Raw genomic sequence first — 72,089 nt, 5'->3', positions numbered from 1 at the left:
GGCATTCTAGTTCAGCAACATCTGGTGGGCCAACAGTTCCCCACACCTGTTTGATACCAAAGTCTCCTTGAGGGGCACAAGGACAGAGACGCATCAGTAGTGATGCTTCTCTGACACAAACTGTTCTCTCTCATTCCCTCCTGCAAAGCTTTCCCTTCCTTTTGCCACCATGGGAAGCAGAAGCAAAACCATTTTGATGCATGAGAGAACCATTCCCTCCTCCTCCAGGGCAGGCAACTCCATCTTCCCGGCAGCCAGAAGTAATTACTTTGCACATTGTTGCCTGTCTGGGATGGTGAGCACAACGGGGTACATGTTTTGCTCACTGTAGCAGCCACTGTGGGTAATGAGACTTTGCATGCAGTGTTTGCAAACCCAGAGTGCTGGCCAAATGCAGCTCTTTACCAGCTGTTCTGTGCATGGAGGAAAGAGGAAACAGCAGGATCCAGCAAGGGAATCTTAAAAACTAGTCACTGAGGTGAAGGGGAATGGAAGTAGGGCCAGCCAAGGAATTGACCCCTGTGGCTGTGCCTGCGCTAGAGATATCTCTGAACCACATATTGCTTGGCTTGGAAATATGAACCCTGCAGCTCACAATGCTTACTTCCAAGGCAAGGAGCACATTGTGAAGCCATAGTTCTTCTCTGGCTGATTTTTATTTCAGCCGGAGAAGAATTTGATTCCTTCCTCTGTCCTACCTACTGGCTAAAAACTGTGGGTTCTAGGCAAAGTAGACCTTGGGAACTGCAACTCAAAGACAACTGGCATCTACAATGGTTCTTTGGAAAACTACACACCCCAGGTCTGCTTGTGCCTATGGGATGAGGAGGGATGCATTGCAGGAAGTAGCAGCCTGGTAAGTGGGTAAAAAGAAAGGAGAGCAGGAACCTCACCAATGGGAAGAGAAGAGGAGCGGGGAGAGGAGACCTGTTGATGACTGGCAAAGTAAATGAACAAGTGAAGGCCTTGAAGAAGGGATCAGAACCCAGTCAAGTTTCCAACGACATCTTCCAGGGCATGTGAGGGTCTGATTTGGTTCAAAACTGAGTTTTGGAGCTATTCTCCCATTTGGTGGAGGAGATTGTTTTCTGAGCCCAGTTGCAAACCTAAATGGGAGAGGGGGGTTGCTCCATAATTATCTGCATCCTCCACTAAACATGTGCCTTCCAAATGTATGGGGACTGCAACAGTATTATATGGCCATGCTGGCTGGGGTTGTTGGGAGTCATAGTCTGAAACATCTGGAGGACACCAGGTGGACAAAGACAGGTGCAGGATATTTGTGTGTGTGTTCTGCATTGTTCTTCATCACCCTAGGGCAACCCTTCCCATCCTTGGGTCCCTAGGTATTGTTGGACAACAACTCCCACCATTCATAGCCAGCATGGCCAGTGGTCAGGTATGATGGGAACTGCAGTTCAAGAACATCTGGGGACCCAAGACTGAGAAAGGCTTCTCTAGCGTCTTACATTTTAAAGGTTCAAGTACCGTTTAAAGAACCTTAAGAAGAGAGAGCAACAGTGTGTGCTGAAGACCTTCCTCTTTCAACAAAAGGAGGGTTTTGTTTTTAATCCCAGAAGGTATTTGTATCGAATCTGAAATTTTACCATTTCTACAATTCTGTAGAATTGTATTATTTCTGTTAAAGAAAATAATTATGCACATCTATGCCACAGCAGCAAGCATTATATGGGATCCTCCAGATGTTTCAGACTACAATTACAATCAGCCTCACTCTGCACAGTTATGTTGCCCAGTTAATCAAGATGCCTAACAACTTAATCCAGGCATAGGCAAACTCCGGCCCCCCAGATGTTTGGAACCACAATTCCCATCATCCCTGACCACTGGTCCTGTTAGCTAAGGATGATGGGAATTGTAGTCCCAAACATCTGGAGGGCCGGAGTTTGCCTATGCCTGGCTTAATCGATCAAAGGGTACAACTGGTCCCATCTTCTAGTGCTCTGGCTAACGAGAAGAAAGACTCTGGCATGACTGACAAGCACATGGTATATTATACATTTTCCCCTTTTATTAAAATGCAAATTTCTAGTAGCAGAAATGATTGAATACCATCTTTTGAACACTTGCATTTTTATTTAAGTGGCTTCACATTGACTTCTGATGGCTAGCCCAACTCTCCAAAAAAAATCCTGGCCACGGGATCCCTCTCCCTTCTCCGAGCTGTCAACCACTTTTTGCACATTTTGCAACTGATGAGTTTCCAATGCCTTTAAAGAGTCATCAAGCAGCAGCCATTTGTCTTAATTTCCCACAAGCTATTTGGGCTCAGGAAGAGATACTTTGCAAGGGACCAGGGAGGATGCCAAATACCCCTGGCTTCTCTCCCTAACAATCTAGTGATCGTTTGGCAACATCCAAAGACTCTGCCTGGAATGAACATGGAATGGGCTTGTGTACAGCAGTCGCTTGGCAGCAGAGGTGTGCTAAGGAGCAGGAAGATGGCCTGACTGGCCGCAGATATGGCTGGCATCTCCAGCAAATCGACCCAGCCTTCTCCAACCTGATGCCCCCCAGGTGTTTTGGACTCCCTTCAGCCCCAGCCAGGGCTGGGCCATAGTCATCCTAACACCAAGACCTCTGAAAATTCATACTCCCAGCTGAAATTGGCCTCTGTGCTCAGTTCCCATCTGTTGTGTCCACCTGCTGTGTTTAATTGCCCAGAATTACTTACTACCTTGCCTATAGATCATTAAAATCCTAGGTGTGCATTTTAGATAGCTATAATCCCAGTAGGACAGTAGATCTGTAAAGATGTATGGTCCCATAGGATCAGGTTTAGAGACAGGCCCTGCACTAGTTGGAGGGGGGGTGCAGGGTATTAGCGGCACTGGGCTAAGGGCCTCTTGAAGTCTGGCTCCAGCCCTGTGCAACAAACGCCAAAGCACAGATAATGAGGTTCCCAGTGGAAATCCCTACCGGCCGTGACATGGCCAGTGACTAAAATTCAAAAGAAGGAGGTGCAACAGAGTTTCCCTCTCTATCCCTCCCCATCAACCATCACAGAAAGAAAAGATTCTGAATTAGGCCGAAGGCACTGCTTCAAGTGGTAGATCCAAGACACAAGGGGGGGTTTGGGGGGGTCATCTATATCTGCAGAAACTCAACATTTGGGAACAGTTGTCAAAGCATGAACCATTGAGCAAACTTACAGGGGGAAACAGCACAGGTGTTTGACTAAAGGCAGGTTGTGGGTGCCAACTGTCATCAGATATTTGGACTACTGAATATGTTTGTATTTTTTATTTTTGAAAACGTGGTGAAATATTCTTTGGCACCCGAATTTTGTTGGAAGGAGGGCTGGACTCATCTCCCCTTTATTATAACCAATGATTTCCACAACTTTTAACATGTCATCGTTGTAAGTGTTCCGGTCAACAGAATGGTCCAGAAGTCATTTCTGCCTTGTTGGAATGCACTAATTGTCCAATATGTGGCAATGTTTATTGAAATGGGCAGTGGGGATGCTTGGTCGTGAAGCCTCTTCTGGCTACAGTGACTGGCTCAGCTGCCTTTATATCACAGGGGAGAAGAGAGTGTATTGAACAGGCTCTGCTGCTCAGATCCCGAAGAAGTGGCAGCACAATGCAGGAGGGTCTTAGTTTAAGCTTTGCAAGCTCCAATGATTGCTGTTTGCTGTGCATGAAAGGCCCAACAATTGGTTGATTGCAAAGGGCCATACAGTACATGGCACTAAGCAAGCCCCAACAATCAACTGATTGTCGGGGATTACATATAGCCAGACACAGGGCTTTGAAGCCCTGGCAATCAGCTCTCCCCAAAAGCTGTGCATTAAGCTTCATGCAGTTTTCACATGGCCATCTGCAGGTACCCATCCAGGGGAAGTACCCCAGGGAAGGGACTGAAGATGACTCCCCAAGGAAGGGCCTTTTCTGCAATGGCTCCTCAGGGAGGGGTGTCTGACTGCAAACCTCAGTGGAAGGCTTTTAGCTGATTGCTGTTTTATGGTGATTGCTAGTGATACATTTATGGTGGGAAATGTGTACTTGGAGAGGTGTTTAGAGCAATCACTATCAATTACTGTTGTAGGGTGTTTTTAATATTTATTTGTTTACTACAAGGTGATGCATAAATAAAGTAATATTATTAATAATAATATAACAATTAATGGCACAAAACAATGTGTGTAATACTTCTAACATTATTTAAAATGCACGCACGCAAGCTACATAATAACCTACAATCTCAAGAGAAGCTAGCGCATATTTGCAAGAAACAAATACAATCAAGCTTAGAAAGAATTGCACTGAAAACACGTCCTGCATGGGTTTTTTTTTAAAAAAAACAACAACCGTAAAATTAAAACAAATGGAAGCTGCAAAGGCTTTCTTGAGGCCCTCAAGATTTGGAGCAAAACAGAACGATAACGATGAATATTTCAGGGAAATGTTTAATTTTTCACACCAGCCTGTTTTTGCTTCAACTTGGAGTCTGACATCAAAGCTCCCCTTTGTTCTATGCAGAGACAGAGAGAGAGAGAGAGAAGGAAAGACCATAATGTAACTATACAAGCTGCTGTTTTTGAAGGGTTTCCCACCCAAATGTATATCCCCGGTGGATTTTCCCCTGTCTACAGGAGGGCTACATACTGGGTTCTGAAGACCATCTTTGTGCATGCATCCATGTTTGCTCAATGACACAGGCTTAGGCAACACCTTCCATGGAATTTCGTGTTTATGGTGTGTGTGTGTGTGTGTGTGTGTGTGTGTGTGTTTAAATAAAAAACAACTTAGGCAGACCATGGGTCATAGTGGAGAAGGATGGTCAGAAAAAGAGGCAGCTGAATCCTTTCTCCTCCATTCGTTTTCAGCTTAAAATCAACCTGCCTGACCTGCCTATATGTTCTACCTCCACAGCCAGAGGCAGTGATGCTTCTGAATATTGGTTGCTGGAAACTGCAGGAGGGGAGAGTGCTTTTGTGAACAGGACCCGCTTGTGGGCTTCCCAAAGGGATCTGGTTGGTCACAGGATGCTGAACTAGGTGAGCCACCAGCCTGACCCACCAGGACTCTTCTGATGTTCTTACGCTTTTTCACCCATGGTGGAAATTATTCCAATTCTGTACAGAGGCAACCCACTCAGTGAGGTCTAAGAAGTACCATTCTCCATGTTTTCATTCCGATCTCTTTGCTTTTCATGTGTTTCTGTTATGAATTCCCTAATGTTGTAGTTCTTCTTGAACTGCACAGAGCTCACTTCTCAGCAAGCTGTTTGTCCACATGCAGGATATTCAGACTGTCCGGTCCCAAGGTCACTGCCATCATGTTATCAATATTCAAAGCTTGTCAAGCTTGTCCATTGTCATTGCTGAAACCTTGTTGTTTGGAAACATCAGCATCAACCAAACCCATCTAAAAGATGCCTCGCTTACCTTCTAGTTCTTCATGAGCATAAAACTGGCCAAGAGGTTGAAGGTTCATATGAAGGAGATATATGCTAGGAAAGCCAACCTGGTATGCTCCAGAGGTAATTGGACTACAATTACAACCAGATTTGGCTAATGCTCAGGAATGATGGGACTAATAGTCCAACAACCTCTGGACTATGAATATCTGGCTAGCCCTGCCATATGCAATGGCCTGTGAAACTAATACCATCAGTGATGAGAGTTTTCTAGTTCATGCAGCAAAGAGTTTTCTGGGAAATGTGTTTGATGATTTCCCCAAGTTTGATGGGTCTTTCACTGCAATGATGCAATCATATGCCAATTTACTTATGAGCATGTCCCATTGACCACAGTAAGACTTACTTGCTTCATCTTGACTCTCCCAGGTGGTTTGCAAACTTCTGTATGCAGTTTGCATATGCATACAGCCTGTAGCCAGAAATTAACTATTTTGGCCTTACCCAATGCTAAGCTCCAAAACTATTTGGTTCCTCTCTACTCTCTAACAGTCTGGAAGCCACTCTTTTTGCACTCAGAGATGGAGGTGAGTTGACATTATATTGATAGCCTAAATCTTGTGTCCTGTTGGTTTTTACATTTTCATGTTAAAATCCATGTTTTGTGGTCATTTTTTTGCCCCAGCACCATTCAGGGAGGGGAGCACATTAAGCCTCCCCCCAATCAATCAATGGCGAATGCTTTTGTAACTGTCAGGGTTGTTGTTGTTGTTTACACATGTACAGGGTTAGCAGGTATGATAGGGGATAAAGCAGCAAGAATACAGGAAGTGCTAGTTCTTTGAGAGGTGTCTCTTGGCAAAGGCAAGAGCCCAGAGCCCATATGAATGAGTCAGTAACAATGCAAGCTTGGCAAGCTTCTTTGCCTAGTCAGCCTCATGTGCTGAGCTGACAAAACTACAATTCTGAAGATAAGCTGATTCAGCAGGAAAAGGGGATAGATTGAAGGTTCTACTCTTATGCGCTGGGAAAACCCAATGAGTGACTGTAATTAACAATCAATGGAGCCGATTGAAATTGACGTGAAAGGTTGCATGGGAAACAGTGCCAATAAGCTAATGGTTTTTGCAAGCACGGCGAACAAACAAGCAAAACAGCTTAGTGCCTTGAAGGTGGGCTTGCACAGACCAGAAGAAACCTCTGTGACCCTCACTTGACCTGTCAAGAAGCCACCAACTCCAGCTTTCCCATATTTTGAGCATGAAGAAAGAAGCAGCTCCTTTTATGCTGTGGCATCATCTGATCTCTCCTAGCTAGAAAATGCCAGGCACTGCCAAAGCGTGTAAGGAGCAGCTCCAATGAAAGACTGCTGGGGTGAAAAGATTGGCATAAGGGCAACGGCATCATTGGTTGGCAGTTCCTGCTCCTTTCTCTTGGGCAGAAGCATCAGTAAGCGATGGGAATACACACAACTATACCAACTGGCAGGGGCTGGACTGAGGAGGAATGGTGCGAGCCGCCTCTCCCTCTCTCTGCACCTCCCCGAGAAGAGGAGGACAGTATAGATTTAGAACAGTCGTTTGCAGAAGGGCATAGTTCAGAGGCTGTCGAGGAGAACAGCTGGGAAATATCGGGGGAGCAGCAGCAGGAAGGAGAAGCACCGGAGGAGAGACAGATAACAGACTCAGTGTCTCTTGAAAGCATTCCTGACCCCCTTCTCCCAAAACCAGGCGGGCCGTGAGAGTAGCAGAACAGAAATCTCAAAGATAGAAAGCACTGACCAGCCGGTGCAGGGATGATGTAGATTAGGAGGGACTGAAGGGGTGGGACTTTACTTGGAGCAATGCCATTATTTAACAGAGACAGTGTTCCTTTGTCTCTTTCTGTGAATACTGAATAAATTACATGGTAAGCACTCTTTTCGGTTATCTGCTTTTTTGACTGCCACCCGGGGAGGGATCGTAATTCCCTGAAGCCTTGACATCAACCTGTTTGCCTTGTGCTATATTTTTAATGCAATTTTTCAGCATTTAGACAAAGCTTGTGCTTTGCAATGATGCACCCTCATTGGTGACATATCAGGTGTGCTTGCTCCAGGGCCAGCACGGCCATTAAGCACTGTGGTGGCAGATGCCGAAGGGAGGAGAATGAGCACAAGTTGCTAGAGAACAGAGTTGAGCATGATCTGCACTGCACCACCTAAGCTAGCTTCCCGATGCCCACAAGTGCAATGAAGGACATTGTCCCTTCACCAGGGCTGAAAGAAGTCCAGTCAGATTCAAAAGTGTTCTGACCTATGGGTACCCCCAGGAGCAAGGCAGCAAAGCAGGTTGGTGGTTGCAGCACCACGGATAGCTCCAAGTGAGTACCTTCCCCTGACTGAGGACTCATCTATAGAGCTGCAAATAAAATGTTTTGAATCTGTTAAGTGCAATATATAGTTGTGACAGTAGATGGCAACTGTGAGCTATAGCAAATTCAATGTGTTTTTCAAAACAATTTTTTAAAAAAAAGCATTTTCAAAACATTTTTAACATGTGTAGATTCCACCAAAGGCTAGAGGTGAAATGAGGCCTCAGAATCAGTATTAGAAACTCAGATATATAAGGTAGGCTCCTTAAACCAGGGTTACAGTCGCCAAAATGGAATGCCCAGTTGCCATTTTGGTGCCAGAGGGCTCAAAATTCTTAGTTTTCCAATTCGATTTTTTGGTCCCCCAAATTAATTCTGATTATGCAGATAAACAAAATGGATAGAATTCTACAGGATGTGCTGCTAGTGTTTGAAATCAGTCAAGATACAAGGATCCTCAGGCATGCACCTCCAGATGGTGGAGACGTCAGGTGCCATCCTGGTGCCCAGACATCTTCACTTGGTTGCAAGTGGCCAATAGCCAGGTGCAAAATGAGCCTGACGCCTGACAGATTTTGAATGCTTCCTCCAGTCCACCTTCATCAAGCCCCACCCCCTTAGTTTGAGGAGTGTGGGTCTTAAAGGGCCAGTCCCTTGACCTACACATGAGACCCTCTTCAGCTTTCCAATGGCCTCTCACCTAGGATGCCCCCTGTGGCATTGGGCAGGTGTTGTGGCATGGGAAATACTTCATTTCTCCAATGAGTCAGTGTCAAGGGGAGGCATCAAATGTTGCAAGCACATGAAGCATGCCTAGATCTAGCAGTGGGTGAGCATGATGGCTCTGCTGACTTTTCGATGTCAAGTTCATGTTGGCGCTCACAAAATGGGCCACTTCAGAGGGTGATTGCCCAACATCACCCAGCTGACAGCAGCACCTCCAGGTGTAATAATTGGATCCTGGGATAAAGTAGCATTGTATCACTACTTTAGCTTCACAGGGCAGCGGGATTTAAGCTGGACCTCTCTCATCCCACCTTCTCTGCACAAGAATCTGTTGCACCGTTTTTCCTTTTGTCCTCCATATGTTGCTGTTGCCAAGGCCATCACCATCCACTTTCCCCAAGACTTGTTGGGCTATCACAGGAAATGTTTGTCCCTGCTTTTCAGAAAAGATGGAACATTTTGCAATGTCCCCAAGCACTGTCCTAGGCCTGGTGTTGGTGATGAATTGTGGAAGAGGCACGGAAGAGGCCTCTATGTTCTGTTTTCCTTGCAGAGCACAAACAGAATTTAGAAGCAGGAACGTTCTGTTCACAAGCAAACCTAATCCCCGCAAACAATACCTTCCAGCCCAGCTAACACAGCAACAAATCTTCTCTTATGTGGCTGCAACTTCGACACCTAATCCTGTCTCCCAGCAGGCCGGCAGACAGCCAAGGCGTGGGGGGGGGGAGGCAAGGGGAGAAGGCCTGATGCTCAAAGTGAAAGCAGCCACTCCCCATCACAGGGAAAATATTGTCAACAACTGTTTTCCCTCCTGTGGCTGCAGCAAAGATGTTTTCAGCCCTCCATTTTGGATGCTCCTCACAGAGGCAATCCGGCAATTTTGGTTTCTCTCGGTTCCTTATTTTCCCCCACGTTAAGCTCAATTATCGGCATTTCCTCATCAGTATTCAGATTTGCGGGTAGGGTGGGGTCAAGTCCTCATGAAAACTCAACTACATTTGGGTGCAATTTTTCCCCCCTAATGTATACATTTTGCAAAGCAATTTACCCTAATATAACGCAATTTTAAAACATTTTAGCCAGTTGCCTTGACTTGGTGCCCTGTGCAGGGAAACTGCCTGGACCACCCTAAATCTGGCACTGATGGAGGCAGTAAAGCTTCTGAATACCAGTTGCTGGAAACTTCAGGAGGGGAGACATAGGTCCTGCTTGCAGGTTTGCCTTAGGCACCTAGTTGGTCACTTTGAGAACAGAATGCTGGACTTGACTGGCTTTTTTGCCTGATTCAGCAGGGCTCTTTTTCTGCCCTTATGTAAAATTTCCATTTCTAGCTGGGCTTAAGACCTATATTGTGCTGGCCCCGGGGGTAACCAGAGAAACGCGATCCAGGTCCGGTCCAGAATCCAAAGGTTCCGCTAGGAGTCAGTCCGACGGGGCCAAGGCAGGGCGTGAGGCAGGAAACCAGGCAAGGACAGAGGCAGGATCTGGCATACAGCAGTGTTGCTCCCACAACCTGGGGCGGGGTCCGACAGCCTTTATCTTTGTTGGGGTAACGGCCGGTCCTGATCCCCCGGTGACTCACCTCCCTGTTTCGCCTGAAGGCAAGCACTCCTCCTGCGAGTACTCAGGTCTCTCCTTCTCTCAGACCTTAGTCTCTGCAGCTCAGGAGACGTCAGTGGGTTACTAGACCCAGGGGCTGCCTCTGACCAAAACCGGTAGTGGAGCAGCTGTAAGTGATGGCCCAGCTGAAGGCAATGAGGTAATCCCCGCATCTGGAGCCAGGGCAGGCTCAGGCCTCTGACTCGGCCCAGCTGGTGTTTGCTGCAGGAGCACCTGTGCAGACTGGGACTCTTGAGGATCAGGCCCCAGACTTGGTTCAGATGATGTCTGAAGCAAAGGATCCGGTGCAGACTGAGACCCCTCTGGTTCCGAGTCCGAGCCTGAGTCCCAGGCCATCACATATACAGTGGTACCTCGGGTTAAGAACTTAATTCGTTTTGGAGGTCTGTTCTTAACCTGAAACTGTTCTTAACCTGAAGCACCACTTTAGCTAATGGGGCCTCCTGCTGCCACTGCGCCGCTGCTGCACGATTTCTGTTCTCATCCTGAAGCAAAGTTCTTAACCCGAGGTACTATTTCTGGGTTAGCGGAGTCTGTAACCTGAAGCGTATGTAACCTGAAGTGTATGTAACCCGAGGTACCACTGTGTGACTTAAGAGTGGCTCATCTCTCCCTGGCCTTATAATCACACTTTTTAAAAAAAAAAAGTTTTCCTGAACATCAGTCTCCCCATGCTTCAGCCGACTTTCCCACTGCCAGCTCCAGCTTGCCATGCTCTGACCGCGCATGAGCTGCGCATGGATGGTTTTGAGAATTGGCCCAGCTGGGTCAGACCTCGCCACCTGCCGACCTTCTAGTCCAAAGCTCAGCTGGAGGGATGCCTGGTTGCGTCCCCCATCCATTGGCACATATCCCATTTGATGGTCCACGAGCCTGAATGAGATGGAGGAGGCTTTTGGTTTTTCACATTCAAAGAGGATCTGTTCCAAGCGAGAGTCACAATGAAAATGCTTCAACAACAAAGCTTGCCAAAGGGGGATGCATCGTTCCCCTTGGCCCTGGCCCAGAGTGGAGTGTCTTGACATCAGTTCCAAGCATATCCAGAAAGCAATGGAAATGGGGCTCCAGGCATGGAACAATAGGAAGATGAGACTGAGAGCTTAGGATAAATCCTGGCTGCAGAATCTGACAGAAGTGCGTAAAAGTGGTTCAATGGCTGGATGGCTTAGCATTATTTTTTGTGTATCCATTGAAACTGCAGCCATCTGCCACAGAGGAGAGATTACACCAACAATGGACCATTTCCTGGAGAGCATGATGATTCCAGCCAACGCAGCCGCATCTGAGCCCATCACTGCCACTAGTGCATGTTTTGGACCACAGGAGCCACTGGCTAGAAAACATCTGTCTGAAAACCAGACCGAGATTATTGTACCCAAAAGCAGACAGTGTGTGGCAGTTAACAAGAATACCATTGTATCTTTGCAGGCTGGTTGTACAAGAGCTGAGGATCTCATGATATCCATGCCAAACTATAGCTCCTATGTAAAACTTCAAAACACCATATTAAAAAATAATAGATAATTGTAAAGGTAACTGGCAAATGGGTGGTCATCTCAAATACAGAGACTTGTGGGGATTGCAGGCTCTGCAGCACCAGGCTAGAGATTGGAGAGTCCTTGGTGTGGATGGCAGGTTTTGTCAGTTTCATGTTTCTCCCTTTTCCAATCTTAAATTCAGTTCTCCACATTTGTGTAGCAATTGGCCAAAAGGAAAAAATCCTGATGAAAATCCATCAGCATTTTAGTGTGGATTTCTCCTTTTAAAAATTGTATGTAGTTTTGACTAATGTACACATTTTGGCAAGTGATTTTCACTAATGTAACGCAAGTTTTCATTTCCCCCCACTAATATATTCATTTTTATACACGGTTCCTCCTAATACATACACTTTTGCAAACACTGGTATGGAGAACGGCATTGCAAAATTCGGATAAGTGCAAGTTTTGAAGGATGGATGTGTTTTGGTTTTTCATTTTGTTTTGGAAAGTCTTAATTGGACAGATTTGCTTTGAAATGTGAACCGAATTGAATCCCTCTGCCCTGCAAAATAAATAAATAAATAAATAAATAAATAAATAAATAAATAAATAAATAAATAAAATGTCCTGAGGCAGAGACTAGCTCAGGGCTGTCGGAAATCAGCAAAAATGAGAATATGTCTCTTCTCGTTTTTTACATAATTATATGAATTTTTCCCCATTGAAAACCACCAGGCTGTGCAACCTGGCCCCAATACTACTTCAGCACTGGATTTTATTCTCAAAGCCCCAGGTAGCCAAGATGTGTTCCCTCTATGTTTCCCTCTGCATTGAGAACACTTGTGTTGGTTCATGCTCCAGGGCAAAGTTCGCAAGACTATTATTATTATTAATTAAATTTATATACCGCCCTTCATTCGTAGATGCTGCTGCTATTACTGTTTCCAGTTAAGTGAATTTTCAGCTGGTTATGTTTGCAGAAACGTATGCAATATTCAGATTACAATGACAAAACTATCAGACACAATAACATTTGCAACTGTTATAACTAGAACTGTAATTCAGATGGTAAATCAAAAAATCTATTTTATTAATTTGTTATTAACAGGTGTCCCAGATTAATTGCATGGAAGATTTTTTTTAAGTTAATTATTTTTGATAGAAATAGTGCAGATAGACAAGAGAATCATTGAAGAGTCATCACACACACACACACACACACACACACACACACACAGCATGTGTCATCTAGAACAAAACAAAAAAAACAATTTCCGGTTCAGAAAATTGTTTTATTCATAAGCAGATGCATGCAAATGTAGCCCATTAATCAATGATCATACAATGAATCCACAAATATTTAATTTGTACAGGTGACAATATGATTTCTTATAACACATCTGAAAATGCTTCACATATCTAATTGCAATCAGCCTCTGCAAGATACATTGATATTATTCTACCCATACTGCAGATGGAGAAGACTGAGGTTGAGAATGAATTGCTTGCCTAAGGTAGTCCATTTGTGGCAGAAGTGGGATAGAATTTTCTCATCCATAGTTCTATCTCTACTAGGACTGGAGGGGAGAGATGGGCTAAAGATCCTCATTTTTAATTTTGAAAGAATGAGTTCTAATTTAAATTCATCCAATTTTTGAATTTATGCTTGAATATAGATAGGCACATTTTTCCATTTCCATTTGTCTAAATTTGTCATTTTTTCTGAACCTAAATTCAGCTTGCTAAAAGTTTATATCCCCTAAAATATGAATTTTGTACACACAATTTGGTTGGAGTAGCGCATCACAAAATTCAGGAGGTGTGAATTTTGCAGCCGGGCTGTGCATTGGTTCGCGAATTGTTTTAAGAAGTGTGAAAGAGGAAGGTTCAACTTTAAATGTGAACTGAACTGAATTTCTACCCATCCTAATGAATGAGTAGATGGAGATTAGGAAAGAAGAGGACGAGGGGTTGAAACCCCAGCAGCAAATTCTCTCCCTTTCTCCAGTCGCCTCTCCTCCACCTCCCCTCCTCTCCCTCTTCCCAGCGAGTTTTCTTTAGGCCGTTGTTGTAATTAGAGAACCACCAAATCAGTTCCTTGTCCAAGGAGAGCTGTGCCAACTTCTTCACACACTGCAAGCCATCAATTATGGCCAGAGGAACCGTTTACCAGAGTTCAAGCAATTTTGACTGAAATAAAAACAAATCAGAAAGCCAAAAGGAGGGACAGGCAGCCCGATTCAATTAAAGCTCTATTTCTGAAGGCAGGCTTTGGAAGGTTCAGGAGGGGGGCAGTTCTGCTGTCCCTCGATGCACTCAGGTCTAAGGGGAGATGTCCCTGCGCAGCATTTAAAGAAGCAAAACCGAACGCTGCTGGGATGGGGAGGGAGAGAGTGTGTGCATTCGTCATGCCCTGTTTGGAAGGAATGGGGAAAAGGGGGGAGGCAATCTGATCTGCCATGGCCCCATCAAAGGTGCACAGCGACCGGTTGAAAGCCAGGGCTGAATGCGGTGCTTCATCCATAAGGAACGAGAACCCTGAAAGTTTAGTAAATAACGCCCCCTGGAGGGAAGGAAGGATTTTCCCCACACATAATTTTGCATGCTTTCCATGCCCAGATTTTGTCAGATCAAATGCCTACTTATCTGGGGGGTGGGGGTGGAGGAGTTTGGGGAAGGGGGAAGAGAGGCGGTGGCAATTAAACCCCCAACCTCTTCTCCAACAATATGTTATTTCCAGCGTAACAGTGGCATGCCCGACTCTCCTATTTATTTTAACAGCATGTCTGCTTAATTACTATCTCCATTTCCAGACATAATAATCATGCTGGCAGGGGAGGAAGCTGGTATGACACAGAGGAGTGGTGTGGCTTTGCCCAGTGTGGCACAGCCAGGGAGCGACTGGGAGAGGGGGGGCTTCTTCAGCAGCTGCATATTCTACCCTTCCAAGATCCAAAAATGGAAACATGGTGGGGAGACCAGAAATCCATTTATTCTGGTGTTGGGTTTCGCTGTCTCGGCCCGCATGGGAATCCGGCAAAGGCTCAAGGCAACTGAGTCAGAGGGTGCCAATCCCTTGGCATGGCACCAGAGCATACTTCCCAAATGGGGCTTATGAAATCCGCAGACCCCCTATAGCAGTAGTTGTAGCATTAGTCTTTATATCCCACCTTTCCCCCAGAACTCAAGGTGGCTTGCACAAAATTAAAACAGTACAGATAAAATACAGAAGGCTAAAAACATGCTCTGGTCCATGGGGTCACGAAGAGTCAGACACGACTAAACGACTAAACAACAACAAAAAACATCTCGGTCCAGTATATCTGAAGGAGCGTCTCCACCCCCATTGTTCTGCCTGGACACTGAGGTCCAGCGCCGAGGGCCTTCTGGTGGTTCCCTCGCTGTGAGAAGCCAAGTTACAAGGAACCAGGCAGAGGGTCTTCGCGGTGGTGGCACCCGCCCTGTGGAACACCCTCCCACCAGATGTCAAAGAGAACAACAACTACCAAACTTTTAGAAGACATCTGAAGGCAGCCCTGTTTAGGGAAGCTTTTAATGTTTAATAGACTATTGTATTTTAATATTCTGTTGAAAGCTGCCCAGAGCGGCTGGGGAAACCCAGCCAGATGGGTGGGGTATAAATAATAAATTTATGATGATGATGATGATTATCTAAATGATAGTATTTAAACTAGAAGCAAATTAAAACAATATAATAACAAATCAGATAATAAAAACAGCACAGCATTATTTCAAAGCCCTTTCCTTAAGAAGCAGTCAGTCCCTCCCCCAAATCCTGTTGGAATAACATAGTCTTCATCTGCCGGCAGAAGGAGGAGACAACAAGGAGGGAGCCAGTCTAGCCAGTTCACCTAGTCCAGTTTTGTCTTCTCATACTGGCAGTGCTCTCAAACCAGTAGTGTTTGGGATGGCTGCTGCCTGATGCCCTCTTTCCACTGGAGATGTCATTGAATCTGGGAGACCTTCTGCATGAAGAGTGCGTGCTCAGCCAATGGTAGAGTGCTGGGTGAATACAAAAGCCACCTAACAGAAGGCACAGATACAGGAACAGAAGAAGGAAATCAACAAGGCAGTTGGCAGAGGTTGCAGAAAGAAATATAGCCCGGAACAGAAATGTGAGAGGAGCATAGGGAACTACCTTGTTCAAACCATTGTCCATCTAGCTCAGCCAACACCTCTCCAGGCGTTCAGGCAGGGATTATCTCCCAACCCTACTTGGAGATGGTGAGGATTGAACCTGGGACCTTCTGCCTGCAAAGCAGATGTTCTACCACTGAGCTATGGCCCTCTTGCCCCCTCCCCTTTGGAGATGCCAGGCATCAAAGCTGGGCCTTTATATCTCGCTTCGACAGAGTGCCATGCTCCCAAGTGTCTCTCATGCAAGACCGTAGCTCACCTGGGGCACTGATTGCATGCAGGACTTGGCTAACATTTAAGCTGAGCATCACCGCACTTTCCTTCCCCTTCTCAGCCTTCTACAGTCATGGGAATGGAGTGCTGATTGAATAACTGCACTTCTGGAGTCTACAGCCGACCAGCTCACAACACGGTCAGAGCTGCTTTGTGGATTGTTAAGGGTTGACCACACAACAAGGCTTGTCTTCTGCCCACCCTTTTAAGGCTGTCTTAATAGGTGCTTGGATTTATTTACCTTGAGTGGCTTATCAAAAGTGTTGAGCTAAGGTCTATGCTTAACTTCTTGCAGCAGCCCAGCCAGCGTGCAGAGGTTAATGCCTCCATTTAAATGGAAATTGAGTGCTGAATTATTAGTAACTGCTTGCAAGAGGCAAATTAGAAAGGAATACTCTCCATGGCAGGGGGGAAAGAAGTTTGCTGGCAGCTGTCACTAGGAGTGTCATGGGGGTCAAATCCACCCGAAAGTCAGCCCAGGGCAACAAGCCAACTGGGAAGAGGCGGAGATGCCAGAAACTCCAGAATAAAATCTCCTTGAGGAGTACACATCAGCTTTTTCTTTTTGTCTTATGCCTTTTACTGTCTGGCCATGATCACTTCCAGATGATCTGTTTACTGAGCATTCATTCTGATTTGTTTGTGGGATGGTTAGATACCATTGCATCAAACAAGGATGGCTAGACGATGTTGCATCAGGCAAGCATCATCCCACAAATTCCAGTGCACCGTCTCGTCACTTAAAATGCTGCTGAATTTTCTTGAGGAGTTGGCTTTTTTATTATTAAAAAAAAGCACAAACTGATGGGGAAATGTGGAGAAGTGAACTTAAGAATGGAAAAATGGAAAGCTCATAGGAACTGAAATTGACAGATTTGCCCATCCCTACACAGAAGTACTTGGGAGAAAAGCAATGACAAACCTAGACAGCATCTTAAAAAGCAGAGACATCACCTTGCCAACAAAGGTCTGTATAGTTAAAGCTATGGTTTTCCCAGTAGTGATGTATGGAAGTGAGAGCTGGACCATAAAGAAGGCTGATCGCTGAAGAATTGATGCTTTTGAATTATGGTGCTGCAGGAGACTCTTGAGAGTCCCATGGACTGCAAGAAGATCAAACCTATCCATTCTCAAGGAAATCAGCTCTGAGTACTCACTGGAAGGACAGATCGTGAAGCTGAGGCTCCAATACTTTGGCCACCTCATGAGAAGAGAAGACTCCCTGGAAAAGACCCTGATGTTGGGAAAGATGGAGGACACAAGGAGAAGGGGATGACAGAGGACGAGATGGTTGGACAGTGTTCTCGAAGCTACCAGCATGAGTTTGACCAAATTGCGGGAGGCAGTGGAAGACAGGAGTGCCTGGCATGCTCTGGTCCATGGGGTCATGAAGAGTCGGACATGACTAAACGACTAAACAACAACAACAATACAGAAGTAACACACACAAACAAAACCCCACACATAATTCAGAAGCTCTAGGCAGTTTCAAGTCCTACTGATCTCCATGGGATTTCTAAGTATCTTCACAAGTTTGGCTGGATCAAGACCAAGGCTTCCTTTTGCCTTTGGAGAAGACTCCGAAGAGTTGATTCCTGCAGTCTTTGATGTGGGCTTGTTTCCAACTAGGTTCAGTTTATGTGCTGTCAGCAGGCCTGCTTTGAATCAGACCGTGACAAGTGGCCACATGACTTATTCTGCCATGCGCCTTCTCCACTGTTGGGAAGCCCCGGTGGGGGCTGTTTCCCTTTCCTTGCACCACAGCTGCCAAAAAGAGGGAACGACACTTTGGGTTTAGCTGACAAAGGCAGAAAATAAAGTTTCCACACAAAGCAGGAATGTGTATGCAGGAAGGAGCATTGAAGAAAGCACAAGGGAAGAATTAGGATCCTTTTTTTTTTCCTTCTAAGGGGGCAATAAGTGAGAGAATTAGATCATTTTGGAAATATTAAGCAGCCCGCCTGCCTCGCAGCCACTACTGCTGCTGCTGCTAAACGAATTCGCACTGCTGCATTTAATTCATTTCAGACTTGGATAAATATTGTGTTAGTGACTTCTACTTTAAAAAAAGAAAACACAGGACTCATGGCTGTTTTCACTTACAGTATAGAAGTGTAATGTCGAGATCAAGGGAAGTAAGAGTACCACTCTATTCTGCCTTGGTCAGACCCTACCTGGAGTCCTGTGTCCACTCTGAAGAAGGATATTGACACACTGGAACATGTGCAAAGGAGGGCAACCAAGATGATGAAGGGTCTGGAAACCAAGCTTTATGAGGAAGGGTTGAGGGAGTTGGGTATCTTTTTCCTGGAGAAGACTGAGAGGTGATCGGATAGCCACCTTCAAATATCTGAGGGGCTGTCACATGGAAGATGGAGCAAGCGTGTTTGCTTTTTCCTGCTCCAGGAAAAAGGGGCGGATCCAAATCATTGGATTTGAATTATGAGAAAGGAGATTCCAACTAAACATCAGGAAGAACTTTCTGACACTTAGAGCTGTTCAACAGTGGAACGGACTACCTGGGCAGGTGTTGGACTCTCCTTCACTGGAGGTTTTTAAACAGAGGTTAGGCCATTTGTCAGGGGTTTTTTAGCTGTGGTTTCTGCATTGCGGGGCCACCTCAGCAATCAGAATTGGGCCCTTCTGCCTCAAATAACCACACATGGCTGTTTTGCATTTTCTTTGCTGCTTCCATTCAGAACCAGTTGGTGCTCTTTTGTGAACTGTGGGGCTATATCCGAAACCCTCCATTGCAAGCGATGTCTTAGCACCAAATTATGCCATAATTAGACCTCTTGTGCACTTGCTGATTGCATCTGTGTGTGTGTGTGTCTGCCTTGCTCTCTCTTTCTCAGTGGTGATTGACTAAACATCAAAAAACACATCAGCTCTCTCTGCCTGTTTCTTGGGAGATGCCAATTATCTTCAAAAGGCAATGGTGTGATTCTTTTGTGAGTGGCAGGTGCTTGGGGAAAAAATATTTGCACACTCGCCCCCCAAGAAAAGAAAAGTGTTTGCTTGAAAGCTACAAACTCTCTGATGCGTACAGCACAGGAGTCATTAGTTTCTTGGGAACAACAACAGTGAATTCTCCTAGCAATTGCTGGGTGTGTCATCTGATAACTTCCCTGCTAACAAATCAGAACAAACACAAACTGTGGTATCCAACTAATGCCTACTCTGAGTAGTCCCACTGAGTGCTGTTTACAGTGGCATAAACTAGGAACTTCTGTTTGATGTACAGGCAATCCTCATTTTCTGCAGGTGTTCCATTCCAGACTCCTGTGTGCATCGGCGGAGCATGCGTAAACCAGCCCCACCCCATTCCACCCCCTTCTACCCCTTTTCATGACATCTTTATGATGTTTTGGAGGCTACTTCCAAGTTTGTTCTGTGCACATGTGCATGATCGCATGCCATTCGGATGTGCCTAGATCAATCGTTGCCTGTATTACTTTCTGTGCTTTTGGGGGGCACTGCAAAATGTGGGGTTTGCACAAACAAAACGCTGCAAAATGATTGCAGTGTTTGGCATCAGTTTGGAGTAAATCGGACAATGTAGGATTCTGAGTGCTATTAACGAGGAACTCTGATTTGAGGCATCTCTTGCGGTGATTTTTGAGGGGTAATGGGCACTGCGAAATGTGGAGGTTTTTTGCTGCAGAATGCTACAAAACGATTGCAAAACATTGGCACCACTTTGAGGGGAATCCCAAATTTCAGGGTTTGCCGTTAATGAAGCTAATGCCATTGTCAACACATTTCTTTAGAAAACTTGCTTTGTCTTCCTCCGTCAGTGGCAGGCCACACTCTATGACTTAAGAGGTGCTCCATGACACGCTGTGGAAGTTATTTTGGCAGCTTTCAGCTCTAACTGACTTGCAAAGGGGGTATTTAAAAGGGGGCGAGAGGGAGAGACGACAACAGATTAGAGTTCCTAATTAACTTTCCCGCTGTCAGAACACGGTGGTAGTGAGAGGTTCTATTATTTCAGCAGCTAATTCTAGTCTACACTAGACGGAGAGCCTTCATTAAAATGCAGTTCCCATAATAAGGTTTTTAGATTTGTTGGGATCCACCTCGCGTGTTGTATGGCAACAAAGGGAATGAAATCTTATTAAGCTTGTCTGTTCAGATAACACCTTAGCATGGTGTGCACAGCAGCTGCCTTGGCACAGTGGGGTCTGGAATCCAGCACAGAAAACATCCCAGATCACATGCAACAGTGAGACACAAGGACTCCTGCGGCTCTCAAACATTGTTTTGGAAAACACTAATGGTGTGCCAGGGGCTGCGCTGAATATAAGAGTCCTACACATATTTCCTGCCCAGAGCTCAAATCCCATCTCACCACCTCACCTTGCAAGCCCAGGAATAGGACTGGGAACAGGATTCCATCTCCTGCAAATCCCAAGTTTCTAGTCCTCAGCATGTGGAAATAAGTTTGAAGTGTATGGACATTTCTGATGAAAGCTAAGGAACCAGGGCACGACAATTTCTGCCCCACAGGGCCCAAAGTAGACTATGCTAATCAGACAAAATTGCATTGTGCATCCAGACTGCTAAAAGCTGGCTAAATTTCTTGGTGCAAAATCTGGGTGATTTTAGCACAGAATGCTGTGCTTTGATTTTGAAGCACAGAATGGAGGACGGTTGTTACCCTAAAAAAACTCCGTTCTTTGCTCTGTCTTAAGGGGAAGCTGAAATTCTCTACATTCTGAGCAGGGCTGATGTGAAATTCCAGACACATTTCCAATCCGGTACTTCTCTTTTTCTTTGTAAATTGTGACATCATAAAGTAGCTCGCTGTGGGAAGGGGTGCAATCCCCTTCCTAATATGAAAGGGGGTTCTATTTTCTTGTAGTAATTCTGGTTAAAGAACAAGCAAAGTGGCTGTATTTTCCTGGCTCAGTTGCAGGAAAAAAATGTTTACCTAGCATGAGTCATGGATAATATGTTGAAACAGTCTCGCTAATAATGAGACTAGATTGAGAAGCAAAAGAGACAGCTGTTCTTTCAATGGCTGGCGGGGGGCTTGCTCAGCATTTATTCAAGATGCCAGGCGTATTGCATGGCAAAAGACCAAGCTCTAGCCTATAATCAAGGTGTCGCTTAGAGAAGAAAATGTGTGACTGGGAACATCTGAAGATCCCCGCTGGATCAGGCCACAGGCCCACCTAGTTCAATATTCTGTTCTCACCATGGTCAACAAGACACCCCAATGGGTGAGACATGAGTACAGTGGTACCTCAGGTTACAGGTCCTTCAGGTTACAGACTCTGCTAACCCAGAAACAGTACCTCGGGTTAAGAACTTTGCTTCAGGATGAGAACAGAAATTGTGCGGCGGCAGCGGGAGGCCCCATTAGCTAAAGTGGTACCTCAGGTTAAAAACAGTTTCAAGTTAAGAACGGACCTCCAGAAAGAATTAAGTTATTAACCCGAGGTACCACTGTACAGCAGAACTTTCACCACTGGTATTCAGACTCATACAGCACATAGTCACTGTGGTAAGTAGCCACTGAGAGTCTCAGCCTCCATAAATCTGTCTAGTCCCTTTTAACTTGCTTGCTTACTTATTTCATTTATATGTACCACCTTTTTCTCCAAGGAGCTCAAAGTGCCACATGTTTCTCCCCCTCATGTGGTTCTTAAGCCCCACAGCAAAACTATGAGGTAGGTTCGGTAGTAACTGAGCTAATGTGAGCTTCATGGTCCAGTGCAGATTTGAACCCTGATCTCCCAGATGCTAGTCTGACACTCCAACCACTACCACACTGGCTCTGAACGTCATCTCTCTTTAAACCCATCCAAGTCAGTGGCCGCCATCATCGTTGAACTATGCACTGTGTGAAGTATTTTCTTTTGTCTGTCTTCACTTTTCCAATGTTCAGTTTCCTTCAATTCCAGAATTATAGAGAGAGGGGAAGAAAACATCTACCTGTTCACTTTCTCCACCCCACAAATAATTTCAGAAGCTTCAGCCATATCTCCCTCTTCCCTGCAGGGCCAGCTCAAGATATTCTCCTGAGGAGAAGGACAAGATGTCCAATTCCACCTACAGAAATCAACTGGACTGGCAACTGAATCTACATTTAGGTGCCAGCCAAAAGCATTTCCTTTCATCCAGGCGTTTGGCCTTTGAGTTGGAGAGTTTTAGACATTAAGGCCTCTCTTTGTTAGACTGTTGTTTATGCCCATGTTTTAGCTTCTGTTTTTGCTTTACATTAGTTTTCATTTTGAAATATATATATTATAACATTTATTATTTTGTAAATAAAAAGCAAATAATACACCCAATAAACAACAACAATAATAAATAGTGATGCCTCTCAACTTAGATGGCTTCAAAGAGGATGAGATGGCTACTAACCATAATAGTGATGTTCGGCCTTCACTGTTAGAGGCACCCACTGCTTTCCTTTCTTAGGGATCTTTCTTTAAACTAGACTTGTCCTGCACCTTCAGGTTCAAATTGAGGACTACCCTCTGTAGACTAGTACACTGGGCCACCCTATAGAGCGGCCTTGTTTGTCCTAAAGTAGAATTGGTCAAGCTTTCCACAACCCCTTCAGAAAAACAGTCCCCCACCACCCCCAGCCAAAATCTGCATTTAGATTTCCTCAACGATGCTCTTGTCACTGAGACCAAACTGATTGCTGTTTTCTGCTGCCCTCCTAGGCAGGAATATATGACTCATTCCAGATCTTCAGAACAGATAATGGCCCAATTTCTCTCATCTAAGAACATCAGGTCTAGGTGAAGAGTCATTTTGAAGAGCACTCCTTAATGGCTGCAACATCGCCTTCCGGCCCTGCACTTTGATGATCCTCAGATTTTAAGAGGTGTTGACCACTTTATTTTTCAAGCAGCTGAGGTTTTGACTGGTGCGAAATTAGCCCTTGCTCATCCCACCCACCCCCTGGTCTCACATCGCCAGTGTTTTCAATTGCAACAAGCTCCTTAGGAAATTGAGGGAGGGAGCTGTCTGGCACTGCAGTTTAATGCTCTGTTGTGCTTTAGCAAAAGGGGGGGTCTCTCTCCACAGGCCTGGATTTGAAAGTAAATAGAGAGCCGGGAGCACGCAAGCAAGCAATTACAGACTCCGGGATGGTTCAATGTGTGCGCGGAGATACATTTCACTGCCTGACTTAGTAGGGCGCATTATCCTTTTTGTAAGCAAGGAGTCCAGCCTCCCTGCAATAAATACATTTTCCCAGGGAAAGATGCATCGCCCCCGCCCCCAGTGCAGCCAGCAAGCACTGTTGAAAAGCATCCTGCAAGCAGCCCAGCAAAGCCAGAATTCTTATCCAACTGGGAGCCTCCTCTAGGTTCCGTCTGCCTCAGTATCAATGGGATTAAATAAAATGGAGTTCAAGGGCCTCTGGACTTTAACCTGATTTATGAATGAGGCTGGAAACCCAGGATGTCTGCTATTTGACTGGCCGCTCAGTAAATGTTCAGAGGCTTTTTTTCTTTTCTTTTACTTCTTCTGCATTTCCCAACACTGTCAGCCATCTTAACTAGAATTTATCAGTAGTTTCTATCTGTTCCCCATCACGGCCATGTGAAGTCGCCTTCATTAGCCCATGTGCTGCATTGGTCCATATAGCCCAGAAGCAGGGAACCTCAGCCCTAAGGGGTGAGTGCGGCCCTTCTAGGCCTCCCTATCTGGCCCTCGGAAGTCTCTCCAGGCCACAGCCCTCACTGGTTCTGCTTCATATCCTCCTTGAGTGTTTGTGCCTGGCTGGAATATGCCCTTGGACTCTGATGATGTCCCTTGCTTTGTCTGCATGGAAGACAGAGGAAGGTATATGTGTTTGCATGTAGAAATCAGCCTGCTGTACAAAGGCAACTTTTATTGCACCTCGCCCTTTTGTCCCTACCCCTGCCCACCACTACACCACGAGCACATGGCCCTCAAAAGCTTCCTCAGAAATGAATGTGGCCCTCCAGCTGCAAAAGGCCCCCCACCTCTGATGTAACTCAGTTGTCTACTCAGATTGGCAGAGGTTCTCTAGGAAAGCCTTCCTGGACTGACTGGCTGGCTGGGGCTGATGGGAGTTGTAGTCCAAAAGATACGAAGATCTGCAGGATAGTGGATTCTGCTTTAGGGTCTGAGGTAGATGAAGAGGTTCTTTCTCATCTCTCACCAACCCAATCTTCTAAACCAGCCTGAGACCTGTGACCTTCCACTAAACGCCTGGCTCTAAAACTTTTTGTCCCCCATCAGTTTCGGGGGGGGGGAATACTCCCTGGACTATAGAAAAGGGGGAGAATAATTTAAGAGAAAAATGACACAATCAGGTTGTCTCTGGGGAAAAGGCAAAGTGTCTCCATCACTCAAAGAGGAATAGCCAATCATGATTCTTACAAGAGAGCCTGTGGTTATCACACAGGGTCCCCGGATGTTTAATGGTCTATTGATCCCTGTGCCACCACTGTGGTCGCTTCCCTGCTGCCACCAACCAGTTACTTTCTGGTAAAACACTGGGTCCAGTCAGTTGTTAAAAGTGAACCAAAAAAAACAAGTTTATTTTGCAAACACTAACAAGTTTATGGTTTCTCAGATAATATTCCTGTCAGTATCTTAACTTTAGTTTCTTTACTGCCCTATACCTTCCTAATACCTTCTGACTGATTATCTCAACTATTTGACTGACTCCTATTAACAAATTCTCTCGCTCTCTCACACCAGACTAGCCCAACCCACAGACTTATCTTCTCTGTCTCTTCTAACTCCAGACTGTCTTCTCAACCACTCTAACTCCTAACTCCTCCAAAAACCCTTTGTGCTTAAACCTTATACACAATTAACTCTGCCCCTTGGGTTCCCATTGGTTAGTCATTTTACAATTAGTTAACCCTTTCCTTATGAACCCAGTATGATGTCGCACACCTAGGACGGCAAACGCCACAGAGCCTAAAATCTTCCACGAGTTCTACAGGCAGTTCAATAGGCATAGCTGTCAACTTTTCCCTTTTCTTGTGAGGAATCCTATTTGGAATAAGGGAATTTCCCTTTAAAAAAGGGAAAAGTTGACAGCTATGTCAATAGGGATGGTTTGCAAGTCTGCATCACCATCTCTAACGCTGTTCCTCCACCATTGTCCCAGTGTCATTCTTGGTGTCCTCCACAAACTGAAAGTGATGAGCATGGTGAGAAGGTGGCGAAGCTAGCACATGTGTCACTGATCTCTCTCATTATCACACGGGGCAATTAGAACATCTGAATATAGTGTTTGCTGTGTGTGTATGCTTATCGAATCATGGGTGTTCTAATACAGAAATTCTCCTGTAAAACAATAACACTTTGACTTTAAAATGAAGCAGAGTAAGAGGAAAAAGGAATGGGAAAAAGAGAAAATATCAATTCCCTTCTCCAACACAGAGCAGGGCTCTTGGGGACCTGGAAGAGACCATGGAGTGGTTAATCACATACAAGCTGTATCAAAGCCTTTCCTCTCTGCTCCATTCAGCTGCTATTAGCCCTGAACATACTGATAACAGGTTGTCATTCCACAAAGTTGGTGCCTTCAAAGCGGAATCAATAAGCTAAACAGCTAATCGGGGCCTTGCGCCATTGCTCGTCACACCAGCAAGAGGGTTCAGAGGTCAGCACAGACTTAATTGACCCCTGACTCTTTAATTGCTTGCAGTGGGGAAATACCGGTGGATTCAGGATATTTAATTAAAAACGGAGGGGGGAAATGGTATCAAATTAATTAACATATAACTTTCAACAAAATCACCCTGCAAATACTCCTTAAGATGGGTGTAGGCATGGCAAAGTGGCATTAATTGTAGCAATTAATTAGGCATTAAACTGATAATGGGTACAGCTGCTAACAATTAGGACCTAATTATAGCAAGTGTTTTTAACCCTTGCAGGGAGGGAGTCTCATCTAGTGGAAGGGAGGTGGTACCAGCATCAGTTGGTGGTTCTTTTCTGGGAGTAATTTTTCCTCTTACAGCCATTGATTGATTGTAGAGTGGTTTTTCAACCTTTACTAAATCCACAGTGTAATGTGAGTCACAATTAGTCCCATTTTAAAGATGGAAAAACTGAGGATGAGAGTCTTGTGTCCTCCAGAGGTTTTTGGGTGACAACTCCCATCAGTCTGGTTCATTCAGGTTGGGAGAGTTAGTCCCTAAGGTATTGGGGTTCTGGGCTGCAGGTTAAAAACAGCATTTTGAATTGAGCCTGGAAACTAACTGGTACCCAATGCAGTCATGATAAGATTAGTGCTATATGCTCAGATTGTCTTACCCAAGTCAGGAATCTGGCTGCTGAATTCTGCACCAGATCCAGTTTCTAATCTGTCTTCAAGGGCATGCCCACAAAAAGCCCATTGCAGGAATCTAACCTAGAAGTTACAAGAGCACTGACAATTTAAGGTTGTATCCAGCTTGGTACTAATCAGACTAGACCACTGGATCTACTTCACTAATGTTAATAAATTTTAATGGGTCTGCTCTGAGTATGACTAACATTGAATACAGTCCTTAACTTTTGATATCTGATGGTTGGTAAGTGTTCACATTTGATACCTTTTTGGAACAAGTCAAGAATCAGGCCAACAAGTCAATCCCATGTTGAGCTTCCATGTTCATATTGCAGATCTGAATTTTCAAATTAAATCTTTCAGAATTTGAAATGTTCAAAGCAATCCAATATTTCTGAATATTTATTTGAGTGCTAGCAGAGGAGAATAAGATATGTGACACTGTTGCAGAAAGCAAGGCTAGACTCCTGTTCCACTGGCGGAGGAAGGGGGGTGCGGTGGGAGCGGTCTGCCCTGGGTGTCATCCCTGATGGGGGGTTGACATCGCCTCCCCCTGGGACGCTTGCTCCACCCCCGCAGGTGGCTAGCCCCACCCCCAAAAGCAGGCAGCCCTGCCCCCGAATGCACAGCTCCTCCTCTTTCCTGTTCAAGGCAGATCTGACATCCTGCACCTTAAATCTCAAAATAATGCAACCAGATGACTCAAGCGCTGAGATGTTAATGAGATGCATACTCTGAAGCACTTGGTTGTCCACGTTGCCAACTGATGCATCCCAAGAATATAATGCCAGCCAGATTTAGCCTAAGAGTCATGCTACACCTCTGCAAAAATGTGAACGGGCCAACATTCTCCTGGGCTGCCAAGCAGAAGTAGCTCACTCTCTGCCAGTGATGCTTCCTCAATGGGCCACAGCTCAGATGCACTGGAGGCAATCTCCTGCAGATGTCCACATCAGATACAAGGCTGGCAAATGGAGAAAGGAAATGTTACAGTCTGTGGTTTTGTGATAATGGCATCATACCTCAAATTAACTGAGATCAGAATCCATGCATGCTAGCAGACCTTTCCTCTCATGCACCGTTGATCATGAAGCCACTTCCTTTTTCTTCTTTCTGACTCAAGAGAAACTATTTCCATTCAGTTATGTTTCGTAAGGCTTTAGTCTTCCAGGTAGTAACTCTAAATGCCATAGAAGTGACTAAACATCATTTCCAGTAGTACTGGATTTATCCCACCTTTTGCAAGGAAATCATGTGCCCTACTACTGAGCTGGGATGCAGGTGGCACTGTGGGTTAAACCACAGAGCCTAGGGCTTGCTGATCAGAAGGTCGGCAGTTCGAATCCCTGCGACAGGGTGAGCTCCCATTGCTCGGTCCCTGCTCCTGCCAACCTAGCAGTTTGAAAGCACGTCAAAGTGCAAGTAGATAAATAGGTACCGCTCCGGCGGGAAGGTAAACAGCATTTTCGTGCACTGCTCTGGTTTGCCAGAAGCGGCTTAGTCATGCTGGCCACATGACCCGGAAGTTGTACACTGGCTCCCTCGGCCAATAAAGTGAGATAAGTGCCGCAACCCCAGAGTCATCTGCAACTGGACCTAATCGTCAGGGGTCCCTTTACCTTTACCTTACTACTGAGCTATGGCCAGTGCTTTTTTCCCCCTGTGCCGGTACTCACCATGAAGTTGTTACAGTAAGTGCCACACTTTTTAACAATAAAAAAGGTGTCAGTACTGTGTACCCTTGAGTACCCCCTGAAAGAAAAAAAGGCGCTGGCTATGGCCTTTCACAGAGGGACGCGGGTGGCACTGTGGGTTAAGCCACAGAGCCTAGGACTTGCCGATCAGAAGGTCAGCGGTTCGAATCCCTGCGACGGGGTGAGCCGCTCCGTCAGGAAAGTAAATGGTGTTTCTGTGTGCAGCTCTGGTTCGCCAGAAGCGGCTTAGTCATGCTGGTCACATGACCCGGAAGCTGTACGCCGGCTCCCTCGGCCAATAAAGCGAGATGAGCGCCGCAACCCCAGAGTCGGTCACGACTGGACCTAATGGTCAGGGGTCCCTTTACCTTTACCTATGGCCTTTCATAAAAGTCACTGGAAAACAGGGAGCTGTCCTCTACTAAGTCGCACCATTGGTCATCTAGCTCAGGATTGTCTACTGCAGCAGTTCTCCAGGGTTTCGGACAAGAATCTATTGTTGCCTGGAGATGCCAAGGACTGAACCTGGCTTCTTCTGCATGCAAAGCAGATGCTCTGCCAATGAGCTACAGATCCTTCCTCCTTCAAGGTGAAAAGCTGCCTTTCGAATCGAGCCTGGCAACAAACTGTCAATCAACGAAGCTCTTTTAACACTGGTGTGATACATTGATAGCAGTCAGTCCCAGTTACTGACCTGGTGTCATGTGTTAGTTGACGTTTCTGAACACTTTTCAAAGGCAGCCAAGCAATGTAGCATGTGCTGCAGGAATTTAAGCTTGGCGATACTGGAGCAGACACGGCCGCGGACCAATCTATCTCTTTCCAGAATGTCATTGTGAACACCAGCTACAAGTTGCGAGAGCAATGGGTGCAAAAGAGAACAGGATTTCCTCCCCTTTAATAGTGGTGCAGAAGAGAAGATTTCAGCAAGGGATGCTTATTATGCGAAGGAGTGTAGAGCTTCTGCACCTTGAATTGGTGCATAGAATTTCAGCAGGTGTCAGTTGCCATGCAAGCTGCACCTGCTGAAATCCCTTTTTCTACCCAACTATTCATGGTGCAGGGAACGTCTCTCTTGCACCTGCACACCCAGAAGCCATTTTAGTGGTTGGTAACACATCGATAGCAAGCTGATAACCGGGGGCCTAATGCCTCTGGCTAAGCTTTGTAAATCGTTGCAGCTCTGATTCCCAGCCGCAATTCAGAGCTGCTGTTGGCAAACAAGAGGCGAGGTTGTTTTGCAGAGTGGAAGAGAGTTGTTTCCCATATATATATATATATATATATATATATATTCCAGGCCTTTAGTAAGTGCTCCATTTGACTCATGTAGATTAGATCTGCCTGGACAGCCACGTTCGGCTCCTAAAAATGGCTGTGGGCTAATCACATTTGCAGATGTATTTGCACAGCTGTTGCAAGACGAGACAAATGCTAGAGACTGACCGTAATGCTGAGCTCTCCTCTGTTTGGGCAGAGACTCCCGGCAAATGAATGCTGTCTTTCCCCTCCTGGATTTGCAATGCCACAAGTTAGCCTTGCTGGCCCTTCTGTGGGGAAGAAATGAGCCCCTCACCCTACTGCCGCTAGACTCTTCAGCTCTGGGTGTTTCTATGCCGCCGAAGCGGATGAAAATACCTCTGACAGGCCTTCTTCACCGGGGCCATGTGCCAAGGGCTGCACGTGGCTCCTCCCCCCTCCCGTGAAACTCAGCTCCTGTCACCTTAGTTCATCTCTCAAGGGGGCAGGAGGGGGTTCCAAGTTCAAAGAGACAATTTCCCCTCTACTTATTGTAATGTTGCCTTTTCCGAGAGGGATTTGCCTAGCCTTGTTTCACAGGGGCGATAAGCTCTCCGTGGGGTTAGTATCACTCTCCTTATAGCTTGCCCCTCAATCTCCCCACTTCCCCATCTGCCTTGGAGCTGAATAAATGGCCCATGAGTCAAGCAATTACCATGCCACGCCAGGAAAGGTCACCCATCGGCTTGCTTGTGACTGAGTTCTCTGGAAGATGGGTGATTTAAAAGAAGCCCTGTGCTTAAAGGAGCTGAGAGACATTTAAAGCACATGGAATGGATGGCTGCTGCCGGACGGTCCGCACTCTGCGCAGTTCCTCTGACATACATCAGCTTCACCATCTCCCTACTTGAGAATGAAAAGGCCTCTTGGAATTAGCTCATAGCATGCTCATTCTCAGAAGCCAAGTCTTATTTCCCCAGTGGGAGATTTCACTGAACTTAAGCAGCCTGCCTTTTAGCTGCGGCTGTTCTCTAGGTGTTGTTTTTTTTAGTGTTGTACGTAAGCCAGTTTTTCCAGCCCCAAATCCTATCTTCCTCAGTTTTCCCAAACACTAAGAGGCAATGCCTAGGGGAAACTTTCTCAACCCAAGGGCAACATTCCACTTTAGGCAACTTTTCCTGGGCCATGTGACAGTGGTGGGTGGGGCCAGAAGCAAAAGGGGTGGAGCCAAGAAAGCTAATTTTACCTTTAGATGGCAGGCTAGTATCTACATACAGACCCTTCTCTAACTTTCATTCAAGCAAGCAAGAAACATTATTAGGGTTGAAAGGCATATTCTAGCCTGGCAAAAATGAACAAGCACAGCTGGTTTGGAGTGTGGTTTAGAAAGAAGGGGAGGGCCAGCTAGGGAGGCCTGGAGGGCCACATTTGGCCTTCATGTCCGTGACTCAGCATCCATGCTGTCAAGGGTTTAAGTAGTCCCCTGTTTAGCCTCAGAGTCACTGGGTGGCTTTAGCCAAAACTGCTACTGCCTAACCTTTCTAGTCTGCAAAACAGTAGAGGATAACATGACCAGCCAACCTCACAGCACTTTCAACATCCAAGGCAACATAAATACCTCATGAAAGAGAAGCATTTGGCATTCAACACAAAATCCTGCAATCTGAAGAAAATCTTTTGGCTTCCTTTGTTTCTAGTCCACATGGCTGCACTACACAGATGTGTCTGAAACGAATGAGAAAGTGAAACCTCAAAGATTTAGGTTAGTGAGGGAAAAGACTACAACGTCCCAAACAGCTCCTTAGACTTCTGCCTAGCAGAAGCAGAATAAGCAATGCAACAAAAACCCATATCTAGGTGATTAGTTTACATGGTTCATATGATTTCTTGAATTAAGGCAAGGATTTCTTTTTAGAAATCAGCAAATAATTTTGACTTTTCTTTTTTTAAAATGTAAAATAAAATAAAAAGGACTAGTAATGCGGCTCTGGCCATTGGCGATGCGCTGTATTAATTGCAGTAACACTGCCTTGTGATACGGCCGAGCGCATATCTGGGCCTGCGCTGGTTGCTAGGCAACCCGGAGGCCTGTGTCACAGATTTCATGGGCTCCAGGGCCTGATCGCTGCAGCAGCAGAGCGCGGTTAAGCCGCTGAGCACCACTGGCCTATTAATTATTTAAGACCTAATAAAAAATAAAGCCCTCTTTTCTTTCCCTTTCTTTTTAAACTCCCCACTCCACCTCTTTTGCTATATGGGATCATTAATCCCCAGGGACTCTCTCCTCCTCTGTCACGGTCGATGCCTCCCCCCCTGAACAGGGGCAGATAACCAAAGTGGCTTGTTTAACGGTGCCAAGGCAGTGGAGTATGGTGTTTAAATTTAATTGTCCATAAACTGCTAGCATAATATCCTATCATTTCAGCTCTCGTATGCAATGTAAACAAGTGGACACGTTCTCCGCCGGTGGAGGGCAAGATTCCCTGGCAGAGGACCGAGAGGGTCCATGGCCTACCTCAAACCTCTCCAAGTGGCTCCCCCTTCTCCCATGGACTACCATCGCTTTTTTTGTGCTGAGCCCCAAAGCTGCCACAAATCCTGCCAGGTGCCACATTGCCTTATGATTAATCTGTTTAAAAGCAGGTTTAACAATGCAATCGTATTGTTGGCAGTGCCCTGTTTTTTTAGTTGTGTGCATAAGTCACCTGGAGATTTTTGCATTAACTGACAAACAAATCAAATATATTATTACTATTATCCAGGACTGTTACCATGCACACCACTTGACAAACTATGTTGGTTTCCTTGTGTCCATTATCTGTTTCCTCATCTTAAGTTATTGTTTCTTTACACAGATTTTAAGCTAGTTTTAGCTTTCTTTTTGGTATATTTGTAAATCGCCTCATAATGCGTGTATTATTATTGCAACGACTCGAAATGCAATGTTAAAAACCATCTAAAACAAATTAGATTTGGAAGAACAGGGTGGATCCTACAAATATATATCTCAGGTGTCAATGGCCAGGGTAAAGTGTAACATCTTAAGCAGGCATAGGCAAACTCGGCCCTCCAGATGTTTTTGGCCTACAACTCCCATGATCCCTAGCTAGCAGGACCAGTGGTCAGGGATGGTGGGAACTGTAGTCCCAAAATATCCGGAGGGCCGAGTTTGCCTATGTCTGATCTTAAGCATTCTCTGAAAGCTCTATGGTGAAGTTGCCAGATGCATGTCTGTGGGGAGGGAGTTCGACAACATAGGGGCTGCCACAGATAAGGCCTTCACCTATGCACTCCCCGCAGCTTATGAGGGTGGCAAAAGATATTCCCTTTCTGTATCAAGATATACTCAGGGCAGCTCACAACTGTTCATATTCCTGCATTTTAGGGGGTTGGACTAGAGAGCCAGTGTGGTGTAGTAGTTAAGAGCGGTGGACTCATAATCTGGGGAACCAGGTTCACATCTCCGCTCCTCCACATGCAGCTGCTGGGAGACCTTGGGCTAGTCACACTTCTCTGAAGTCTCTCAGCCTCACTCACCTCACAGAGTGTTTGTTGTGGGGGAGGAAGGGAAAGGAGAATGTTAGCCGCTTTGAGACTCCTTCAGGTAGTGATAAAGCGGGATATCAAATCCAAACTCTCCTTCTTCTTCCTCTTCTGGATGACCCTTATCATCACTTCCAACCCTACAATTCTGTGATTCTAAGAATAGAAGGCAATAGCAAACTTTGCCAGATTTACACTTTAATAAAAGTATTTGGGCAGCCTTGGTAGATCAAAGCCGTCTAGATCAGTTTCCTATCACCAAGTAAGCAGATGAGATGTATCAAAGAGTTGGCCTTCACTATTCACACAAAAGCCTAGAGCTACGATGATCTCTTCACTTGATGCAGTGCAATACAGTATAAGGAGAGGCTGCAGCTTGGTGGTAAAGCAAATGCCTACATTACAAATTCAATCTCCAGCACCTCCAGTTTAAAGGGTTAGGGAGCAAGTGATTGGACAAGTCCAGGCAACAGGGGGCTAGTTGGACCAGTGGTCCGACCCGGGCATAAGACAATTTCCTGCATTCCTAACACAATAACATTTCCAAAACACAATCTTACTTGGATTATGTTTCATGGGTTTCCCTGTTGTGTTCTAATAATGCTTTCAGGAAACTTCAAATCCTCCCTGTTCTCTTTCCACTTGATATGACATCGAGGGACTCGGAGGAGGCATTAGAGGTAATAAAGAGGAACCAGTGGAACAGCTGGAGGAGCTCAGACAGGAGATGGCAGCTGTGCGGAGGTCTGCTTCATTGCCTGCTTCAGCTGAATCCTCAGGGTCCACAGCCCTGCCAGTGCCAGGCAGAGTCACAGAATCATGTGCTGAAGAAGATATTATGGCCTCCCTAAAAGCTTCCACTGAATCATGGGAGATGAGTGATTCTAGAGATCCTTGACAGTTCCTCTGCAAGCATTACAACATTTTTAGGGGGGGAAAGGCAAGTAAGCAGGATGGGATATAAGAGTTAGATAAAATTATGTGTGTTGTGGGGAAAGGAAAAAACGTTTCTCTTTTTCTTAATAGTAGAACTCGGGGCCTTCCAATGAAGCTGAATTTTGGAAGATTCAGGACAGACAAAAGTACAGTGGTACCTTGGGTTAAGAACTTAATTTGTTCCGGAGGTCCGTTCTTAACCTGAAACTGTTCTTAACCTGAGGTACCACTTTAGCTAATGGTGCCTCCTGCTGCCGCGCTGCCGCCGCGCGATTTCTGTTCTCATCCTGAAGCAAAGTTCTTAACCAGAGGTACTATTTCTGGGTTAGCAAAGTCTGTAACCTGAAGCATCTGTTACCTGAAGCATCTGTAACCTGAGGTACCACTGTACTTCTTCACACAGTGCGTCGTTAAACTAGGGAATTCGCTGCGACAAGAGGTAGTGGTTGCCGCCAACTTAGATGCCTTTAAAGGACTAGACAGATTCTTAGAGGACAAAGCCATCACTGGCTCCTTGCCACAATTGGTGGATTGCTGGTGGATGCTTAATCTAGTCCTGCATCTTGCTTCCAACAGCAGCTTGCCAGACAGTTTTAGCTGGTACAGCTCAGCTGGAGAAGCTTTCTGTGTGTGCCCTGCTCACAAAACCCACACCTAATATTTCACGCATGACCTACAGAGTAGTAAGAGGTGCTGGAAGGAGATGGCATCTTCGTTGGCTACCATGGCACCTTAGATCAGCTGCTTAGCCTACCTTGTTTAGCCTCTCCAAGGCTGTGTACACATTGCCTCTTATTCCAGCTCAGGTGGACTCCCACTGCTGGTGTTGGAAACCTAGTACACATGACGCTATCCCCAATCCTTATCTATCCTGTAGCTTCCTGATAAATACTGCTGTTTCACGCCTTTTCCCTCAAACCATACTCATATTTCCTTCAAGCCCACATTCACTTTGCAGTTAAGGTGAGGTGTCTATATCTCAGGCAGCCATTACACATGTGCAGCTGACAGCACATGCAGGCTTCAGAGCTTCATGAATATGAGGGTTGCAGGCATGGGGAAAATAAACAGTGAAGACACCCCAGCCCCTCTCTGATGTGCACAGCAATGTGCGAATGCAAGTTGGAACACAGCAGGGAAAACGACCTCGCTGCATTTCAAGCCGCCAATGTGTACAGAACTCTAGCGTTAAGCTGACGTGCTTTTAAACTTCTATATTACTGCATTAAGGTTACAATACCAACTGTTTCAAGGGCTTTCAGCTTCCTTGTGCCAACATCATGTTATTTCGTCTCACCCCTTTAACCTTCTTCCATCACTGCAAATTTGCTCCTTTGGCGGGGGTAATATAATATTTCTTCTCGGCGCCTCCAAATTTGAGTTCTAATTCAAGCCGAAGCAGGCCCTGGGCTTTCACAGAATTAATTCCACGTGCCTCTTTTGCAAATGCTTTGATTTTCTAGCAGGCCCCTTCCATCGATATGATTAAAACCAAGTTATGCTTTTCTAGATGGTTTAAAGAGGGAAATGAGTGGAATAGGAAAAGAAAAATCTGATAAAGAGCTGGTGGGTTATTTCTGGTGTGGAATTAAATGAGACATTATCTAGCTTGCGGCGTGTTTGCATGCATACATGACCCTTTGTTAAAAAGAAGACTAAGTGTGATTGGATGGTTCCATTTATTTGAAAAACTATACATAATATGTGCACCGATTCACCAGATTGCTGCTGGTGGGGTGCCTAGCAACTTTTGCATTTCTCCTGGCCCAGTTTCCATGTATTTAACTCAGGACTTGATTTAAGCAAAGGGTCCTGGAACCTGGTTTGTTGGTATTCCAGCCCAGGACAGATTTTACTTATTTATTTATAAAACTTCTTAATATCTCCACATTTGCTGCTGTGTCAGAATGGCTTGTAGCAATTTAAAAGCCATGAAATCCAACAACGAATAACTAAAAGCAAAAATAAAACAGGTAAAAAGAGAGGGAAGTGCAGACCTAAAAACCCATTTAAACTGCAAGGGACTGACCCAGAATAGTCCTCAATTTAAAAACAGGTCAGATAAAGTGCTGATAAAGAGAGTTCCTTTAACCATGTACAGCAGGCATAGGCAAACTCGGCCCTCCAGATGTTTTGGGACTACAACTCTCATGATCCCTAGCTAACAGGACCAGTGGTCAGGGATGATGGGAATTGTAGTCCCAAAACATCTGGAGGGCCGAGTTTGCCTATGCCTGCTGTACAGAGTGCTTCCCAGACTCTGTGCCACTGAGTAACTACAACCAGCTGTGCCACACCATATCTGGAATTGCAGGCATTGTGGTTTCTTAGAAGCCTTGAGCACCAAATTCCAGTATTTCCCATGCTAACAAATCAGCATGTGTTCATGGGTTTTCCCAGTTTAATTTGGTTGTGATGCTCTCCCACAAATACTTTTAAAATTAATTATTCCGAGATTTATATCCCGTCAAGCGCGGCTCCCTCAAGTCCTCAGCGTGGTTAACGCTGTGTAAAAAGAATTTTTGGAATGGAATGGAACGCCACGTTAGTGCCAGTTTCAACTCATGGGCCACATGGCATTGTGGTCGGTCCTGTACAACGGGGGTGGGGAGACTTCAAGCTTCTAGAAGTACTGCTTACTGGCTGTTGGAGGGGAGTGGCAGTTGCAGTCCAGTGTGGCTGTGATGCTGCCACGCAGACTTCCCGCTTCAATGCAGGCCTGAGAAGGACATCACTTACTCCTCCACCACCGGCGCTTGTGGCTGTGGCTCTCCCACAATTGCAGCCAATCACGAGTGAGCTGGTAGGGCATGGCTCTGGGAGTGGACCAGAAGAGAAAACATCTTCCCTGCGGTTCCCTTCCTGGGTATTTAAGCCAGCCACACCCTGCACTTGGCTCCAGTTGGAGCTTGATTCCAAGGGATGAGGACATCCCTGAAGAGACCTCCAAAACAGCCAAAGAATCAAGTGGCTGTAGCAGCCGTGCCATCTAGCATCTCTGAAGTGGCCAAAGTAGTCTCCTGTGAGGGCAGCAGCAGTGCAAGGGCCATCTAAAGAGGGCAAAGAGAGGCAGCCTGAACTCACAATCTACTAGGTTTGCTTTTATTAGAATCCCAAGACCTGCCAGCCCAGAGTCCTTCCGCTGACCCCAACTGCTATCCTCCTCAGTCTAACCCCAAAATATGTGAAGCTGGCTGTGAAGCCAGTACTACAGTAGAACCTCATGTGATGGATATTGCTGGAGGAATCTAACCATTTGGGTTTTCAGGTTGCAGAAAACCTGCAGCAAGGGCTTGAAGGGTTGTTACTCAGGGGTAAAGGAGATGCTCTGCGTGAAGAAGGTCTGAGGTATGATCACGACCACCATCTCTAGGTAGGGCTAGGAAGGACCCCTCTCTGAAACCCTAGAGAGCTCCTGGTGGTCAGTGTGGACACAATCTTGAGCTAGGTGGACCAATGGTCTCATTGATGAGGGCTCATCAGTGAGATCATTGGCCCATCCAGAAAGCACTGGTCCAAGAGATTTTCACAGGTCCGAGTGGTTTTCTGTTTGCCCTGCAAACAACCTGCTCTTTACCACTGAATTAGAGCAGATGTCAATCTGCGGGGAAACCCATTTGGGTTTTCTCAGAGAAATTGGTCAGACAAATGGAAGTGTGGGTGATCCCTCAGTATAAGGAACCTTCCTATCTTCAAAGAATCTGTCTGTAACCAAAGATCACTAGCAATCATCCAGAACCTGCAATGAGGTTCAGTAGGGATGTTCTGCAATGGCCCTAAGCTATGTATTCACTGGGCTCTTTCAAGAGATGTAAAAAATGATTCTTCTCATGACGTGTGCATAACGCTCCATTAGCCAACTGCCATTTGATGTAATTTAGTGTGGCGTTTATCCTATTGACATAAGTTATTTCCCATACAATCCAGAGAATTGAGCTGAGCAGGGAGCCTTGCACTCTTGACAATGGGGAGATGGATACTTATTACCTGAATGGTTATCAACATGAATTGTATAACAAATAGCATGCCGGGCCTGATCTGTGTTTTGGCTGAGATGCTGTGTGTTTATTTCTCAGAGTTATTTTATAATGGGACACTCGTGGGAGGTGGAAGGGCCGTTGCACAATCCAAATGAATGCACGTTGTTAAGGAGAATGCAGCAGATATAAAAGCAAAAAAGGGGGGGAATTGTATTCCTTTTTAGCACTGGCTTAACAACCACCAGCTCATCAGTTTGGGACTAGGGGTGTGAGAAGGTAGTGATTTCTTTCTTGCCCCATGTTTGTCACATGCAGCACTGTTTCTGTTCCACTGCAGTTCAGCTTCCAGCAAAAACATATTCCATTTGCCTCACTGTCTGCTGTGGTGCAATAACGTAATTAATCACCTTATTATTACATTAACCCACAGCATTCATTTCAGTGCAAAAGAAATGCACTGCAAATCAGGAAGGAGGGAAATGTCATCAATTACATATCAGTTGTGGACTGAAATCAACAACAGCAGCAAATACTGATTGTATGTGCTTTGCTGGTTTATTGACAATGTGGGATGAATAAACTTTGGTTGGCATCCATCTATCTAAGCAAGCACTGGCAATTTGCACTCCCATTTCTATCAGAATTCTCCAACATCAGTTTCTGGGACCCTCTCTTGGTACCTGGGCATTAGAAGCATCAACCTCGGATGGCTGCCATTCGTTACCCCAGGCCATGTGAAATATATGCAAATTCACATCCAATCACAAGGATTATAGGAGCCTTCCCCAACCTGCTGCCCTCTAGGTGTGTTGATATACAACTCCCCTGTGCCTGCCTGGATTGCTGAGAGTTGCAGTCCAAAACATCTGGAGAGTACCAGGCTAAAGAAGGTTGAATTAGGGCACACACACCACCTTGCCCCATGATAGAGGGAGCCCAGGGCCGCGTGATGTCAGTGTGCTGTGTGTGCATGCATGACATTGTATGCACACAAATGCCTGGCGGCATGTGTATGCAACTACCAGAGAAGTGGGGGGGAGCAGCCCTGTCAGGAGCTCGTCCTACACTTGAGTAGGACCCTAGCAGAGACACATGCCCGACTGGCATGTTCCCTCCCTCCTGGTCAATCATTCGGGAGCTTCAAAAGCTTTCTTCTGCCCGAACATCACAGCGCCCAATGCCAACAGACATCGGCACACTTAGGGATCCGCAGAGTGTTCGCAGCTTGCGTGACATACCTCAGCAACTCAACATTTTTGTTAATCAACTTTATTTACATATAAATTACACACAGAGCACTGCGACATGGCTCCCTCTCTCTCTCAAGCATCAGACAGCAAAGTGAAAAAACAAAGGACAATAATCCGACTTCACGGAACACAGTAACACAAACATCCTGTCTCCGTCACTTCCCACTTTGTGGAGTCAAAACATACACCGTCATGTGAAAGACAACATTCCCATGACTGCAATCATGGAGCAGGAATTCTAACAAACCCTCTGAATTAGAATTTTGTGGCCTCCATGGCCCCCCATATTTGGCACCCTTGAATTTAACACTTGCCTGGTCTGATTCAAGATTTGTTTCAAAAACATCGTAGAAAACAATTTTGGATTTTGTTCAGAGTTTTGGTGAACAGGGCCAGGAGGATGACCTGATACTGCTGCAGAACCAACCCTCCCTGTGTGCTTGCACTGTAATGCTTGCTTGAACTGAGCAGTTATAATAAACAGGTTCTTGCAAACAAAAGACTTGAATGGGTCTCTCCTGCAAAGCAAAGGGCACCTTGGTTTACTGGGCAAAGAGCACCCTACATACTCAAAGATGCAACCGGCTACCATACACGGTTATTGCTATTGCCTGAGAGGGGAATGTTGTTGCCATAGCAACCTGCCTCCCTGTGAGTGGCCAAGAACATAGGGAGGGGGGAGAAGGAAAAGGGAGAGACAAGCAGCCTCACAAGATAGTTAGCTGCAAGATGGAGGCACTCAAGAAGCACCTAGTGGGGGGCTCTCAGTTTGCTGACTGGTTAGGTAGAGAGGAAGCTGCCCTATACAGAGTCAGACTAGGTTTCAGACAGCAGTCTGTCCCATTTCTACCTGGAGATGGCAAGGATTGAACCTGGACCTTTACTCTACACCTGAGCTACAGTGATATATGCCATGCTTTAAGGGTTCCATAAGCAGAGGACTAGAGAGGGGTTCCTGCCCTTATTCAGCTTACAATTGGGGTGGAGAACCTGTGGCCCTTTAGGTGTTGATAGGCTACACACCATTTGCCAAGTTGGGGCAGGTGGTAGTTAGGGTCTGATAACATCTGGAGGGTCTCCAGTTCCCCTCCTCCTTGATCCAATTTCTGAGAGGGGAGAAGGAGGCAAACCAAGAGAGGAGAGCAAAGTGGTGTCCACATGTTACATTTAATGAGTATACAATCTGTGTACACAAACAAGCTGAGCTGTGCACTTGTACACATATGATGTTCACTGAGTGTACGGTCTGTGTACTGTTTACAGTGTTAGAGATTTGGGGAGTCAGTTTGGATGATTACGACTGCAGGCCCCTTCCAAACCTGTGATCCTATAGCTGTGAAAGTAAAATGTTTAAGAGGAAACTTGTTAAACCAGCCAAAACAGTTCCTTTCTTAAGGCAATCGCCCTGGCTGGCCAGTTAACTACTGCCATTTGCATGTCCAAAGAGGTTGCTCTGTTGCTCTGGGGACAAATGGGTGGGCCATTTCCCACCATGTCATTTCAGGATGGAGAGAAAGAGAGGCTTGTCTTGCTCTGTGCTGGACTCAGAACTGTGGCTTGAGGATCTCCCTGGGAACCTAATGGGCAGACAAGATATGTTGGGGGCTGTTAGTGCTGTGAGCCCTTCCATCCTATGCTCAGGTTATAAAGGTAAAAAGGGTAAAGGGACCCCTGACCATTAGGTCCAGTCATGGCCGACTCTGGGGTTGCGGCACTCATCTTGCTTTATTGGCCGAGGGAGCCGGCGTACAGCTTCCGGGTCATGTGGCCAGCATGACTAAGCCGCTTCTGGCGAACCAGAGCAGCATGTGGAAACACCGTTTACCTTCCCACCGGAGTGGTACCTATTTATCTACTTGCACTTTGACGTGCTTTCGAACTGCTAGGTTGGCAGGAGCAGGGACTGAGCAACAGGAGTTCACCCTGTTATGGGGATTCGAATTGCCAACCTTCTGATCGGCAAGTCCTAGGCTCTGTGGTTGTATACAGATTGTATACAGGTGTAAATAAACCATATATCCTAAAGACACCACAGTAGCCATTGGTCTTCATTCAAAAGAAACTAAGCACAGGAGCCTCTCACAGCTCACAGACTGGGGTGTGTGAAAGAATGCAATAGCTGAGCTGTACAAATCGATCTTTTGCACAAATACCTGTACATGTGTAGAGACAGTTGGCGTCTGTGTTCGTTGTAATGTGTGAACGAGCCTGGAGAAAGTAATGGGTTATAGATTGCACAGATATTGAGGGTGGGGGGGTGAAGAGAAGAGAATCAAACACTGTTTCCTTGAGCTGACTTTGGCTCCCTACAGCCAAGTCTCAGAAGCCCCCGGACTCAATCAATAGATGCTTGTTCCAGCGACACTGAAGAGCCTTGTCTTCAGTAGTTTTCTTCCTCAAGTGGATGTTTCCTTGCACGCAGGAGGATTTCAGGGACGTTTCACTTGTAATAAAAATAATCTCAACAGCCTTTTAATTGGTTCTTGTGACACTTTGCTTGTAATCAATGTTCTCCTCCGGTCTGGCCTGTAATTTGGTTCTTGAGAAAGCAAAACAAGAAAATGGGAGTCACGTGAGCCTTCAATTAGGTGGGGACGCAGGACTGTCTGCTCTTCTGGGTACCGGTGAATCCACAACCTCTGGGAAATGCTTGGCAAATGGCCTTTAACAAATACATGAACTGGGGGAGGGTAAAACTGAGGGAAAATGGAAAATGAGAGCCTGTAATTTCAGCTGAATAATGGCAGGAGATTGAATCATAAACACTAATAAAATGACATCATGGCTGGACATGGCCCAGCAAAAGACTCTCTGTATTCCAGCTGCAGATTGATGGGCATAAACAAATTAGTCCCTAAATCATTGCAGTGGGAGGTTGTTTGCATTTATCTGTTTAGATTTCTAGTCTGCCCCCCTTGAGTTAGATGTCATTAAAACACCAAATTCAATGCAACCAACAATATAAATACAGTGGTACCTCGGGTTACATACGCAATGGTTGTTACCAAGAGAAATATATAACAATACTATTATATGCAGGAGCCTTAGAAGATATGTGGTAAAACTGTGAAGCTTCCATCAACCCACCTTGGACATCAGAGGAGGCAACCACACCAGATGTTTACAAGGCTGCACTTCCACTCCAGCAATGTAGTCTCTATGGTTGGCAGCTATGACTACTGAAGGGCCACGACCCCTTAAGCCAGGCTTCCTCAACCTTGGCCCTCCAAGATGTTTTGAGACTACAATTCCCATCATCCCTGACCACTGGTACTGCTAGCTAGGAGTCATGGAAATTGTAGGCCAAAAACATCTGGAGGCCCGAGGCTGAGGAAGCCTGCCTTAAGCCCCTCCTGCCACCAGCATCACTGTAGTTAGATGCATTGAGTGGTACCGGCTGGCAGAGCTTGAGGAGTGCAGCTGCAGCAGCTAGTGCCCCTCTCCTCCCCACAAGTCCTGCTGCACCACTGTGAGAAGCTAGGCTGCCTCCTCCTCCTCCCCTCACCCTTTCTTGCCCCCTATCCCCACTTGCAGAATTCAGGACTCTTAATGACATAGTGAGAAGCTGTGACGTCTTCAGAGTTTTAGTAATGGTCTGTCAAGGAGCTGTCAAGGAGCCAGGTCAACCACAGGGCAGGCACACACACTGCAGGCATGGAATACAATTAGCTCCTCATTAGCAGAAAACTACAAAACAGCAGAGTCCTCTGCTAAGATAATCCAGCTAAGATGTTGCTGAAACTGGCCAGTAGCTCCACCCCACTAGACTTTCACTCTGGATCCTTCCCAAGCAGGTGAAGGCTGCATCGAGGGGGCGAGCTCCACCTCTGAGCTGGGCTGGCCCATGGTTCAGCATTGTGCAGGACTCTCCTCGATCAGGGTATCAGACAGGAACTGCTGTGTAGCTGTCGGGGACTGGGCAGAGGAGGAATGGTGGAGACAGCCTCCCTAGGCTGACCCTTCCAGAGAAGAAGGAGACAGTTCAGAATTACAAGAGGGTTTGAGGGAGGTCACAGCTCAGAGGCAGATGAGGGGCAAAGCTGGGAAATAATGGGGGAGGGGGGGAAGAAGAAGACGCACCAGGGGAGAGACAGCTGACAGACTCAGTGTCTTTAGAAAGCATTCCAGACCTCTCTTCTCCCAGAACCTGGCAGGAGTTGAAAGTAGGAGAGCAGAGAGCTCAAAGGCAAAAAGCCCTTTCCAGCACCCATAGCGATGATGCATGAGGAAGTGGGAGAGACGGAGGGGGTGGAGATTCACTCTGAGCAACTCCGTTACTCCAAGAGGCAGCATTTCTAGCCCCTCTCTGTGAATATTGAATAAAAAGCACTGGTAAGAACTTTTCTCGTCTTATCCCTTCCTGGCAACCTACCGCGGGGGTTTGGATCGTCTGACACTGGACAGTAGCAGAGCCATCCTCTGACTCCTCTCTGAGTCTGCGCTCGCACTGTGACTGTCAGCTTCTAACCCTGTCCTGGAAGACCTTCGTTCTCCTGATCGCTCAAACCACCTGCTTCTAGCACCTCCCAGTTCATCCCTTCTGCAGGCTGCTCTTCAGGGTCCCACCACCAGGATCTGAGATCTAAACACATCGTCTTCTGTGCCCTCCCTGGGGAGCTCTTGGGTGGGCAGCTCCCACCAATCTTCCTCATCCAGCCAGTCCCTGACACAGTCACAGCATTTTCACGGCAACTGGAGACTGCTACCAATTGGAGACTGCTACCAATGGGATGCGGGTGGCGCTGTGGGTTAAACCACAGAGCCTAGGACTTGCCAATCAGAAGGTCGGCAGTTCGAATCCCCGCGACGGGGTGAGCTCCCGTTGCTCGGTCCCTGCTCCTGCCCACCTAGCAGTTTAAAAGCATGTCAAAGTGCAAGTAGATAAAAAGGTACCGCTCCAGCGGGAAGGTAAACAGCGTTTCCGTGCGCTGCTCCGGTTCGCCAGAAGTGGCTTAGTCATGCTGGTCACATGGCCCGGAAGCTGTACGCCAGCTCCCTCGGCCAATAAAGCGAGATGAGCGCCGCAACCCCAGAGTCGGCCATGACTGGACCTAATGGTCAGGGGCCCCTTTACCTTTACCAATGGCTACCGACCAGGACAGCTATGCTCTGCCTCCATGGTGGGAGGTAGTAATGCTTCTTAATTCTGGTTGCTGGAAATCACAAGAGTGCTCTTGCGCCGAGGTCCAGGATGCTGGATTAAATGGGCTATTGGCCTGATCCAGAAGCCTTGCCTCATTTGTTTTGTTCTTAAATTAGGACAGCGCCCTGCCAGCATGTTGACTCTGCACAAAAGAAGATTTGCAATGCTCTCCATAAATTCACCTTCCAGAGGAACTTCAAAATGTGGTGCCATGTTTTATAATAACAATCTAGAATGCTGCAGTGCCCAAAAAAATTCTGAGGCATTGCTGCAAAACACTGCCATTTTTTATCAATAAGCTAGTAAATTAACATTTCCCGACCAGGAAGTAAGGCAATGGAGTGCTGCCACCTGGTGGTAGACATGGGGGTAGCTTCCCCTGGGCAGGACTGTATCGTGCTTAAGGAATGTATTGGTGAAAAATGTAATCCTGGGTGTAGATTAAGAGATATTGAATCTGAATGCTAACTGGGACTGAAGCAATTATTCAGGACAGCTAAATTTAAGCAAATGGCTTGCAAGGATAAAATGTTTGGGAAACTAGTAATTTAGATAAATGAGACTGATATACATGGGGTTAAATCAATATGACAAATACATGCTGAATATTTTGGCCAAACGATGGGTACTTATAGTATTTCATTAGTAAATAATAACGTGTTTAGTCGGTTAAATTACGGTCCTTAGTCACAAAGACTTTTAAAAATCTGAGTTTCAAAGAAATTTAGAAACTGTGTTTTCTTTATTGATTAATTCCGGTTGAAATTAGCCCAAATTGAATTTCTTCAATTTTATTCTAATTAGATTACTTTGAATGTGCTAAATGTAAATGTGTGTAATTTAACAAATTGTGCTTTAATTTTTATTTTAATTAACCATTTTAATTTAATCAACACATTTATCATTTTTAATGAATTTATGGCTTTAATTTGATTTAGTATGTAAATTGCCATTCAGATTTATTAAGGTCATGCCAAAAAGAAGCCCTCATTAGGTCATGTGTAACATCACGTAGCAACCTCTCGGGAGTGCAAAGCAATGTTCATCTGGCTTGTAAGTGCCGGTAATTCTCTGTATTTCATACAGGGAAACAGTTTGTAGGACCGTATCCCATTTCTAGTGTTCACCAAAGACTCCTCAGCAAGCTTTGCCATCATGAGATAAGGAGGCAGGTCTATGGATCAGGAAACTGTCTAAGGAACAGAAAGCAGAAATGAATGCACAGTTCTGAAAGGAAAGGGATATAGAAAATGGAGTCCCCCAAAGATCAGTAATGGAGGTCTGAGCTTTTTCATGAATAATGCAGGGTTAGGGACGAAAAGTGAGGTAGCCAAGTTTGCTGTTGATACAAAATTGTTCGGGGTGCTTTAAACAAAAAGTGGTTGTAAAGTGCTCCGGAAGAATATCTTCAAACTGAGTGAATGGAGAGTAAAATGGAAATGGTTCACATCTGTCTCGGGAGTCAATGGAGAAGAACCACCTTTGTGGGTGAAGTCAAGACTGTTGGAAGGTTGGCTGTAGAGACGGATATAGGAGAGACATGTTTTGTTGCAGCTAGGGCAGATGAAGGTGTCTGGCCTTGCAGCCTAAATTATCAACAGCCTGGAGCAACTCCCCCATGAAGAAAGGTTTCAACTTTGGAGGATTTTTTAATTTAATTTAGAAAAAAAGGAGAGGGGAAAAAGGACACAACAGAGGCGTATAAAATTATCCATGGAGTGAAGAAAGTGGATAGAGTCCTTCCCCCCAATATGTCTACCCAATAAAGGTGTTATGTACTGAGTTGAATAGGATCCAAAATGCAGCAGTCTGATAGGTCCTAGAACAATAGGATTCAGAATGCAGCAGTCTCACTGGTCCACAGGAGCCACCCAATCAAGCTCCAGGCGGAAGTGAATCCACAACCTGATTGGCCTACAGGAGAATCCCGGAATTAGCCAATCACATGGCGCCCACTGTGTAAATAATGTATATAAAGCAGACATTCTGGGGGAACTTCCATTCCTCCTCACCACTATGAGCTGAATAAAGAGCATGAAATCCTCTCTCGACTCCGAGTATATTTCAAAGGGCCATGCAGTGAAGCTGGACATTGGGAGATTCAGGACAGAATCAGAGGCACTATGCCCTTATCACCACCATGAGTCATTGTGATAACAGGATGTTGGATTAAATGGAACTTTGGCCCAATCCAGCCAGTCTCTTCTTAAGCACTGAACAGCTCTTCCCTCTCTCCAGGGAACACTGGAAATTGTAGTTTGTTAAGAGTGCTGGGAACTCTTAACAAACTTCAATTCTCGGGATTCTCCCTGGCTGTTAAAGCGGAATGATAGAGCTTTAAATGGTGGGTGTGGATGTGACCTTAGGCCACATTCACTCCCTTTAAGGCACTACAATACTACTTTACTTCCTGCCAGCCTAGCAGTTCGAAAGCACACCAGTGCAAGTAGATAAATAGGTACCGCTCCGGCGGGAAGGTAAACAGCGTTTCCGTGCGCTGCTCTGGTTTGCCAGAAGCGGCTTAGTCATGCTGGCCACATGACCCAGAAGCTGTACGCCGGCTCCCTCAGCCAATAAAGCGAGATGAGCGCCTCAACCCCAGAGTCGGTCACGACTGGACCTAATGGTCAGGGGCCCCTTTACCTTTACCTAATACTACTTTAAGCAGTCATGGCTTCCCCCAGATAATTCTGGGAGCTGCAAAGACTGATGAGAGTTGCGAGGAGGCCCCTCGCAGAACTCCAATTTTCAGAGAGGCTTAACAATCAATCATTCACAGGGGACTCTGGGAATTAAAGCTTCCAGTGACCAGGATCCTCTGAGGGAAGCCATGACTGTGGATGTGACCTTAGTCACTTCACCAGACTACAGTTCCCAGGATTATCTGAGGCAGCTCCAAGCTTTGAAAACCTTCTTCCTTCTTGTAAACACAAACAGTGGGCTGTTGTACTCATGTTTTGCTTGTGTGTTTTCCAGAGGCATCTAGTTCGCCCCTGTGGGAAACAGGAGACTGAATTAGATGGGCCTTTGGCCTGATCCAGCCACAGGGCTTTTCTGATATCCTCACTTTTCTTGCAGCCTCTGTGATTAGCGATTTGGCTTCCTTCCTGGCACTAATTGCTTTTACAACTCCTCTTGTTCTGCCTCAGCAAAGAGGTGAGCGGTACTCCAGGCCTCCATGTCCTTTGTTCCACCGCTGATACTGTTCCTTCTCCTATCTGAAAGTGCTGCAGCTTAAATTCTTTCTCTATTGCCACTTTGATGTTGCAGGTTTTCTATGGCGTCTTTGCTGCTGAGATAATACAGTTCCATCTGCTTCCTTTTCAACACCAATTTCGTCTCGACTCTCTTTTTTTTGTTCGGATACAATAGCCTCATCTCAGTAGACCTTATTGTCCCATAATTGCACTCCTATCTCTATGGCAGACGGGACTCGTTTGGATGCGATCACCATTTTCTTCCCCCCTCCATCTAAATAATAAAATTTATCCATTCATTCCTCACTCTCTTTGCTCACCTGCCTGTGATGGATCTGGCATCCACATGAATAAAAAAAAGCCCTTTACATAACAGCATGGTGGAAACTCTGCCTCCTCTTCTTGGGGATTCGCATGGCAGGAACATAACTAGTCACTTCCTCTCCTGGAGATAATCAATCTTGACATGAAAGCTTCAGGGAGCTCATATCACTGCATGACTAAGAGACTGAGTGAAGACTCCCAGTCTGAATCTCACCTTCTGCTGTGAACTCACCAGACGACATTAGGCTAGCTGGAATTCTTCTCTGCCTCAGCTTTTCCATCTGTAATATGGGGATAATATACCGTATTTACTCAAATCTAATGCACCATCAAATCTAATGTGCACCTCAATTTTCAGAACCTTGAAACCAAAAAAGTATTTGCTGGTGAATGTAAATGTGCCATCAAATCGAATGCGCACCTTAATTTTCGCAACGTGATTTGGCCCAAAAAGGTGAGCATTCGATTCGAGTAAATATGGTATTAACACTCACCAATGGGCTATTGGTACAGGGTCACAGGGAAATAATGCATATGAGGTGTGTTGAACTGTTAAGAGTGCTATACAAATGCTTTTGCTGCTGTTTGGTAGTCGCACAGCAGAAAACTAGTTGCATTGGCACAAGGATTTCCCCTTGCACAATGCATCTTCCCTCCTCTTCTCCCCTCATAAATCTGTTTTAAGGATTCCCCCAGTCCTCTGGAGACATGTGGGATGTGGGAGCAGAGGAGGAAAAGTGTACATTTATGCGCTAACAGAATGAGCTCACTGGATACTGAAGCCGAGGGAAATAAAAATGAATAGATTCACCCATCCCTGACCTCAGGTGCGCACACAGCTGACCAAGACCAATCCTTTGAGGTCTCCCAAATTCATGCCCAGCCCTGCTAGGCCAGACTTGCTTCCATCTTGCCTCAATCTGCCTGCCACATCACGGAAAGTGAACAAAAGCCCAAGGGAATCCTCAGAGGCCTGGGCTTTTCTACTGGCAAGATTTGTGCAACCGTTAAAGGGCCATTCCCTCCCCTCTCTCGCTCTCTCTATGACTCCCTGCTTCACCTTTCTTATTCTTTTTTTGTCCCCTGCAATAAGCCAGTTCCCAGCAATTGCTGTAATAACAACACTTTTTTGCCGAGGGAATTGGGCTGCAACAGAGTCCCTATCATTTGAGAAAGGGCTGTGATTATCCCTCCTTCGGCGGCCTGCAGGACCACACTTTATCACACAACTAGCAGCCGCAAGTATGTCTGGGTCAGTGGGGGAGCAGGACACAGCACCATCTGCCTTTGGGGCACTGGTTTCCATTTCTTTTCCTCTCCAAACAAATCACTCTCCCAGTGGCAGCTGGTAGCCCCTGGACCTGATGGGGCAACCTGGGAACAATAAGGTGGCATGGAAGGAACCAAGTTGTTTTGGGATTCCTTTAGTCCTCCTCTCTTCCAAAGGTGTGGACACTGAAGCATGGCACTGCCTGAGCATCTAACCTGTTGCAATTTGTGGTGTAATAATAATAATAATAATAATAATAATAATAATAGTAATTTATTTATACCCCGCCCATCTGGCTGGGTTTCCCCAGCCACTCTGGGCGGCTTCCAAAAAACACTAAAATACAATAACCTATTAAACATTAAAAGCTTCCCTAAACAGGGCTGCCTTCAGATGTCTTCTAAAAGTTTGGTAGTTATTTTTCTCTTTGACATCTGGTGGGAGGGCGTTCCACAGGGCAGGTGCCACTATCGAGAAGGCCCTCTGACTGGTTTCCTGTAACTTGGCTTCTCGCAGCGAGGGAACCACCATAAGGCCCTCGGCGCTGGACCTCAGTGTCCGGGCAGAACGATGGAGGTGGAGACCTTCAGGTATACTGGACCGAGGCCGTTTAGGGCTTTAAAGGTCAGCACCAACACTTTGAATTGTGCTTGGAAACGTACTGGGAGCCAGTGTAGGTCTTTCAAGACCGGTGTTATGTGGTCTTGGCGGCCACTCCCAGTCACCAGTCTAGCTGCCGCATTCTGGATTAGTTGTAGTTTCCGGGTCACCTTCAAAGGGAGCCCCACATAGAGCGCATTGCAGTAGTCCAAGCGAGAGATAACCAGAGCATGCACCACTCTGGCGAGAGATAACCAGGGTTCCCCGCCCCACACCTAAATTTTCAGCCCTTTCCATAATGTGGCGGGATATTAAATGGTTCAGGGGACCAAGCTTTGGAACCAGCAGGGACATAGCGTGGGGCAGCCCAGGGAAGCCATGGCCCTAGGCCCAGATTTTTTGAAAGGGCACGAGGGGGCACAACTAGGCGTGCCCCCTGGCTCCCTCACTCACCAAGCTGTGCCTGGGCCAAGCCTTCAGGGCTGGGGCAGCGGTTCCACCTCCTTCCCCTCATGGCCGGTGAAGGGATGCCCCTGCCCCTGGGATGGCCAAGAGGCAGGGGGTAGGCGCTGCTGCCCATCGAGGAGAGGCAAGAAGCTCTGGAAGCCACCTCCTACTTTGCAAACGGGATGCCCCTTCGAGCCTCTTCCTCCCTTAACTGGCTGCCAGCTCAGACTGCCATGACTCGGTCAGCAGGGAGGGCTGGGGCTGGGGTGGCCTTCCACTGTGCCACTCTGTGACATGCCCTGGGCACCAAGAACCCACGCTACACAACTGGACACTGGATCACTAGATAGACTAGGACCCACTCTATTCTTGTGACGTGTGTGTGTGTGTGTGTGTGTGTGTGTGTGTGTGTGTGTCACACTATAGTCACAAGAGTAGAGTGGGTGGGGAAGAGAGAGAGAGAGAGAGAGAGAGAGAGAGAGAGAGAGAGAGAGACCTCTCTCTATGGACATAGCAGGCACTTTTCACTGCTCATTCCATTTTGACCCATTTGCATTACTCCACCGGCTTCCATACTTCCAATTACCTTAGGGCCAGATTCCTCCATCGCCACCAGGTGTTCCTTTCTTCTCTCTCCTCTTTCGTGTCCCCTGGGTTGTCACTCCCCGGAACTCAATTAGGCTTGTCAGGTTACCTTTGAGCTGATTTAAATTCAGCTTCACGAACCGAGCGCAGTGGAGAAGAGGGAAAACATGAAGAAGATGAGCCCACCCTCCTACTCCCACCCAACCACCGATGGTGCCTCCAGCCATGGAGAATGAGGTGGGCTGAGTGAATGAAAGGCCAACGAGAGAGAGAGAGAGAGAGAGAGAGAGAGAGAGAGAGAGAGAGAGAGAGAGAATACTGAGGAAGCTTTGTGACAGAGGTGGCATGAGGGGGATTCCAGGTGAGCCGGCACAGCTGTCAACAGAGGTGGGTGCGCATTGCCTTCGGCTGGCAGTTCCGCCTCCACACAGAAGCCCGTCAAAAAAACCCTTCATAAATATTGTAACAGAAGAGGGGGGAGGTGAGCATGGAACAGGTAAGATGTAGCTAACTGTGCAGAAATCTTGTCTCTCTTAACACACTTGCAAGCCTCAATAGGAAACAGGATTACTTCGGTTAAATGGAAGCTGGTCCGTGAGGGCAAAAAAAGCTCTTCCCCACCAACCTCAGCCCATCTGCTTCCCTTCTTGCTTACAACCAGCTTTGAGGGTGGCACTGCCTGGCAGCTTCTTCCTCCTTAAGACTCATCCATACTGCGGTTTAATGTTGATTCTAAGTGTGTCTTGCACCTCCCTTAATTCCATATGCTGTTCTCCTCCAAATCACTGTCTTCCCACACTTTCCCCTTCCTTCCTTGATCTGGATTTTCTCATGCTGCTCTCCTTACCCCTGCTAGGGGGAAAGCCAGACCAAAGGAAATGAAATCCTGGGAAGGCAACGATTTGGAAGAGAACGCCATATGGACAATGGAACATTCATGGAGGTATGCGAAGCACTTAGTATCCACTTTAAACAACAGTATGGATGAGCCCCGCATCTCCGCGTCACCCTTGTGCAACCCAAGCAGGGAGGAGGATGGGGACAAAACTAGGATTAGTTGGCCCTGCCTGTCATTGGCTCAGTCTCCTGTCTGTCATTAGCTCTGGCTCCACCTACTGTTGGGCTCCATGCCTTTCACCCCACCAGTCCCAGTGAGCAACAACCACCACAGATTCAGTTATTGTTATGTTTTGTTCTAGCAGATTCCAGATCAGAATTGCATCTTATGGCATAACACCATGCCTGTGTGGGAGGCTGGGTTGCCTAGCGAGTAAAATCTTGAATCATCGAGACCATGGATCATACTTGGTCTCCTTCCATGGGCTTGACATCTGGGCCTTCAGCAAAGTCAGTGGAAGTTTTTCAGGTGAGGAGAAGGATGATGTGTTGTTGCTATAAGAATACAGTGGTACCTCGGGATACAGACGCTTCATGTTACAGACGCTTCAAGTTACAGACTCCGCTAACCCAGAAATAGTACCTCGGGTTAAGAACTTTGCTTCAGGATGAGAACAGAAATCATGCAGCGGCAGCGGGAGGCCCCATTAGCTAAAGTGGTACTTCAGGTCGAGAGCAGTTTCAGGGTAAGAACGGACCTCCAGAACGAATTGAGTTCTTAACCCGAGGTACCACTGTATAAGGAGAGTCTGCAGGATCAGGCCCGTGGCCCATCTAATCCAGCATCCTTTTCTCACAGTGGCCACCCAGAGGCTTGTGGGAAACCCTCAGGCAGGACATTACCACAAGACCACTTTCCCCTCCTGTGGTCTCCAGCAACTCATATTCAGAGCATTACTGCCTCTGAGATGGTCCTTTTCAGGTGGGGTGGGGGAAAACAGCAACAGCCAATGCTTCTCCCAGTCTACTCTCTCCCTTCCCCACCCCCTACCTTCCCTTTGGCGACCTGGCTGCTCAACATGGGAGAGAATCACATATCCTTTTATGTTTATGTTTATTTTTTTAAGCCCGGGCCAGTGGAAATCAATAGCGTTGTGGCAGTCTCCTCTACAGAGCGGCGTCTTTCCATGGGATTTTCACAAAAGACCTTTCTAGTTACATGTCAGAAAGGCTAGTTATTTATTCTAATTTCCTCTCAGCCTGCCTGAGCAGCAGAAGCATCTGCCTGCCTCCCTGGCTCTCTGCCCCCTCTGGGAAATTCATAGCGATGAGGTATTTGCGCCCTGGAATCGATGGTGCGAAATGAATTATTGGCAGCTTTCTCAAATCGGAGCCGCTGCTTTTTCTCTGTAGCTGTGGCTGCCTCAGCCCTGCTGAAGCTGGGAGCTGTCATCACCAGAACCTGCGGTGACCCAGCCTACTGCAGAAACACTCGCAGGGTGCTGTGTTTCAGCACAGCTGTGATACTAGTTTCCTTGATCTAGACTGACACAAGCAGGATACTGGCTGGAGCAGAAACGTTATGGCTCAGAACATCCATTCCACCCACTCTCTCTTTGTAGATCTCCGGTGTGTGTTTTATTATCTTATCCACCATGAGCCATTGGAAGTGAGTGAAGTCAGAGCTCAGGTATAACACTATTACCCAGTGGTGTGCAGTGAAATTTTTTGTAGGGCCACAGAGGCACCAGCTTGTGAGGCGATTGTGGGGCCCAACATTGCATGTGTGACATTGTGACGTCCTGACATCACACATGTGAGCATCGTGCCTCCCTCCCTAAGCTGGGCAGAAGCTTCACGGGTTTGGGGAAGGAAGCGCAAGGCTTTAATACTTGAATACTCTAATTTACCAGGAACATTTAGGGAACTAGCCTAGTCCCCCTAGTCTATTGACCGCACACCGCCGCTAAAAGCACACCTGTCATACAAATGCAGAGTCACAACTTGCATTTTTTATTTTATAAAAGCAAAATTTATACAGTGGTATCTCGGGTTAAGTACTTAATTCGTCCAGAGGACCGTTCTTAACCTGAAACTGTTCTTAACCTGAAGCACCACTTTAGCTAATGGGGCCTCCCGCTGCTGCCGCGCCGCCAGAGCACAATTTCTGTTCTCATCCTGAAGCAAAGTTCTTAACCCGAGGTACTATTTCTGGGTTAGCAGAGTCTGTCACCTGAAGCGTATGTAACCTGAAACGTATGTAACCCGAGGTACCACTGTATACCAATGAATTGTAACAGAAGCTTAAAGCAGCTTATTAATTTACATGTCTTGCAGGACATTGTTCCTGTTCTTGTGGTTCAGGAAGTCCAGTCCCCATTTTTAGGAGGGGGGAAAACAAATTCATGCATGGTGTGCCTTAATCTTCACAAACACTTTTAAAGCAATTATTAACAGCTTCATGACTGAGTGGGAACTTCAACCCAGTCGCAATCCAACATTCAATGAAAGTGTGCAGGTGATTGAAGAGGAGGTTAGGTCGATGACAGTACAAGTACAGTCGTACCTTGAAAGTCGAATGGAATCCGTTCCGGAAGTCCATTTGACTTCCAAAACATTCAGAAACCAAAGTGTGGCTTCTGACTGGCTGCAGGAAGCTCCTGCAGCCAATCAGAAGCCGCAGAAGCCCTGTTGGACGTTCAGCTTCCAAAAATACAGTAGTTCACAAACCAGAACAGTCACTTCCAGGTCTGCAGCATTCGGGAGCCAAAACATTCAAGAACTAAGCTGTTTGAAAACCAAGGTCCGACTGTACTACCAATAGCCATTTGGCAGAGCCAACTTTTCCCTGACAAGCTGGAAACCTAGGTAACGTTTCCCAGAGCTCAATTTCAGACAGAACATAGAAAGCTGCCCTATACTGAGTCAGACTGCTGGCTCCTGTAGTTCAGTATCATGTACACCGACTGGCAGCAGTCAAAGGTGGATTTAGGGCAACGCAACTGGTTCCTCTGCACGGGGCACTGGGCCAGGGGGGCACCGCAGGGCGCCACTGCTATGATGTAGTGCACATGCAAAACAGAAGGCAAGTGGCAGGGGGCACCGTATGTTGACCTTGCACAGGGCACCACTGAAATTTGGAAGACCAAAGTCTGCCCCCCCCCCCCCGCAGCAGCAATCTGGAGCTTGAGACAGGGATCCTTTCCCAGCCCCGCCTGCAGATTCCAGGTATTGAATCTGGACTGTCTGCCTTGGTCAGACCACACCTTGAGCAATGTGTCCAATTCTGGGCACCACAGTTTAAGAAGGATATATATTGATAAGTTGGAATGTGTGCAGAGGAGGGCAACCAAAACAATCAAGGGTCTGGAAAGGAAGCCTTATGAGGAAAGGTTGAGGGAGTTGAGTATGTTTGGCCTGGATAAGAGGAGACTGTGATGAGATATGATGGCTGTCTTCAAATATCTAAAAAGTTGTCACATGGAAGATGAAGGAAGCTTGTTTTCTGCTGCTCTGGAGGACAGGACCCAAACCAAGGGCTTCAAGTTACAAGAAAGGAGATTCTGACTAAACATCCAAGAGAGCTTTATAATGGTAGGAGTTGTTCAATAGCAGAACAGACTCCCTCAGATGGTGGTGGACTCTCCTTCATTGGAGGTTGTTAAGCAGAGGTTGGGTGGCCTTCTTTTCTGGATGCTTTTGTTGAGATTCCTGCATTGCAAAGGATTTTGGTCTAGATGACCCATGGGGTCACTTCCAACCCTACAATTCTATGATTCTATAATTATGCCCGTTGTCTTTGTCCATGGAGTTTTCTTGGCAGGGATACTGGAGTGGCTTGCCAGTTCCTGCTCCAAGTGGATCACATTTGGTCAAAACTCTCCACTATGATCTGTCCATCTTGGGTGCCCTGCTCGGCATCGTTCATAGCTTCTCTGAGTTATTCAAGCCCCTTCGCCATGGCAAGGCAGTGATCCATGAAGGAGAAGGACAGATCCTGAAGCTGAGACCCCAATACTTTGGCCACCTCATGAGAAGAGAAGACTCCCTGGAAAAGACCCTGATGTTGGGAAAGATGGAGGGCACAAGGAGAAGGGGACGACAGAGGACAGGATGGTTGGACAGTGTTCTCGAAGCTACCAGCATGAGTTTGACCAAACTGCGGGAGGCAGTGGAAGACAGGAGTGCCTGGCGTGCTCTGGTCCATGGGGTCATGAAGAGTTGGACACGACTAAACGACTAAACAACAGCAACATAATTATGCCCAATTCAGAACATCCAAAGAGAGGAACAAACAATCCAAACGTGGCTCTGAAGGTTACCTGCCTGCATTCCTGATTAATGTGTGTTGGCATATTTTCTCGTCCACCAAAAAGTAACCTGCATAAATAAAAGTTACTGGAAGACTTGATGTTGCTGATCAACAGACTTTGTGCACAAGGGAATTCCTGCGAGGAGGCTGCCCAGCAAGGAAATAGCATTGCATCCCTTCAAATGTTAAAGCTCACCCAGAAAAGAACTGGAGAGGATCAGATGCAAAGTCCTTTCCAAGATCCCCATTGCTTTTAATGGGCTTTGAATCAGTCTCTAATTGATTCTCACCTGTTGAGTTGCATTGGGACGCGGCCTCTTTTACGGCTGAACTTAGAGCAACGCAACTGAGAAGGCCGAAGGCTTTCTGACCTGTTGCTCGGAGCTAATTTTTTTAATGATAGCATCCATTTCGCCTGCAGCCTTCGCTTCAGAACTTAAACAGCTTGTCAGATTTCCCCGCTGCCCCTTCTTAAACACAGCTAAAATATGAAGTTCCCACTGAGCTTAGCTTCGCTGCGTGTTGAATGGCTGATGGCCAAGTAACCTGCAACAAGATGAGATAAAGAGAGAAAATCCGACAGACTGTGAAATCCGAACGGCACACCACTGAGCGTGGCTCAAGGCTGCGAGGAACGGCAGAGAGAGAACAGGCATCTCTGCAGAACTCGAGCGAGGCTGATCAGGAACTGGGGCTCACCTGGGATTAGCCTCTGAACCTGTTTTTCATGCCAAAACTCAGCCCAGAAACATATAATGTACCAATAAGAAGGGGAGAAAAGGCTGGTGGTTTCTGTTTCACTGAGTAACTGTAACCAGCAGGTCTACGTAAGAACTGGATCAGGCCAAAGGTCCCTTTTCTCCAAAGGAAACTGCCTTGTATCAGGTCAGAACAGGTATCCAGTTGAATATAGTCTACACCAGAGGTAGCCAACATGGTGCCTTCTAGTTGCTGCTGGGCCACAACTCCCATCAGCTCCCATGCACATGGCCAACGTTCAAGGATGGTTGACGTTGTAGGCCAGCCACCTCTGGGAAGACACCAGATTGGCTGCCTCTGGTTAACACTGACTATCAACAGCTCTCCAAGTTTTCAGGACAGGGAACTTCCCAGTCCTACCTGCAGATGCTGTGGATTGAACCCGTCCTGACACATTTTGCATGCAAAGCAGATGCTTTGCCATTGAGCAATGGCCTTGCCCTTGACAAATAACTAAGATTCCAGTCCTCATGGTTCTGAAGATTTAGATATGAACAGAGGAGCTGCCTAAGACCAAGTCAAACCATTGCTCCATCTAGACTGGCATTGTTTACACTGATTGGCAGAGGTTCTCCTGCGTTTCAGACAGGGAGATTCCCAGTTCTACCTTGGAATGTCCATAGTCAGCATGAGAAGTAATATCTCTGTAGGTGAAGGTTCCATATCTGGTGCCTCTTGATGTGACTTTCCTCCATGAATTTGGGGGGGGGGGAATCATTTTAAAGCTACCTAAGCCAGCAACTACCATCCCATCTTGTGGTGGTGAGTTCCACAGGTTGGTTCTACATTGTGTGAGAGCCGGAGAGGTGCAGTGGTTAGAGTGTTGGACTAGGAACACCCAGGCTCAAATCCTTGCTCAGGTATGACGCTCACTGGGTCAGTCGTCATATCTCAGCCTCACCAACCTCACAAGGGTTCCTTTAAGGATAGAATGGGTGGGAGAGAACAATGTATGTTCTTCTTGAGCTCCTTAGAGGAAAGGCGGGGTGTAATTAATTAATTAACAGAACCTCTTCAGTTTGTCCTGAACCTCCTGCCGTTCAATTAGGGGCATCAGGCTGGGGGAGGCTGCTGTAGAATCAAAGAACCTGGGTAATTGAAGTCTATGCCACTGATCCGCTCCACCATCTATTTCCAAAATGAACAATAATGGTGCTTTAATGGAGAATGGTTATTTCCCCACGTCAGTTCATTAATCCGTCGCCACTGCAAGCTCATTACAACCACCCAGATTCGGTGACGTTAATGAATGAGTTTACCCATGGAAGGTCCTGAACCGAACGACTTCAAGAAAGGAAGTTGTCTTGCGTGAGGGATGGCTGTTTACTGCTGAATGCACAGAGCAGAGCCGGTTCAAGTTTGTTAACGCACAGGCCACTTGGAAAGTCTAACACAATCCTGGAGGGCTGTGGCTAATTATATATTTGGTTTTCCTGCAGGTGGGCTGGATTTGCATGTCATTTGCATGAAAATGGCGGGTGCCAGATGGTGGGCAGGCTGTATTTATTTGGGGATCCATGATAGAGCATGGAGCCATTTCATCTAAATCCCGAAATGTGCTCAGAATTCATGTGATCTGAAATGCTGAGTAATTCCAGGCTGTTATTATTTACGGGTGGCATTCAACGGCTTAGGCCCCCTCCGCTCTATACATTTATAACAGCGTATCATGTCTCTTAAACAGTCATGGCTTCCCTCCAAAGAATCCTGAGAACTGCAGTTTGCTAAGGGCATTGAAAGTTGTTCGGTGACCCCTGTTCCCCTGATAGAGCTACAATCCCTAGAATATTCTGTCTGTCCCGCCCCTCTTTGACACAAAAGCAGCCCAGCCAATCACAGCTCAGGCTTCCTCACTACTAGAACTCTGTAGTCTCATCTTAAAGGTAATGGTAAAGGGACCCCTGACCATTAGGACCGACTCTGGGTTTGCGGCGCTCATCTCGCTTTATTGGCCGAGGGAGCCGGCGTACAGCTTCCGGGTCATGTGGCCAGCATGACTAAGCCGCTTCTGGAGAACCAGAGCAGCGCACGGAAACGCCGTTTACCTTCCCGCCGGAGCGGTACCTATTTATCTACTTGCACTTTGACGTGCTTTCGAACTGCTAGGTTGGCAGGAGCAGGGACCGAGCAACGGGAGCTCACCCCGTCACGAGGATTCGAACCGCCGACTTTCTGATCGGCAAGTCCTAGGCTCTGTGGTTTAACCCACAGCGCCACCCGCATCCCCAGTCTCATCTTAGGAGACTGCTTATTTTGCTACCAAGTCATCACAGCACAAGGAACAATGTTGTCTATCCAGGGCTGGCCCAAGACATTTTGGCACCTGAGGCAAACCACAAAGAAGAAGAGTGGAGTGGAGATCTACATCAGGAACAAGGAGGGAATAAAGAACTACATTGAGACCTGCTGCTCTTGTGAATCCTGCTGCCTGAGGCGGTCACCTTACCTTGCCTCATGGGTGGGCCAGCCCTGTGTCTGTCACTGGTGAGCTTCAGGGGCTCCTTCTTTGTCAGCCTTGCCTGTACAGTACTCTCTTCAAATGATGTCCTTGAAAGAGGCACCGACTCATCAGCATCCTGAATTCCATGGCGATTAAAATGTATGGGTTTTCTCCATGCTGCCGTCAGAATGCTCTAAAGGGGAGAAGGGAGAGGGGAAGCTGGTCACAAATGTGCTTTCATCTGCAAATTCCTGGAGATGAATGTAGCTTGCAAAATGAGAGATTTGACAGGATATGAAACCATCTTTGTGCTGGGTAGCAATCAACAAATTAAAATGCAGTCAATAATACTGCCTTGGCAAAAGATCTCTGTCATCAGCTGCTTTCCCTCTGAGAGAGACAGGGCTGTGCCTGTGTCATGCTAAAGAGGGCAGAGGAGACGCTTCGGCTCCCTCAGTCTGGGATATTCAGTGACAATTGATCCAAGCGTACCATTTCCCTTTGCACAATGCTAAACGCAAACGTCCACTGCAGATCATGCAAAGGAGAGAAACAAGTGTCTGCAAGCAACCATTTTGCCACACTGTTTGCCACAGCACTGGTGGCACAGGGAGAGACATGGCGAGGGACCCCTGGGGAGAAAGAACTCAGCCTGGGATCATCTAGTCATCCACATCCTCTGCTTCTGGTTCAAAAAAGCAACATTTGTGGGTCTTTTTCACCTTGATTATACAGTGGTACCTCGGGTTACAGATGCTTCAGGTTACAGACTCTGCTAACCCAGAAATAGTACCTCAGGTTAAGAACTTTGCTTCAGGATGAGAACAGAAATTGTGCTCCGGCGGAGTGGCAGCAGCGGGAGGCCCCATTAGCTAAAGTGGCGCTTCAGGTTAAGAACAGTTTCAGGTTACAACTTCCGATTGGCTCGCCCAATTATGGCAGACAGGAGTTCTTTCACGGAAAGGGCACCGGCACTTTGAAGACAGGGAAGAGCCGCTAGAGCGCAGCGGTGCCCCGAAAAACCCTCAGATCAAGCGTTCTGAGGACCTGGAGTTCCTGCAAGTGCCGGGAACGACTCCCCTGCTCCCCGGTAAGCTCTGAAAAAAGAGCACCAAGTGCGAGCGGGGTTGGAGATGGTGGCACAAGGGAATCAACTCACTTCTTTCAAAGGTTACAGACTCTGCTAACCCAGAAACAGTACCTCAGGTTAAGAACTTTGCTTCAGTTTGAGAACACAAATTGTGCTCCAGTGGCGTGGCAGCAGCAGGAGGCCCCATTAGCTAAAGTGGCACTTCAGGTTAAGAACAGTTTCAGGTTAAGTACGGACCTCCAGAACGAATTAAGCACTTAACCTGAGGTACCACTGCTCAGCAATGCGCAGATTGACTGTATGAGTCCAAATGGCCTCCGTTAACAGGAAATGACACCAAAAACGTCAGTGATGATCGCATTTACAATGGAAAGGGCCATAGCTCAGTTGCAGACCATGTGCTTTGCATGCAGGAAGTTCCAGGATCAATCTCCCACATCTCCAGGTAGCTTGTAGACAGGACTACCGCAATGTGCTCTAGCTGGGGCTCCCCTTGAGGTTGGTTCAGAAACTACAGCTAGTGTAGAATGCTGCTGCCTGGCTTTTGGCCAGAACAGCTCTGGATCAGTATATAATACTGGGGCTGAAAGCTCTGCTCTGGCTGCCAGAATATTACTGAGCTAAGCTCAATGCATTCCTGATAGTGTTGAGAGCCCTAAATGGCCTGGAACCTGTTTATGTAAGCATACCTCGAAGGATAGCCCCACATAAAGCACATTGCAGCAAACCACTCTAAAAGCTACCAAGAACTGCAACACAGTAAGCCTTTTCCCTTAGATACAAGCCAGATCACTGCAATCTGAAGAAGTGCGCCTGTCCTGAACGTCTCACAGTTAATCTCATGTTCGTTTTGTTTCTGCGCAAACCGAGGCTTTTTACCGTCGTGGCACCAGGAGTTTAGAACGTCATTTCCATTATAATCAGACAGGCACCTACAGTTCTGATAGTTTGCCACCTGCACAAAACACTTCTTTCTTGCCAGAGATTTTTAGAGGATCGGTTTGTTTCAGCACTGGTCATTAGTTCTGTATTTTAACGATGTAATAATTTTACGACGTTTTATATTCTGCATCGCGTGATGCTTTTTTGGGAATGAGTTGGCAGTTTAGAAATAATCCAATAAATAAATACCACATAGGCAACCCATAGCATAGATATAATCAGGACTCAGCCCCCGTCCCACCCCCACCCCCCGCTGTAAACCTCACATAGTTTTATGCAACTTAACATTGCGAGAGGCAATTGGACGGAAGGGGGGTTTGGTTGACAGGGAGATCGCTTGAAACCCTAGCATCTTCTGCAGGCAGAAATTAATGTTTTGGAACATAATATTATTGGATTGGTTTTAAATAGATGTTTCCCTGCTCTTTGGTAATAAAACGAATGCCGCAACGAGAGCCAGAGGAATATGATATAAACCCAGGCTGATTATTGCTTTTGGAAGAGCATCTCTCGATATTTCCCTCCATCCTCCGTTTGACGCTGGAGCGTGAGTAGCAAATGACAGGCGGCGAGAAGCAGATGAATGCCTATTTATGCAGGAATATGGAATGTATGAATAGTGATTTGGAGGACAAATGTATTTTGACAGGTATCTAATTTCATTCTGTTGATAAAATGCACTTTGTCAAGTACTCAAGCACTTTCTGTGCTTGACAGTTGTTATATTTTCCCTCTCCATCTTTTTCCTTTTTTTTTTTTTTTGCTGGTGTCTTTTTTTTTTTTTTTTTTTACAAAAGATAAACACCCAAGTGCATTTATCAAACACCACAATGCAATTTAATTTAATATCATCACAGATGTGTGTTTGCTTTTTTAAAAAGATGCAAATATCTGGAGATAAATTATCTACCACACGCAACTGCACGAAACGGGGATTTCTGATGCAAGACTGAGAAAAGTGTTACAGAGGAGTTACCAATTGAGCAGGGTTATGCTGAACATAGAGCTTTTTTTACTATCAGTTTCAGCAGTATCAAAAAGTATCCCCCACTTACTGCTATTTCTTTTCCCCGTTTTCTTTGTAAACACTTTGAGAGAGGACGAAAACATTTCCTGATTCAGGAAACATTGCCCTTCCTCCCAGTTGGCTTTGTTTGCCCCTAATCTGATTGGCTACCTGGCACAATGACATCACCTCTTTACTATTCTGTCCCTGATTGTCTATGATTCCTCACTTGGCTGTTCCAAGAAGAAGAAAACTTAATTGTCCGGTGGAAATGGCACCATAGCAGTGGCAAGAGGGGAAACAATGTCTGTGGAATAAAAAAAAGAAGTGAACATGTGCATGGTTAAGAGGGGGTTGACCACCTATCAGGGAAGTTATAGCAACATCTGGGGAGTGCACCAGCTTACATGTGAGATACCTTCAACTTTATGATTCTACAAATGCATAGGGGTTCTCTGCTCCCCCTGTAATTCAAGCACTGATTTTATGTGCTTCTGCAATCAGTTTGGAAATTTCTCTCTTGTTTCCTCTGTTCATTTCCCTGTTTAGGACACATGCTGGGAATCTCAACCTATCTCACAAGTACGTAGGCGGTAGATCCAAACACTCCACAAAAATTGTAAGGTCTGAAGCCATTTTTACTCAAAGCACACAAAAATAACAAATACAGTGGTACTACGGGTTAAGTACTTAATTCGTTCCGGAGGTCCGTTCTCAACCTGAAACTGTTCTTAACCTGAAGCACCACTTTAGCTAATGGGGCCTCCTGCTGCTGCCGCGCTGCCGGAGCACGATTTCTGTTCTCATCCTGAAGCAAAGTTCTTAACCTGAGGTACTATTTCTGGGTTAGCGGAGTCTGTAACCTGAAGTGTATGTAACCCGAGGTACCACTGTACTATGAAAGATAATAAATGTGAATGGCCAAGGATCCTGTTAAGTTGTGGGTGAACATATCAGACGACACAGCGATTCTTCTTCAAACAGCTCTTGTTTATTCACAGGCCAGAACAGAACTGAACTGAAGGGTTCAGCCAGCCTGCTTATATAGAGCTCCACTAGAACGCAACAGTAACCATTTTCTGTAACTATCCAATCACTGAACGTCACTTTCGATCCCTTATTTGCATATGTGGACCTGAACTATCTACAGTATCCCCCTGCTGGCCCAGGGTGAGAACTTCAGTACACAGGGGCGTAGCGTGGGTTGTCAGGACCCAGGGCAAGGCAAGTAATTTGCACCCCCTAACCCGTGGATTTGCGCCCCCTAACCCTAACCCCCAGATGTTGCGCCCGGTGCGGCCGGCCCCCCCTGCACCCCCCACGCTACGCCACTGTCAGTACATAACAGATCCGTTACAGCAAAGCAGAACAATTCGTGTTTGGGAAGGAGGGCTGTGTAGGGAAGCAGCAGCTACAAAGGTCAAAAAGCATTGATTCATCAGCAGACCCTAAGCCATAGAATCCTAGAAACTAAGAGGTGCTTATAAGTCATCTAGCTCAATGAAGGAAATCCAGAAGTAGAACTTCTTCCCATCATGAACTGGCTGCCCAGGCTCTGCTGCAAAACTTCCAAAGACATAGCTGTCAATGTTTCCCTTTTTTTAAGGGAAATTCCCTTATTCCGAATAGGATTCCTCGCAAGAAAAGGGAAAAGTTGGCAGCTATGTCCAAAGAGGAAGCAGGAGAGTTTACCAGCCCTCTAGTTAACTGGTTCCATTGTTGAACTTCTCCTGTTTTCAGGTTTCTCCTACCGTTCAGCCATATTCGACCCTCCTGTAACTTAAGTCCAATACATCTAGTCGTCCCTTCACTGCTGCCTTCTGCATCACAGCCCTGCCAGATCTGAAAAGTATTTGAAGATTCAGGACAGGCAACAGGAATGTAGGAAGCTGCTTTATACTGAGTAAGTCAGGCCACTGGTCCTTCTAGTTCAGTGTTGTCTGCACTGACTGGCAGCAGCTCTCTGTGGTATCAGACAGGGAAAGTTTCCCAACCCTAAAATGTGTTGAGCTTGGGACCTTCTGCAAGCACGGCAGATACTCTACCACTGAGCTATGGCTGTTCCCTGAACTCAGCAGTGCTACTGCTCATGTCCCCTTCCCAGGCTTCTCTTCTCCAGCTAAGCATATCCAGTTCCTTCAACCATTCCTCATAGGGCTCTTTTCCCAGCCTATGGCCATCTTTGTTGAACCTGAGAGTGAGAGGAAGGAAGGGGTGCTGGACCAGCAAATGGACCCTTATAAGCAAATGGCTTAACACTGAAACAGATTAAAACGTTGTCAAAAGAGACACAATAGACAGCTGATCATCACATAACCCATAGGGAACCCAAGACATTGCAAGGTCTGCCCCAAGCTTTCAAGAGAGGAGGGTGTGCTGGGCAGGGGGACCCCAGTCTAAAGGGATTGTGGCTAATTCAGCTTCTTCCAGGGCATGTCCCAGGTGGATGGTCTCTCTGGAGTGCTATCCTGGAGAAAGAGCCAAACCTGAGCCCCAGTAAAGATGATGCTTTGGAAGAAAGGATTTGCAGCTGCATAATAACATTGGTTGCTTAGCAACTTGAACACCTGTGTGCCGGTCTAATTAGGATGCCTCCAAATATCTGATGAATCCAATTTTACAATCACTACAACCTTCAGAGAGAGACCTGGCTGGTATTTTTAGCTCCTGCTTCCGAAAGCAGGAGAAACTTTGTTTTTTGGGTTCCCCACGTCTCCAAACCTTGACTGCCTTCTGCCCGCAAGCAACACTTTGGGCCGTTAGTCATGGATGCTAGTTTAAAAGGATGCAAAGGCATTGATGGTTCCGTGGGAGGCCTGTGGGGCAGCAGAACTTGCTCCTGTGTGCCTCTTAACCGATTTCAACCTGTATATCTGTAGATTTAAAAAATTTACATTAACTCACACACCACAGACTTCCATTGCTTCCTCGCTCACCTTCAAATGAACATTGTCCTACAAAGGCTGAGCTAGAGAAGGCAAAACACAACCTACCTTTATGGACAAATAAGGTCACTCCCAGATTACCTGTTTGCTGAGCTTGATTAATTTGCACAAAATTTGCAGGGGGTGAGATGACGCTGGCTATCTATTGAGCACGACATGGCATCAAGTAGGTGTTGTTGTCCGTCCCCCATCCCCCCCACTTTCCACTTCGTTTTCCCATCACTTTCCTGGTCACAATAAGTCCAATTGGTGGGAGGGGGACAGAAGCAGATTTGTTGTGCAAAAGCTCCAGAATCAACCTGAATTTGCCGGCACACGCCCAAAATAGCAAGTCTGGAAGCTCCTTGAGACCGAGGAAATAATGAGAAATATTGCTCTCTTCGAATAGGGCGATAAATCCCTCTAGAGCTAAATGCTGGAGGAGTGTTCTGTGCATCCATTACCAGAAGCTCAGAGACACCTTATTCTCTGACTGTGGAAGGGGCAGAGGGGGGAGAACAAGCCTTGAAGAGCTTATGACAGCATCAAGGTGCTGCCAGGAAATAGATGGTGGGAGAAACAATTTAGACTTTAATGTAACCAGGGGGGGAGAAGAAATCAGAAAAATCAGTAGCACAAATTGTTTCTTCCCAGAGGTAAAATTGGTCTCCTTCTCCAGGCTCTGTTCAGGCATTTAAGCTTGCTTCCTTCCCCTGGGAGGACGTACAGATGGGTAAAACATTTTTGGCACTGCTAGGATGGCAGGCCAGGAGCAAAGCAAAACAGCACTTCTGGGGGGCTTTGATTCCATCAACCCCCCCCTCCAACACACACACTTCTTTTAATAGCTGCCTTAGTACGTCATATGTGACAGGGTGCCTTCTTATTTAACTTGCATTAATTCCTCAAGCCATTACCATCATCTGGGGATTACAAATGACACTAATAAGGATTTGAGATTAACAAATCAGGAATTTTTCCACATCAGACTTTGGGAAGTGTCCAGTGGCTCCTGGGGCTGATTTCAAACCAGCAATTCTGAGCTGGCTCAGTCTCTGATGTTCCCAGGGGAGAGGGCTCTCACAGCAGTGAAGGGCTTTACTGAGACCCCCGGAGAGCCAGGAGAGGCAGCAGGGCACCAGAACCTGGCAGATGGATGGACCAATGGTCCAACTTGAAATAAAGTCAGGTGCTATTGACTTTGCTGAGTGGTGAGATGTTTTCAGAGGCAATGATACTACATGTTTGAGTTTTCCTTTGAGGTATGCTGGTTTGACATCAACTGATAGGAAGTGCCCACAGAGGGTGGTGAATACAGCACAAGATATTATGGGCTGTCCCGTGAATCCACTGGATGAAATAGCGGAAGAACGTTGCCTCAGGAGAGTGAGGAAAATTCTCAGGGATGATTCCCACCCTGGCTGGCACTTTCTTGATCTCCTGCCCTCAGGCAGAAGATATAGAAGCATGATCATACCAACACGGTAAAGAACAGCTTCTATCAATGGGCTGTTAGGCTGCTGAATGAAAAGATAACAACAGGGCAACTGACTTTCGGGTTTGGTGGGTGTGCGTCAGTAAACGAGGGGAATTAAGACTAAGAGAGCGGAGTGGGGGGTGCTCGTGTAATCTCACTGTGTACAAGTTGTACAAGTGACAATAAAGTATTTCAATTTTCCTCTTGTGAGAGGGAGCTGAAGACTGTTGAGGTCCAGTCCCCTCCAGTTCCTGGAAAGATCTATTTCATGGAAGAGACTTGGGACCCCATTTCTAGGTGCACAGGTTGTGTCTAGGGGTGCCATCTCCCAGGAATCAAGCCTTTTGGGCCCCTGCCATGTTTTGGGGGAGGGGGCACCCTCATCCCAATGTTCGAAGAGTGGGAGGAGTCCAAGCGCAGAGCTGAGTGCGGCATGGCTTCAGTGGCCAGCACCTTCTTCTTCTCCTACTGCTGCTGTGGAGGGGAAGAAGCAGAGAAGCAGCTTCTAGCTAGTGGCAGCAGCAAGGAGGAGGAGGAGGTGGAGCCATGGCCATTGAAGCAGTGCTTCTGTCACATTCAGCTCCACCCCCTGCCTCCTCCCAGCGCCCTGTGTGACCCCAGCCCCTCCATTCTTCCTTGGAAGTTGGCACCTCTGGTTGTGTCCCACATGTTAAGGTCTCTGAAAGAAAAACAACAGTGTATGTTAAAGACAAGAGACGCAGGTGGCGCTGTGGGTTAAACCACAGAGCTAGGAGTTGCCGATCAGAAAGTTGGCAGTTCAAAGCCCTGTGACGGGGGGAGCTCCCGTTGCTCTGTCCCAGCTCCTGCCAACCTAACAGTTCGAAAGCATACCAGTGTGAGTAGATAAATAAGTGCCGCTGCAGCAGGAAGGTAAATGGCGTTTCCATGCACTGCTCTGGTTTGCCAGAAGCGGCTTAGTCATGCTGGCCACATGACTCAGAAGCTGTACGCCAGCTCCCTCGGCCAATAAAGCGAGATGAGCGCTGCAACCCCAGAGTCATCCATGACTGGATCTAATGGTCGGGGTCCCTTTACCTTTACTATGTTATAGACAGACGTGATCTCTTTGTTTCGGGGGCATTTGCCCCCTCTGCTCTCCCCCCCCCCCCCATGCTGCCCATGTCAGTCATTGGGCTTGGATAGAAGGGTTCAATTGTTCCTCATATGGTCATAGGACAAGCTGGAATGTGTGCAGAGGAGGGCTATCAAGGGTCGGGAAACCAAGTCTTGTGAGAAACAGTAGAGGGAGTTGGGTATCTTTAGCCTGGAGATGAGGAGGCTAAGAGGTGGCATGATAGCCATGTTCAGATACCTGAAGGGCTTCCACATGGAAGATGGAGCAAGCTTGTTTTCTGATGCTATAGGACCCAATTCAATGGATTCAAACTGCAAGGGAGGAGATTCCCACTAAACATTAGGAATAACTTTCTGACAGAAAGAGCTATTTGACAGTGGTGCAGACTACCTCAGAAGGTGGTGGACTCTCTTTCATTGGAAGTTTTCAAAGAAAGGTTGAATGGCCACCCTCAGAGATTCTTTAGCTGTGATTCCTGCATTGCAGGGGGTTAAACTAAATGGTGCTTCCAACTCTTCAGTCCTATGATTCCCTGTCTCCTTAATGTCTGGCTGTGCCCCCACCCTGAAATCAGAGCTCAAACACAAGGCCTGGGGCCGCTTGGGCATGAAGAATCTGCTGTGCCCTTTTCATGCTGAAATGAGGGAGCAGCTCTGAAGCTAGAGTTCTGAATCATTGTACAAGCCCCTAGCTTGCAACGTGTGCACACATACACACAGAGAGAGAGAGAGTTTTGGAAGGACATGAGGGCAGCTCAGCATACGTATGCTCACACACACCTTTGGCTCTCTGTGTTCTTTGATCCTTTGGACATGTGCTGCTGCAGAGAAATGCAGCAAACATTGCTGTGTTGCCTTCTGCCCCAAGTGATCAAAGCAAAAGTCACTTAAAAGCTTGTCAGCCAAGAGAATGAGAAGAACTGTAGGGCCCTGACAGAGGTCTTCAAAGGACTGGCTGAGTTGTAAGGCTATAAAAACTCAGTACCAAGGAATCCATATTTTAATACTTGGGTCAGCCACAACAGAGGACACCATGGCCACATTCACACCATACATTTAAACCACTATGATACCACTTTAAATATTCATGGTTTCCCCCAAAGAGTTCTGGAATCTGTAGTCTGTGAGTCCTTAGGAGACCCCTATTCCATACCAGAGCTATAATTTCCAGAATTTCCTGGGAAGAGAGATTGCTAAACCACCCGGGGAACTGTAGCTCATTGAGGGGAATAGGTTCTCCTAACAGGACCCTTAACAAACTACAGCTACCAAAATTATTTGGGCAAAACCATGATTGTTTAAAGTGGTGTCATGGTGCTTTAAAGGGCCTTCTTGGCAGTGGCGCCCACCCTGTGGAACGCCCTCCCACCAGATGGCAAGGAAAAAACCAAAACCTGACTTTTAGAAGACATCTGAAAGCAGCCCTGTTTAGGAAAATTTTTAATGTTTGATCTTTTATTGTGTTTTTAGTGGCTGGGGAGGCCTGGCCAGATGGGTGGGGTATAAGTAAAAGGTAAAGGTAAAGGTACCCCTGCCTGTACGGGCCAGTCTTGACAGACTCTAGGGTTGTGCGCTCATCTCACTCTAGAGGCCGGGAGCCAGCGCTGTCCGCAGACACTTCTGGGTCACGTGGCCAGCGTGACAAGCTGCATCTGGCGAGCCAGCGCAGCACACGGAACACCGTTTACCTTCCCGCTAGTAAGCGGTCCCTATTTATCTACTTGCACCCGGGGGTGCTTTCGAACTGCTAGGTTGGCAGGCGCTGGGACCGAGCGACGGGAGCGCACCCCGCCGTGGGGATTCGAACCGCCAACCTTTCGATCGGCAAGTCCTAGGCGCTGAGGCTTTTACCCACAGCGCCACCCGCGTCCCCGGGGTATAAGTAATAAATTATTATTATTACTATTATTACTATTATTATTATTATTATTATTATTATTATTAGTGTGGTGTGGAGGTCGCCTGAGTCTGTCTGTGGCTGCTTGTCATCCAAGGCAGAGGAATCAACACACTATGGATGTTTGTTAACCACCAGTGATACAGGGCTGAAACTGGTCCTTATTTACCTGTGGCTCTTTGGGTCTGCGCTGTTTGAGAATAGCCTCCTTAGCAGACAATGTGCTAAATCAGAGGCTTTGATGCTCAGCATTTGCTTGCGCTCTTCGCACACCATCTTGGAAAGACTTTCCTGGGACTCGCCCCATTGAAGTCCCTTTGCAGAATGGAAGCCAATCACGCTACGGAGGCATAAGTGGATTGCGTAGCAGCCCTGGCAGACGGCTGGGGATGCGTATCTTCAAGGAACAGATTTGTTTGCATTATCTCTGGCTAGCTAATCTCCTCTCTTACCTGCAGAGGGCTGATAAACTGCACAGACAACCGCAGAACGTTACAAAAGGCTGAGAGACCAGGAACAGCTCGTGGGAAATGCAATCTCTGTTGGCCATGTCTCCCGGCCATTTGCCAGGGCCTCTGCATTGTCCCCCCAGTACCGAAACTAGTCAAAATCTCAAACAAGAGCCTGTACATTTAGGACACAAAGTGATGCAAAGGCTTTCAATGCTAGAGGAGAAAAGGAAAGAATAGAAGCAATCATTCCTCTTTCAAGTATAGTGGACCGAGAACATAATGGCGCTACGGACAAAAAAACAGTCGCGGACGTTATGTGCTCCAAGGAGCATAAACAGGATGTCGCTGCCAATTACTCAAGATACCTGCCATGGAGATTGGGGCAGTGGTGTGGCGTGGCAGGGACCACAAGGATGGTTGTCCCAGCACCTTCATTTTCTAGGATGACCGCTCCCCACATAAAACGGGGGGCGCCCATGGTGTGGACGCGCACAGCCCCTGGATCTGGAGCAGCTCCATCAGCACAGGCTTGGCTTCGCCTTCCCCCAGGTGGGATACCTGGAGGTCTCCACCTACCTCAGTCAGTTGTCCGATCCCACCTGGGGGAAGTGTTGCCAAGGAGACCAGGCCAGGTAGGGGAGGGACTACCTGCCCACACAATAGAGGGAGGATCTTACCTGGGAATCCTCAGTTGGCTCCAGAGCTTCTCCCACCCTACCCACCCTCAGTTAAGTCTTATTTTGCAGGTTAACCTTTTCTTCACAGGTATGCAAGCGCTGCTACGTCAAGGTCGCTGTTGAAGGGCCGGAAAGGAATTTCCCTGCATTGGCAGGTTTTGCCTTTGCCATAGCAAAACATCACAACTTTGGCAGTATCAGGCCTTGGGCGGAATACTTTAGTCTATCTTCCTCTGTGCAGCGGCGATACCAGGGTTCCCCATTAAAGGGGTTTCTGAGGGGAGGCTTTGACCATACGCCGAGAGGTCGTCATTGGTCTCCCCTGCAACAGCGGCGTAACGGGGGCAGCTATCTCTGCTTGAACATATGTTCTCCAGAACCGGCCCATCCCCCCCCACACACACACACTGGATAACCCTGATGTTCCCTAGGTCCTCAGCTGGGGACTGGGGAGGGATAACGCCCAATGCCTGAGCCAAGGTCTACCCACATCTGAAATATAATAAAGTTGTGGCCAATTTAATCCCATAGCACGTTGTCTTGAGTCATTATTCCACATGACGGGGGGTGCGCCCGGGGTCTGGGGGAGTCCGCCTGTCCACGCAAAAATAGTGCTAGGTGTCTCCATGTCTTAAATGCTGGAGGAGGAGATGGCACTGGCTCAGACTTGGCACCTGAGAGGCTCACTAGCAGCAAGAAATGGGAGGGAGTCTCTGGTAGTGTGGGAGACAGTGCTGAGGTCATGGGCTTAGCTGGCATGAACTGATGAGTGACAGTCTACTGGGTTCCTTCCCAGGATCCAATGCTTCCTCCAGCACTGCTCCACAGAAAACTCGGATGTCTCACAGTGTGACCCAGCCCGCCGGGTCCCTCCCCAGTGGCATCAGCCTCTAGTTCCTCCAGTTCCTCCTACTTCTCATCCTGATCTAACCAGCCCCTTCATGGTGTCTCCTCAAGACTCAGGACACTGCCTGGATCACAGAGGTGAAGTTCGAAAAGGCTGGGCTGTGGTTGTTGTTGTTAGCTTCCTACATTTATGCTAAAATTATGGGTCAAGGAATCCACTGGCCTCTACAGAGAGGGCAACGGGCTCATCTTTGACCCCCTGATAGCAGTCCACAGGCTAGCAAGAGATACTGAACTCTTGCCACTGCAAGCGACTAATTGCAAAGAATGGAATGATAATTAAGAGCAAACATGCACTACCGATATTGCTACGGAATGGCTAATTTGCACAGTTAATGGCTGTCATGCCAGGTGAATCCCGTATGCTTGACATCCTTATTAACGGGGCCACGTTCCAGTCATTTGCAAATTGGCCGGAAAATTGTTGACACAAACCAGGGGTTGTATCCAATGCTAGCCTTACCTACTGAAAATGCACAGGGCTAACTGAGCTGTATTCATTTCAATGGGTGTACCCTGAGTCAAAGATAGTTGGATACAACTCCAGAGCAGAGTGGAGCAGGGAGAGAGACAGAGAGGTTGAGGGAGGGAAAGAAAGAAAGAAAGAAAGAAAGAAAGAAAGAAAGAAAGAAAGAAAGAAAGAAGAAAGAAAGAAAGAAAGAAAGAAAGAAAGAAAGAAAGACCCTTGCAAAGGGAGAACGACTGTGGTGGAATGGTTAGAGGGCTGGACTAAGACCGGGATTCAAATCCCCACTTGGCCCCAAAGTTTACTAGGTGACCTTGG

General features: G+C 46.7%; 1 long non-coding RNA gene across 3 annotated transcripts; it reads right to left on the bottom strand.

The window, feature by feature from the left end:
• Positions 1 to 40,069: 40,069 nt before the first annotated feature.
• Positions 40,070 to 50,817, bottom strand: LOC308464392. 3 transcript variants are annotated; one of them, XR_013979999.1, is made up of 3 exons: positions 50,493 to 50,816; positions 47,586 to 47,870; positions 40,070 to 40,502 (listed from the first exon to the last, which is right to left on the bottom strand). It is a non-coding gene; the product is annotated as an uncharacterized lncRNA (long non-coding RNA). The 3 variants fall into 3 exon arrangements; XR_013980000.1 differs by having other exon boundaries at positions 47,804 to 47,870; XR_013979998.1 differs by lacking the exon at positions 40,070 to 40,502 and adding an exon at positions 45,059 to 45,261 and having other exon boundaries at positions 50,493 to 50,817.
• Between the last annotated feature and the right edge of the window lie 21,272 nt (positions 50,818 to 72,089).

The sequence above is a fragment of the Podarcis pityusensis genome (genome assembly GCF_964106645.2).
Source record: "Podarcis pityusensis genome assembly, chromosome: 15".
Classification (NCBI taxonomy): Eukaryota; Metazoa; Chordata; class Lepidosauria; order Squamata; family Lacertidae; genus Podarcis; species Podarcis pityusensis.
The sequence above is the reverse complement of the archived record's forward strand: the minus strand, read 5'-3'. Positions and strand labels throughout refer to the sequence as shown.